The following is a 64,375-nucleotide window of genomic DNA, read 5'->3' as shown; positions in this document are numbered from 1 at the left end:
GCCTCAAGTGATTCATTTCCTCATGCTCGTACATCCTGCTTAGGTGGTTGACCCCCGCCCGCCCGCGCGCTCTCCCTTGTCGACCCAAATAAAAAGGGTCAACTTAAGTGCCGTAAATTATGCAAGAGACAGCATTTAAGCGCTCGTTAAGAGCGGGCCAGTGGGGCTGTGCGACAGCATCCCCTCCCCCCACATTTTGTGAGCAGGCACATTTGCACCTACTTGCCGCAGAGACTCGACTCTCTCTCGCAACCCAAGCCAAATGGCATGTGACAATAAATTTGATTACATTTTTGAACTGTTTTACGGCAGTGCCCGCTTGTGCAGCGGCATCGGTGACTGAACTGCGCTCCGTGCCGGCAATTTGCATATTCTAGCGGCATACAATTAGAGCTGCTTCGGTGTGGTGGGCGTTTTACTCAAAGTGATTGCAATTTAACGATGCGATCCATGGCGATTCAGTCAAATGAAACACACACTTTTCGGCCAATGCAGCTGAGATTAAATATTTATTTACTTCCTTAGTTAAAAGCTCGCACTTTTCGTTTGACCCGAGAGAGAGAGACAAAGAGAGCGAGAGCGACTTTGGCAACGATCGTTAAAGCTTGCGACTCTCTCCTCACTATGATGTACGGCGCATGGTAGAATTACTACTAGGTAACGTCGTCAGCTGAGTGCAGGCCCATAAGCTTATTCACCACGCTCTCTCAGCTCTCAGAGAGGCAAGCTATCTCTCTCTAGCAGATAGCAAACGTTTTACGTTCTGCACTCTTCGTTTTTATTGTTTCTGCTGACAGCAAAGAAAAGATGTTCGATAATAAATGAAACGAAATAGTTCAAAACAAATAATAACATTTTAATAGGTATGTTATAATAAAAATGTAGATATTTTTTTTTGACCAATTAGTCTTTGTTTCGTAATTAGTAAAATACTTCCATGCAAAGTTTTGGATCGGCATAGAAAACAATATTTTGCAGACATGTTCATTTCTAAGAATAAAAAATAAAAAAATACACATCCAAAATAAAAAAGTACTTGCATGTACAGTACTTAATTTCATTGTCTTCCGCTTACGCCTTCATTCGTAAGCAATGAAGAAAAAGAAGAAGAAGACAATGAAAAAATTCGTGCGCTACACAACCTCTTTCGTCGACGTTTGGCAAACGACTGACAAGATTTACCGGCCTCGAATGAGAAGCACTGTGGTGAATCCGTCACCTTGTTACTAATTTCACCATGGTACGGCGATTTTTGCTACTCTCTCAATATCTCTGTTATCCGTTCTGTTAGTGACTCTGTTAACAGTGTCTGTTAATCGCTCATTGTTATACGGCCGCAATATCCCACTGCTATCTGCTCTGCTAACAGTCGCTGTTGCTCACCAAATCCAACATATATTTACAGAACAAACGTGAACTGCGCTCTCTACACATGTAATCTTACAGCAACGCGTAACGGCGCTTAGCGCTTTCGCAGCTGCAGCCAAATTCCCTGCTTGCTGGCCGTCAGAAAGGTGAGGGGCGAGACCTGCACGGCAGCCTGACGCTGGTCTGCGAGGTGCACGGAGTAGTCCTGGAGCAGCGTAACCAGTGCGGCCTTTGTCTGTGCCAGGCCCAACCGCATGCCCGGACACATGCGTGGCCCGGCGCCGAAGGCCAGGAAACGGCAGCCCAGCCCAGGCGAGGTGTCCATGAAGCGCTCCGGCTGGAACCTGAGCGGCTCGGCATACAACTGCGGATCGCTGACACAACGCAAGGGAATTCTGATTAAAGCTGCTTGTGGTGTGGTGTCTGTGGGGGGGAGGACTTACAGATGAATGGCCTGCACGGGGAGCACGAGGACCGTGCCCAAGGCCACCTGCAGGCTGCTGTCCGTCTCCGTGTCCGTCTCTGTGTCCTCGTCCTTGTCGCACCTCTGGGCTGGCAGTGTAAAGGATTTGGTGCAGCGCTTCTGGAGTGCCTGCATGGCCGGGTGCAGTCGCAGTGTTTCCAGCAGCGTGGCCTCCGCATACCTGAGCTCCGTTAGAGCAGCGTGCCCCAAGAGCGGGCCCCCATGCCGCTTTGCCACCTCCGTGAGTTCCGCATGCACGCGCCGCTGGACGGACTCATTGAGCGACAGCTCGTAGAGGGCGAAGGCAAGCAGCATGGCCGAGGTCTCGTATCCTTCGAGCAGCAGCGTGGTGGCATGCCCCGCCAAGTCGGAGCCCTGCTGCTCGCCCAGCCAGTGCAGAAAGCAGTTGGCACTGCCACTGGCACTGGCACTCGTCCGCACCAGATCACACAGCCAGTGTTGCAGTGCAAGGGGCACGTAGCTGGAATGTGGCAGGTGCCAGAACTTTGAGCTTTGACTGAATGCACCTCAGACGAAGGTCCTTACCCACCGATGTTGCAGGATGCTGGCGAGGCGTGGGGAGTGCAGCAGCGCCATGGTCTCGGGCAGGCTCCACGCGCTCGGCTGAAAGAGCGGCACCAGCCACTCCAGCCACTCGCTGCCCCTCTCCTGCCGCTCGTCCTGGCACAGGCAGTGGGCATCCAGGCCAAAGGCGGCCGAGGCAATCACCTGCAGCGTGTAGCGCGTGGCCAGCGCCTTGGCCTCGAAGCGTTCGCGGCTCAGCCGCCGCTCGACAAACGCCCGCAGTTGCTGGCAAGCGGCAGCCACATGTGGCAGCGTCTGTCGCAAGCGGCTGGGCGTGAACAGGGGCACCAGATCGCCGCGCAGCTTCCGCCAGCGATCACCGCTGGCAATGAACGGATTGCAGCTGGCCAGGACATCCCGCTGGGCATCCACATGGACGGCATTGTCCGCACAGCACGCGAAGCCGTTGCCGACGAGGATCTCCCGCAGCAGTCGCTGATCGCGCACCAGCAGGGCGGGCTCATTGAACAGCCGATAGAAGCCCACGTAGCGCAGTCCAGGATGCTCCCTGTGCACAGCCCGAGACTTAATCGACTCTCAGTTGTCGCTGGGTTGCCGCTCACCTGTAGATTTGTGCGTAGACCTCGCCGTAGGAGCGCTGCCCGAGGGCAAAGTGCGCCATGTTGCCCAGCAGCGGGCCGCCTGGTGGGCCGCATATGCCGCGTCGTCGCCAGTGGCTGTTGGACCAGGATGCACGCCACCAGGTGGCAAGAGCGAGGAGCAGGACTAACAGCAGCAGCAGCAGCAGCATCGAAACGTCTCTAGATTCGAGATGAGAATGAATGCTGGGAACGTGACTCCGCACTGCTTATACGTGACTGCATGCGGCACGCCCCATTGATGGCGTTGCGTGTTGCACGTTGCACGTTGCATGTGCAGTGTCTGCCCACTTTATTTCGTGTTGCGTGCGGCTGATAGACTTTCCACCTTCGTCGGACCATTAGCCGCATGCCAGTCGATGTCCATTTATTTGTTCTGTAAGTGCCGCGGATATAATTATTTGTTTCCGTTAAGGAACCTTTCACTCAGCCAACGAGTATTTGCAGCCAGCTGACATGTGGATATAAGTGCGGGTTTGATTGATTATTAACAGACAAGTTCATTAGGAGATAAAATACACAGTTAAATGGTAAAGGAAATTGACGAAAGCTTTTACGCCGTGGAGGTTGTCTCTCTCTCTCTCTCTCGCTTGCCGATCTACTTTTCGCTCTCCTTTCGCTCCCGCTTGCTCGTTTTTGCGCTCTGCTGTTGAGCTTGCAGCGAATTCGTCTTTGCTAGTTTTCGCTTCTACATCTTTCTATCTTATATATATTTTTCGTTCTATTTCTCTTTCATCAGCGGACAGCTATACCCATGGGGGCAGCAAGAGGAAGCTGCTTGGCGGCTCCTGCGAAGGTCGCCGGCATCTCTACTGCATGCGCAGTGCATCCGTAAAGTCGCTGCGGCAACAGCAGCACAACCAGCCGCAGCCGCCGCCAATTAACGGGAATGACTGCTGCAGTCGTGCCCAACGGCTGCGCCACCACCAGCAGCACCAGCAGCAGCAGCAGCACATCTGCATGGGCATGGGCAACGACAACGAGTCCCGACGCAAGTCTCTGTCGCAGCCCAGTCTGCGCATCACTGAAGCGGGCCTGCGAAGGTGAGTCATGCCGTTAGTTACCGTTAGACATTAAATAATACTAAAGTGAATGCCCATTCGTAGCATCGTGCCACGTCGCTCGAACGAGAGCAAGAGCCTGGAGAGCAAGAAGCGTGTGGTGAAAATGCTCTTTGTGCTGGTGCTGGAGTTCTTCATTTGCTGGACACCGCTGTACGTGATCAACACGATGACGATGCTGATCGGGCCGGTGGTGTACGAGTATGTGGACTATACGGCCATCAGCTTCCTGCAGCTGCTGGCCTACTCCTCGAGCTGCTGCAATCCCATAACCTACTGCTTCATGAACGCCAGCTTTCGGCGCGCCTTCGTGGACACGTTCAAGGTGCGACTGTGCGGGGAGGGGGGCGGGCGCCTCTGCTTCTGGCGACGACGTTCCAAGAACGAGACCAACCTGTCCGTGGCCGGCAACTCGATTGCGCTGGCCAACTCGGTCATGTCCACCCACACCATACTGGAGAGTCCGCGGCTCTGAGCCAGTCGTCGCCGGGAGTCCCAGCGCCGTCCGTTAAAGGTTATGGAGAGCGAGTCGCTGTAGGAGCCGGCAAAGAGGACAACAAAAATGTGATGATGCGAAATGTGAACGAAAGTGTAACTGTAACTGAAACTGTGGTTGTCAACGACTCGAACGAGCTCGCGTTGTGAATGTGTGCGAATGTGTGGACAAGGAGGATTGAGAGTGAGTCTGGCAGCTTCCCCTGTACTTGGTCTCGCATCTACATACATATGTACCTATGTATATGTAGGTATGCAATGCCCCTACCTCACCCCTTAACCCACCCGCTGTTATATACTATGTACTATGTAATTAATTAATGTTTTCAATGTGAAATCTAGAGTTACTATCATTCGAGTTGTTAAATGTGAATTGTTAGACTTAAGCTAAACTCTGCGGCAGCGTTTTCCTATACTATGTACGACTATGTACATGCCATTAATGTATGTATTTCGTGTGCAATCATTCAATTAATCAATCAATACCCAAAGCAAATACCGCCGTGCAGCGGTACTTAGGTCCTACTTAGGTCACAACAGAGAATAATGTTCCCCCCTCAACCCACAACACCCCACGCCCACCTCTGGTTTTGCCGAGTGTCACGCACAGGCAGGTTTCACTGGGCCATGCATTTGGCGTGCAACAACAACCAAGCTACAAACGATGGCTGATATTACAGGGTATTCATACAGTTGCATGCAAGCAGATAAATCACAGTTATGGGATGGGACCACCGCCTAGGGTCAACTCATCGGAAAACAAATAACAAACAAAAGTTCAAAGCAAAAACAGCGTTTCGTTCAAATGAATGTCGATTTCCATTGTAAGTAGTTGATTGTAGCTGAAACCAAAATGCATTAAATGTAATCAAATATTCGAACAACATAAACACGGAAACACGGAAACACAAACACGCAGCCATAAAATAGGATAAAACACAGTTCCAAAGTCTTTTCGTGTCTCTGCTTAGAAATAACTGCACCGCTCGCCGGTCCCGCAAAGCTGAGAGAGTCATGCCGGGCGCTTTCGCTCTCTTTCGCACAGCCATCCGTTTGTCAGCATGCAATGCAAGCAGCAACAGGCAAAGCGCTTGACTCTCTGAGCGGCGAGAGAGCGAGCAGGTAGCAGGCGAAGTTGAGCGAAGCTTTCGCAGAGAGCGATCTACACGTGTGTGAGAAAGAGAGATGGGAGAACTACCGCAATATGTGCGTACAATTATTGAATTTTTTTGACTTCGCTCCTCAACGAACTTGACAATTGCAATTACGCGTATTCTAGCATCGATATGGTCGTCTCTAAATGTTTTAATGCAAATAAAAAAAGAAAATTACAATTAAAATAAAAGCAAACAAAACGAACCACAAGCGTGTACACTTCATTTCAGCACGGGCAGCATTTGCATGGCCAAGGGGAAGGCCTCTCTCTCTCGGCCACCCACTGCAACGATAAACCAAGGCCGCAGCCCAAGCCCGAAACCTTAGGGGGAGCAGAGCCGTAGCTGGTGCTGAAGCCGTCAGCTAATTGATTACCTGCCAGTTTGGCTTTGCGCCGTCATTAGCTCTCTTAAGCTCGAAGATGGCCCCAGGCGGGGATGACCACACACACAGGTGTGGGAGGTCCACATGTGTGCATACGCGTGTATTGGTGTTTGGCAGCTAGGCAACCCTCCACCTCACTCCACGTCGGTTGGCCATTTGCAGCTAATGAGCTGCGAATAAATTTCGTTGCAGCATGCGATGATGAGAAGCTTCAGTGCGGTAACCAACCCCAGCCTGAGTCCAGCCTGAGTCCTGGCCGACATTGAGCTGTCAGCCACACAGCATCGAGTGAAGACACGAAGAGCGTTCCATTCCGTTCCGTTCCATTTGCTGATCCCCCAGCAGCACCATGCAAACGACTGCAAAAATACCCACTAAATGGATCTAGCATTAATTTGTGCGCTTAATAATAACAACAAATAATGGCACACTTCTGGGCTGCATGTAAAAAGCATGTAGCTGGTATGTAGCAAGCGTGTAGCTTACCATGTAGAATACATTTACTTGTGTGCATTTTTTGTGGCTCTTTTGTTAGAAATATTTGACAAAGAAGATGATTTATTTATGGTGTGCCTCGGGGGTGTTTGCCGGGTAAAAATTAATAATGACGGGCAAGCGCAACAACTGGCTTTGACCATTTGCCTGGATCGATAGGGAGTGGGTGCTGGTCAGTATAAATCAATTGCCGCTACGAGGACACATCAAATGAATCACACGGCAGGAACACGCAACACAGCCACAGCCACAGCCCTGACTGCCTGGCCGACTGACTGCCTGGCTGAGGCGCCTCTGATTGATGTGGCAGCAGTGTGCGATCCTTGTGGCGAGGGGAAATCCGTTGCTAAATCCGAGACTACTGCTTGCCGAAGCAATCACTCATGATTTTGCCACAACTCATGCCCCACCGTCCCTCCACTGACCACACAGGCCACAGGCCCCTGTGTAATTGCCCATTTACTGATGGAGTACGAAGGATAATTGCAATTGGCGCTGAATGCGCAATGAAGCCTGAGCCAGAGGTTTGATCGATTGAATTTTGTGCCTGGCCTGGCCCATCCTGCCCTGACCTTTTCGCAGCAAGTGCAGGGGGGAGGAAGTGCATCCCCAGGGGGTACGTGACAATTACCATCCAGCAAACGAAAAGCAGACAATAACTGATGCATCATTCGGCTAACAAGAGCGCCACACTGGGGGGCAGGGACAGTTCTTTGCTCCTTGCTGCTGTCTGCCTCTCCTTTGGCCTGACTCATGGACATCTGTGGCACTTGCTGCTCGGGTCACGTGCTCCCCCCACGATCACTGACGTCTCCTCGGACCATCAATGGCTGCACAATTTATGGAGTGCCACAAAATGTGGTGAACTCCTTTTCCAGCCACGAAAATGTGCTTCAGGACAACTTTATTGCTGCACCAGCAGCTCGCAAATATCTGTCGAAATTCTCTCTCGCCCCAAGCCCAACAAATTGCAAGTCGAAGTTGCCTTCGACATGTTTGTGGTAGTCTGTGGCCAACAATCTCGTTTCAATTTCAGCCATCATTCGATCATAATGGAAGTACTTTCGCTGTGTTTTTGCTCCAGAATTTATTGGCCACACTTCGACTGGCACTCCTCGACTCGCTCTCTCTCTGGAAACCTTTTAAACCTCGCCTAGAACTCGCATAACTCACCATTAGCTGGCCACGGGCTGTGTCGTGCATAAACACATATTTGCATGCACACGGACCGCTGCATGCCGGATCTAAAAGCACATTTCGTGTCAGCCAAAAATACTCCAACAATTCAATTCCATTTAGGGCTGTCCCAGGGACAGGGGCAGGGACATGGCCATAGAGTACGCAGACTGCCTCCTGTTAGGGTGTTCGTGCAGCGGCAGGCAGCCTGCTCTTTGCTGGGGGGGCGTGGCACACACACGACACAGAGGCCCACAGACATGGCAGAGTGTGAATGGGAGAGCCGCCAAATCGAATTGAAGTTAATTGAGCCATTGAGTCGAGTGCTTAGCGCCAGCGCCTAACGTCTCTCTGTCTGGCTGCCTTTCTATGCCAGCATCGAGCATACGCACAGTTCGCCCCAGCCGCAGCCCCTGCCCCAGCCGCCACGACCTTGACCACATTTTTTGGCATTATTTTGCTGTATTTTCGTGTACCTTTTTTTGGGGGGATTTGCAATGTCTGCGACGGACAACGGCAACTTTTGCGCAATGCCCCACACACACGCCCCGCCCCGCACCGCCCCGCCCTGCCCTTTTTGGCCAGCGAAGAAAAATTATACAATTGTCGTGGCGGGTCGGGGCGGGGCAGTCGGTTAAGTCGCTTACTTAACGGGGCCTGCGCCCGAACGGGTTTCTTCGTATTGGATATTAATACATTTTTTGGGTCTGATTATCTCCGGCTGCGAACATTTCGAAATGCGCCCTGGGCCCGCCTGAAGTTTCGCTACACGCGGAGGTTGACCTTCGCCAGGGTTGGGCAGCGGGGGCGGGGGCGGGGGCGGGTACCTTTGAGCGGCTAGCGTACGTGTATTTTGTCGCCTGGGAGATTCGTGGAATTTCAAGTGCTGCTCGGCGTGTCACATGCGAAATTGCTTACAAAATTGGGTGAAAGTTTTGTGTGTTTTTCGAGCCTACGAAAAGTCCCAGGCGGCAGGGGGCAGAGTTGTGGCACGTTACATAAAGCTGCGGGGCATGTGGACACAGCAGGCAAAACATAAGCAGGGGGGGGGGGGGCAACGCAGTCCCAAGACGGTCAAGAATTTCGGGCTACATAATTGGTAGCTCCCCCCAGCGGATGTTTGTAGAACCCGCTCAGGGCTTAGCCAAGACCAGAACCTTACCACTGATCGGACAAAAAATGGTGGAAGGAATGAATAAATGATGGAATTAATTAAAGAATAAATAAAGGATTAAATGAGGGAATCAATTAAGGACTCGAGGCAGGAAAACATAAAGGAATAAGCGAAGGATTAAATGAAGGAATAAATGTAGGAGAAATTAATGAATAAATGAGAGATTAAATGCCAAATAAATGAACATACAAATGCCTGAGGAGAAGCCAAATTGAATTCCCAAATGAATGAATTTTCCATGAGATCTGACTGAGACATGCCCTTGCCCTTGCCCAAGCCCATCTCGTGTGTCCCGAATGTCTGTAAGCAACAAGCATTGCCTGCCTGTCAGGCATTGCAATAATATCTTAATAATTGATTGTCAAACATTTCATTGCTGCTGTCCGTGTCTTCTGCTGCCGCTGCGTATGCGTAATGTTGTTGCAGCTCCCTTATCCAAACACTTTGCAAGTTAAACAAGTGACACGATGACAGCTGAAAATAGACTGCAAGTTGCAGCTGCCAGGCAGAACACAGCTAATCAAACAGTTTAGCAGCAAAATGAACCTCCGCCGGGGGCTTAAATGCCATTTAAAAGCCTCCCCCCTCCCCCCTCCCCCCGAAAAGTGCTCAGAATTGAGATAGAAATTCAATTAAATGGTCGAGTGCAAGGGCAGGACATTCCATTGTGTGTGTGTGTGCCGGGTGCACATGTCAGCTTAATCCGATTAGAGCTGAGAGAACAGACAAAAATAATAATATTGGATCCCAGACGGCAGCCAGGCCGAAGCCAAACAGAGGCGGCGAGACCCCCCCCTGAGCATTCAATTGCTTGCACAATTTACTTGCTTACACTTATGTTTTCATTAAAGGCTTAAAGGACTCATCACTTATCACTACTGACTCATATTTGTCGAGCTCTCGATTTGCATTTTGTTGGAGCATTTGTTGATGTTGCTAATGGGATGAATTGTTGCTGCTGCTGCTGCTGCTGCTGCTGCTGCTGCTGCTGCTGCTGCTGCTGTGATGTTGCTGCTGCTGTTATGTTGCTGCTGCTGTTGTTGCTGCTTCTTCTAATGTTGCTGCTGCTGCTGCCATGTTGCTGCGGTTGCTGCTGTCATGTTGCTGCGGTTGCTGCTGCTGCACCTTGCTCTTTCCCGCTGGAACCATGTTCTATGACGCACTTTCGATTTGTTTTCGTTGCATTCGTTGACCGTTGGCCAATCACTCGCTCAGATAACGGGCGTCAATTTGCTTGATAGTCGCAGCTCCCACCGCGAGTGTCACAACTACATAACCCTGGGCCCTGGCAGCGTGTATTAGTGCAGTTCGAACTGGTCATGGGTGCTGCAATGGGGGGTAGGGTCAATGGCGTTGCTGTCACTGCATGGCCACACATACACACACACCCACACAGGCGCCGCGTGAACGAAGAACGGACATGCGGCTCTTTATGCTTAGCTCAGTGACCAGTTCCCCAGCCCCCGCATTGCATAATCTGTACTGCTGCACTAAGCTGGTGCTATTTTTAGTCAGCTGCACATGACTCATGTGAGGAGTCTTTGCAAAGGGTCAGCAAAATGCGGATGCAGCTAAAGCAACATAACAGCAGCAACATCAGCAGCAGCAGCAACATCACAGCAGCAGCAACATAACATTACAGCAGCAGCAGCAACATAATGGTAGAAGGAACAGCAACATGTATCAAGTGCAGGGCGCAGGCATTTTCTTCCTCTTGTGCCGTTCATTGGCCTGCCACCGCCCCGCCCCGCCCCGCACCCGTCATAGCGGCTGGCAAAAGGCTTCCAGTCAGTTCCCAGAAGCCAGCAGCGAAAAAAACAACTCCCAGCAGCTCATTTGCATGGCTGTAAAACCAAATAGGTCAATGGACATGAAAACAAGAGTAACCTTGAATGCCCACCAAAATATTCTAGCCAAAAAAGAAGAACGAAAAAAAACTATAAGCAGCAAAACGTAAACACTTCAGCCAACTGCTGACGTAGTGTCGCGAGAGGTGGGGTGGAAGGAGCGCGGGGGATGGGTACGCTGTCCACGCGGTGTCAGGTCTCCGTTTGATGTGCCTTTCGGTTGGCGGGCTCCCGCGCTGGCCATTCAAAGAAGATGGCAAAAAACCCAAAGAACATTTCAGTCATCAAAGAATTCAGAACGATCGAAGAACACAAATGGCAGGTGGAGCGTAAATCCGGAAATCTACGATCCGCTAAGAGGCTGGGGGGAGGTGCTGCCCGTATCCAATTCCAGTATCTTGTCCAGCAGCTCAGCTTGTTTTTGGGAATGTGAAATGCGAATTGATTTCATTTGTTTTGGCAACAAAATTCTAAATGTGAAATTTGCATGCCAGCCTTTTGATCGCAGCCTTTGATCGCTGCTCCCCCTCCCCCTCCCTCTCCCCCTCCCCCTGCTGCTGCTCCTCCTCCCACTGCTGCTTCATCAATTGACGCAAAACTTAGAACTTGGGCGGAAGATTTAAATTTATTCTTTTTGTTTCTGGCCAGCCAGTTACCACCCCAAAGGTGCTTGAACCCAGCGGGCCAAAGCGCGCAATTTTCGAGCCACCACCCCACACCACACCACACGACACACAGCACACACAGCAACCCCCCCAGCGACACCCCCATGTCAGCCCGTTATGGCGCAATAGCCATTGAATCACAGCAAGAATGCTAAACGCTTAAACCGCTTGGAGATCGACGTGTTGCCAACTCTGAGTGTAGCTCGCAGCTCGCAGCTTGAAGCTTGAAGCCAAAGCCGAGCTCAATGATCATGATGATGATGATGATGATGATGATGATGATGACTCTGCCTGGCGCTGTAGATGTCAGCGAACGCGCTCAAGGTTGCCCATGTCTATGGTGTGGGGCGCATCGCTTGGCATTATATAATCGGCGGCAATACACACACACACACCTGCTACTGCTGCTGCTGCTGCTGCTGGAATGATTTGTGGAAATTTGGTTGGAATTTGTTGTTTTGGTAGCTTAAAGTTGGAAACATTTCGCAGAGTTCATTGGCATCCGGCAGACCACCCCAAGCCACACAGCCTCACCCTTAGTACCCTTGTGCTATGATGGGCTCAGGGCTCAGGTATGACTGGGAGCTGTTCGTTCCAGCTTCACTTTCAATGGCAATTGCCAGCTACAGCTTCAGCTCTAGCTCCAGTTCCAGCTGCACTTTCCAGCTTCCATTTCTATCCGCGTGTCGCGCGGTAAACACGCCACAGCTGTGAGATTCGCTGATTACGTAGGGCCTCCCCCCGGCATGAGTCACTCAGCGAGCCGGCAACAGGTTGAACCATGTTCCACACAGCCTCTTCCTCTTCCTCTGCCCCTACCCCTGCCCCTGCTGCTGCTTCTGCTTCTGCCCTACCCCGCCATTCCTCATTCTCGATCGTTCGTTGGATTGGGGGGCGGGCCCTTCGATCGTTTTTGCTGTTGTTTTGTTGTTGTTGCTGTTTTCATCGATTGATTGAGAAGTCGCAGTTCAGAGCTTTTGTTGTTTCTTTGCTGTTTTCGGTTTCAGCCGGGCCCTTACGATCATCAACAACAACAGCAACAGTCAACAAGCGAAGCGAACGCGTTTGATGGTTTAATGAACTCGACCACGCACTCCCCTACTGTAGGGGGAGGGCTCTCGGGGGCTGGGTTCCATTCCAGCATTCCACCACGCACATTCTGCGCATATTTCTGATGCTCTTTCGCTTGATGCTGCTCCTGCTGCTGCTCTTCCTCCTCCTCCTCCTCCTCCTCCTGCTTCTCCTCCTCCCATTACCACTCTTCAAAAGCTTACACAACGCAGCGTACGATTTTCCACGTTTGTTTTTTGCCTCTTTTCCCGCCATTTAGGGTTCAATGAATTCTCCGAGCATTTTCGCTGCTTTGAATGGGTTTTCGGTTGGGGTTGGGGTTTGGGTTTGGGTTTGTTGTTTGTTGTTGAGCAGCTCATTTCCGACTTCTCGCAACTAAATTGCTGGGAACTGTAAGGCGACGCCAGCGTAATCCGCCAGCATTGCGCTTTTTCAGGGTCTTTCACGCCCGCCATGAATGACGCTCGGCGTCGGACTCGAAGTTGGCCTGGCGTTTTGGTCAACTTACGTAAACAAAAACACACAAACTTTTACGCTGCATGGAAAAATACTAGAGATAAGCGAAAGGCAAGCCAGTGCTGCTGCATGGTACGGTTGGTTGTCTCCTGTGTGTTTCCATCAAAAGTCTGAACACGATCTGATCTCCATGCAGCAGCAAGTGCCGACGGCAACACGAGCTGCTGCACAGTTTTACTGCATGGGAATGCATGGCAATGAAACCAAAGCTGTTGCAGTACTGAGTACTCCATATTCCACATTTCTCAGCCAAAGCGAGACCCAAAGCTCGCTCTCTCCTCTCTCCTCTCGCAGTTTCAGTTTCCGCGTAGCGCACCTGATGGCCAGCCAGCACGAAGCTCTTCCACACATTTGCTGTTGTTGCTTTTGCTGCTGTTATCCGTTCCTACAATTGCCGTGAAATTCTTAAGCTGTCTCAAGTGTCTTTCTGTCGGCCCGCTCCCTCCGCTGCTTCTGCTGGGTCGCGCGGGTGAATGAATGCGAATGAATGGGGAGTAGGGGGAAGAACTAATGAATTTTCAAGGCCAAAAGGATGAACTGAGCCGACACAAAAATATGTAGATGATACGCAAATCGATCGATCGAGCAGTGGCGCAAGATTTATGTTTGTTTTTGTCGCAAATTTCATAATATTCCACTCCATTCGACGCCCCGCCATTCCCGGTTCGGGCAGCGGCCGCAGCACCCGTTCGTAGGGTGAAGAGCTGTAGCAGCAGGTGGGGAAAGGTGTGTGGCGGGGGAATGGTGTGACGGGGGTGGTGGTGGTGGCTCTACTGCGTCGTCTTCTGACCGGCCGCAGAGTATTTTTAAGCGTATTTTTTTGTTGCTTTTGCCCCTCTCTTTTCTTCTTTGTTGTTTATGATTTCGTGGCGCACCAGGAATTCGTGCGTGTTGCTTTTTCAAGTTCAAGAGCACCATAAGCCATAGACACACACATAGCCACACACCGCATAGCCATCATGGGCCATACACTGAGACAAACAGGTGGCAGGGTGATCATCAATACTTCAAACAATTGCAATCAAATCATCGAAATTTCTGAAAAGTTCTCCTTATTTTTTAATACTCGAATATGTATTAAAATTTAATTATTTCTCAGCATTTAATTCATAAATATAAACATTTCCCGCAATGCTACAGATTTTTAAAGTGAAAAATTACAAATTTCAGCGTTTTGTTTCTTTTGGTGTAGTTCGGATGAAAACAATCTAGCGGCTGTGTGGCCGTGTTGCTGTTTTGCATATTCATACGCCGCAGCGTGCCCTGGGTGTCTGCCCTGCTGTAGGACTTTTTTCTTTGTACGCATTCTTCAGCGTAGAACTTTCGGGAAGCGCACAGGCAGAGCCCAGCAGAAATTGTTTTGTTTGCACCTGACCGCTGAATATTTGTGCGCAAAAACAGAGCATAGCAGAGTTCCCCACTAGGAGGCAGGCTCATGGCAAAACAATGTGGATATAACAGGAAACAATGTGCCAATGCCACGAGTTGGCTGCTGCCGCTGCTCTTCAGGGTGACTGGCATGTGTCCATCATTTATTCATTGCATTTTAATGGTTTTTTCTAATTTTAAATGGCATTAAACTTGAATGCAGCCTGCATAATTCGTGTGGAAAGTTGTGAATTTGTTCAATTTCTGGTTGCTCCCTTTTTGTCGTGTCGCTAAGCTGCTTTTTGTTTTGGTACTCACAAAATCATTAAATAATAATAATAATAATCTGCACACAATTAAATGTGCATGTGCATGTGCAGCCATGTACAATAGATGTCCTTTGTCCTGTTTGCTGCTGCTAAGCTGAAGCACATTGTTGGGTTTTCTATATGCATTTTTTGTTGCGCTTTTTAGCACTCGGAACTGCAGCATCGCATTTAATTATTCATGAAATTAAGTGGCAAGTGACTGGGAAATTAATTGGCGTATTATAGGTAGCCGCTAACAAATCAATAAGCCAATTGCTCGTCGCACCTCATTTCATTCCCCACTCCATTCCAGCCCAATCCACTTTTGTGTTAGCTAATGCCGAGTGTGTGTGTGTGTGGCTTTTTTCGGCTGCTGCCGCTGCTGCTGCTGCTGCTGTTGTTATTTATTGCGTTTTGTGCTTAAGTATACTAGATTGCTGCTTTGTTCGGCTCGCGCCCAAGGCCGCGCTTCGCATTAACACAGCAGCGGGCAGGCCGTGCTTGGGGGAGAGGGCGTGCAAAAACAATTCTAAATATTGCATCACGAGTGGGCAGGAGGAACACGAAAAAAGCAAAACACGCGTGTGCATAGTAGAAGAGAGAGAGAGCGAGAGAGCGGGAGAGCGGGAGAGCGGGAGGCTGGCCATAGCGAAGCGCCGATACTCTCTCTTAGGCAGCGCAGCGCAGTGAAGGAATGGCAAGTGGAACGCTGGCAGGGGGAACGCAGAAAAGAGCATGCCGCGCAGTGTGCAAAGTGTGCCACACATAATCAGCATTGGAATACGCGAATAATGAAATAATTACGTTCACAATCGCGGGCATCGCGTCACTGGGCAAGGGGGGGTGGGGGGTATGGGAATGTGGAATCGCGGGGATGCGATGGAATGACAGCAGCGAAATCACGTTATTTATAGTATGTACACACACACACACACACACACAGACACAGCCACAGCCACAGCCACACACGCATAAATCAAATAAAGTGACACTCGAAGTGCCGCCGTGCCGTTGAGCAAATCAAATCAAATTATCAATCGAATCGGATGTGCCTGTCAGTGTGTGTGTGTGCGTGTGCGCGTCGTACCTCAATGGATGAACTTCTTTTTTTTTTGTGCTTGCTGACTGCTGCACAAATTCTTGGAGCGGAAGCACGCAGCAGCCCCGCGGCGCATTCCTCTGACTCGTCATCACTAGCGAAATCTTCAGGTTTCCTGATTTAATGCATATTTCTACACTGAGTCATATCCGCAGCGGCAGCGGCAGCAGCAGCGGCATCCTTGACGTAGGGCCCAGGGCCAGTTCCAGGCATTTCGTGACTGTACGCTCACACCGATCCCCCAGTGGGAATGGAACGAGCCTATTGCCGGCCCTGTGGCCTGTTGCCTGTTGCCTGTTGCTGCCTGCCCTGCTTCTGCCCTGCTTCTGCCCTGCACCTCCGCCTGCACCAACTCCAGCCACTGAGTTTCGCCTCTCGCAACGCGCGCGTTTCTGAGTTCTCCACTCTCCACTCTCCACTCTCCGCTCTTTACTCTTCGCACTTCACTCTCCTCTGTCCACTGTCGGCAGTCGCCTAGCAGTCATTAGCCTTTTGGCAGCAGTTCCTGGAAACTTCTTTGGAGTCAAACCCAGCGCCAATGACCGCACTCAAGGCCACTGCAGCAGGAGAGAGAGCGTTGTGAAACAGTTTTCCTGTTCTCGTTTTTCATTTCTCTGCCTGCCTGCCTGGCCTGCCTGTTCGTTAATCCTTACTCTGCTGCTGCTGCCTACCGCCGCCGTCTGCCGTCTGCCGTCTGCTGCCTGCTGTGTGGCTGCAGCGAAGCCTGTGTGGACAGGTCCTGTTTCCCTGCGTGTCACTGACCTCTGCCAGGCCATTGTCTCTGTTTCAAGTGCTTTGTTTTTGATTTCCTAGGCAATATTTTAGCTCTGCTCTGTGGATGCGGCTGAGCCACTTGAAGTGTCCTAGGCTGCAACTGGAGATCGCTCTTGCGAGTTCAATGACTGCGACTGTGACTGCGACTGTGCATCTGTAGCTGTAGCTGTAGCTGTAGCTGTACCTGTATCAGTATCGTTAATCTGCCGATGCGTCTCCTGCTGTACAGCTGCCATTGCTCCCCCCCAATCCCCCCACACCACCACATGGACTGCAGCATATATTTCGGCTCGTGTCTGGCTTTTGGCCTTGACAGCCGAGACTCACCGTTTGGCATTTCGCAGCGCGGCGTTCCTCTGTGTCGCTGCTTTCTAATCAATTCTGAACTGAACGCAGCATCCTCTCTTTCTTCGCTAATTCAAATTGAAATTTGTAGCAAATGCAAACACAGAACAGAACACACACAAACGTTTATGCAATTTGCATAAATATTTCATTGGAATTGTTTCTGGATTTTGGCTCAGCCGGATCCAGGCTCTCTCAAAGCAATTCCTTGAGCTAGTGTTGCCCCCAAGTGCAACAATCTCAACTTGACTTCGTCTGAACTCAACTCTGTTTTTGAAGAATTGGGTCAAAGGCACCGAAATTTCTAGGGCTTCCAGAGAGACACACAAAACACGACCACGACCTTCGCAACTTCATTTCGATAAAGGTGTCTTGCCTGTGTCTTGCCTGTGCCTGGTTTTGTATTGTCTCTTGTCTCTTGTCTGCAATCCAATGGCAACATTTTCATATGCATATTTCGAAATTTCTTGACTGCGGACCGTGGACCGTGGATCGTGGTGCGTATTTTCCGTATTCGACGTCAACGCTGTGAGGGTCGGACCTTGTCCTTTAGCCAACAAGAAGCGGCAACACAATCTTTATCACTCGCTGGTCTTTGCTTTGGCCATTGATGAATATTAAAAACGCCAAAACAAAATCAATAAAACAAATCAAAGCGGCAACTTCTGCAGAACTGATTACAAATGCAGATGCATTTGAATTTCAATTTCGATAACAACAAATTTAACTCTTTTGGAGCTAATCCAATGGCACTGGGATGTTGTTTTGATCAGCATGGAGTGAGTGAATGAGTGTCCAGCTTCAGCTTCAGCTTCAGTTGTCCATCATTCAAGTCAAGCCATGCCAATCCGAGCCAAGAGTAGCGCTCTAGAGCCGCTCTAGATCTTCGTTAGCTCGCTGAAGGCTTCGTCGCTATTGACCCAAAATGCAAATTTTGCATCGGAATTCTGTGTGTGTTTCGATTCCGACAACAGCTCAACCAGCAACAACAATGCGTGGGTGAGCGCTGCAGATGATCTTTGGCTAAGTTAACCAACAAAATGGTCGAGTGCAGCGACAGCTTCCGCCTCGTTAATTTATAAAGAAGACAATACCCCCAAACTAAATCGGAACAGATCAGTTCGAAACGCAGCAGGGCAGGTGCGGTGCGGTGCGGTGCGGTGCGGTGCAGTGCGAGTCGTTTCTGTTCTGAAAGTGAGTCTTTTCCGCCTTATCGGAGGGGAGCCGAGCCATTCATTTCATTGATAAGTCTGCCGCTGGGCTGGAATCGAAGAGAAAGAGAGAGTGAGAGTGGAAAGAGCGCGCGCAACAGATCGGAGCATGCGTAGCGTCGTCTCTCAAACATGTTTGCTTCGAGCATGTTCGTCTCGATTCGATGCTTGGAAACTTGTTGAACCGTTCGGTCCGTTGGCGCTGCTTCGTCTGCAGAGACCAAAATCGTGCAGCGGGGGGACAGCATCAAGGGGTCGAGCACGGGCAGGTGGATGGATGGTGGTGGGTTAAGCGGGGGCCTTCTCTCAGGCTTGCATGAGCATGAGCCGCGACGTTGGCATCGCTGCTGGTGGTGGGTGGTAGGTACGGGGAGGTGAGGCTCGTCATGACGGTGAAGCTGAAGCAGCAGAGTATAGGCAGCGGGAGAAGCCCGGACCCAGGGGCGCCAGCTGGCCGCTGTCTTTGCTGTTTGCCGCAGCGGCTTCTTCACGTTTGGAGTTCTGTCGCTGTCGACAGAGACGCCAGCAGCACTGCTCAAGCTTCGTTTTCTCTCGGCTCGGCTCGATTCGTTTTCTCGAAATCATTCCCATGAAACGCAAAGCTGAGCACACCGCCTCTCTTTCGCTGCTCTCACTCAAATTGAGTGAGCGCTGATTATGCGTTCCAATACAAATACTTTATGGCCACTCAAAACATAAGAATCCCACTCAAAATGCCAATCGACAGCGCCAGCGACGCGGCGCAGCGAGCAGCGCAGCGGGCAGCGATCAGCGGATCAGCGACGGCGGTGGTGATATTGGTGGGTATAGGGACTGTGCATGCCTCAATATTTCAATATCTCGGCCGCGCGGACAACGAAAACAACAAAGGCGCTTGGGGTTTGAAGCCGAGCCCGAGCGCGCGAGACCGAGCCGCAAGCCGCGAGTCGCGAGCCGCGAGCTACGAAACCGAGCATGAGCCCGAGCCCGAGCCCGAGCCACGAAACCGAGCCCGAAACCGAAACCGAGCCCGAGACCGAGCCGCGCCGCCGCCGTCGATCATTCGTTCGGCGCTCTGCCGCTCGCTCGAAGCGGGCTCGAATTGTTATAAAAGTGGCAAGGACATACGGTCGAGCCATTAGTCGAAATTTATAAACGCTCGACGCGAAATCGTCTCCGGGTCTCCGTCTCCGCCACCGACCACCGACCAAGCGCCCCGAGCACGCAGCAAATATTATTTTTTTTCCGTTTTCAAAACACCATCAAAGCAATTCGAAATTATTGCGATTCACCCAAAGATTCACCCAAAAACACACAAACAAAAAATTAAATTAATTTTTTTTTGGTTCGGCCCCACACAATATCTTGAGAAAACATTTTTTTCTGTTAAGTGCCACACACAAGTCGCAAGTAAAAATCAAATGGCCGAGCAGCAGTGCAACAAATAGAAAAGACACTTCACTGCAATCCATCCACAACTGAAGTCCCCCCGAGAGAGAGAGAGAGGGAGAGAGAGAGACAGATCCCAGCAGGATCTCCAAAGCGTCGCCCAGTAAAGTTCAACCCAACCCGAACCCACCCCACACACGACGACGACGACGACGACGACAAAATGCTGGCCGACTCGTATCTGATAAAGTTTCTGCTGCGGAAGCTGCAGGTGCAGCAGCAGGACGCCGATGCCCAGCACCTGTTGCTGGTGTTCCTCGGCTTCCTGGCGCTGGTCAGCCTGCTGCAGTGGCTGCTAAGAAATTATCGGGAGCTGCGCAAGCTGCCGCCCGGCCCCTGGGGCCTGCCCGTCATCGGCTATCTGCTGTTCATGGGCAACGAGAAGCACACACGCTTCATGGAGCTGGCCAAGCAGTACGGATCGCTCTTCTCCACGCGCCTCGGCAGCCAGCTGACCGTCGTCATGAGCGACTACAAAATGATACGCGAGTGCTTTCGCCGTGAGGAGTTCACAGGACGACCGGACACGCCGTTCATGCAGACCCTCAATGGCTATGGTGAGTGTTGCACAAAGATCCACGGACCCACACCCTGTAGATGGTTTCGCTTGGGTTTGCCTTTTACCACATTTAATCCACGCGCCCTGCGCCAGCCAGCGCTTTTTTGCGCGCGAGTGTTGTGGAAAAATACAAAAGAGGAGAAAATAAAAATAAAAGTAAATAAAAATACAAATAAATATAATCAGCGCACACACTGAACCCTAACGACGGGCAGGAACTGCTTCTGCTGCGGCTTCGGCTTCTGCTTGCTGCTTGCTGCACCAAAAGCAAGCAGTGCAAAGCTGCAATTAAAAAACCCTCAAAAGTGCCACAGCGAAAATTGTATTTAAGTTTCAATTAAGTGAAGAAATTTCTTTGTGGCTCCGTTACATATTATTTTTTTGTACATTTTTTTATTCATATTTTTGCGGCTTTTGTTTTTAATATTTTTGTACATTTTTGTACATTTTATTTTGATTTCGATTTCGCGTCTTTCGCTGTTTATTTGTTTTTGTTTTTTGCTGCACTTAAGCTGCACTTTTTGTTGTTGTTTTCGGTTGAATTAAATGATAATGCACGACATTTTTCTCCGCTTTTGTTTTTTGTTGAATTTGTTGAGTGTTTTTTTTGTTGCTGGGTTTTTATTTTACATTGTTGGCTACGGCTGTGATTTCTTTTCTGGCACCCAAACAATTCTCAACCGAAACAAAAGTGGGGCAAGCGTAATCTCCCCATCTTGCAGCGTGGAGAGTGGAGAGTGGAGAGAGAGAGAGCAAGAGCCTACCTCAATTAAATGACAAGCAGTTCCTTTTCCATCGTTCCCACACCAGACAGCGTCTCAATTTCTCCTCCTCTTTCTCCGTTTGTTCTCGCGCAGGCATCATCAATAGCACTGGCAAGCTGTGGAAGGATCAGCGACGCTTTCTGCACGACAAACTGCGACAGTTCGGCATGACCTACATGGGCAATGGCAAGCAGCAAATGCAGAAGCGCATTATGGTGAGTGTACAGTCCCAGCAAAAAGGACAGCAGACACACACCCCCCAACCCCCTCTCCAACCCCTCTTGCTGACGCGCTCCCTTCTCGCTTCTGTTCTCCTTTTCCCCTGCCCCTGCCCCTGCAGACGGAAGTGCACGAGTTCATTGGACATTTGCATGCGAGCGACGGGCAACCGATTGACCTGTCGCCCGTCATCTCGGTGGCCGTCAGCAATGTCATCTGCAGCCTGATGATGTCCACGCGCTTCAGCATCGATGATCCCAAGTTCAGGCGCTTCAACTTCCTCATCGAGGAGGGCATGCGGCTGTTCGGCGAGATCCACACCGTGGACTACATCCCGACGATGCAGTGCTTCCCCAGCATATCGACGGCCAAGAACAAGATTGCCCAGAACCGTGCGGAAATGCAGCGCTTCTACCAGGATGTCATCGATGATCACAAGCGCAGCTTCGACCCGCACAATGTGCGCGATTTGGTGGACTATTACCTGTGCGAGATCGAGAAGGCCAAGGCCGAGGGCACCGATGCGGAGTTGTTTGATGGCAAGAATCATGGTGAGTCGAGGCACCCTTCCCACATGCACGCCCACACCCATGCCCCAGTGCCACATCCTGAGCATCCTCTGACGCATTTGCCTTCGCCTTTTTGCTTGTGTTCCTCTTGCAGAGGAGCAACTGGTGCAGGTGATCATCGATCTGTTCTCCGCCGGCATGGAGACCATCAAGACAACGCTGCTCTGGATCAACGTGTTCATGCTGCGCAATCCCAAGGAGATGCGTCGCGTCCAGGATGAGCTCGACCAGGTGGTGGGACGCCACCGTCTGCCCACCATCGAGGACTTGCAGTATCTGCCCGTGACCGAGTCAACCATTCTGGAGTCAATGCGTCGCTCCAGCATTGTGCCATTGGCCACAACGCACTCGCCCACAAGGTAAGCCACGCCCCGAGCTATCATCGAGCCCCCTTGGGATGTGCTTACGCACTTCCAGTCCGTTCATTCACACCGAAAGATCACCGATCACCGATCGCCGATCTACGCACAGCGTCGATTGTCATTCATTGTCGTGGCTGCACCAGCCTCTGGCGCAGTGGCCCACTTTTGGCGCTGCCAGAGATTAGAGTGCAGTCCCCCCACACCCCACAGCCCACACCCCATGATCGTTGGTCGTTGATCGTTGAAAATGCTCAGCCTGGCACGCTCCTAACTAATCGCAATCTACCCTCCCTCCCCCCTGCCCGTTGGCTCTTTCGCAGAGATGTCGAACTCAATGGGTACACCATACCGGCCGGCTCCCATGTCATCCCGCTGATCAACAGCGTCCACATGGACCCCAATCTGTGGGAGAAGCCCGAGGAGTTTCGTCCCTCGCGCTTCGTCGACACCGAGGGCAAGGTGCGCAAGCCCGAGTACTTCATACCCTTCGGCGTGGGCCGCCGCATGTGCCTGGGCGATGTGCTGGCCAAGATGGAGCTCTTCCTGTTCTTCGCCTCGTTCATGCACTGCTTCGACATTGCCCTGCCCGCCGGCCAGCCGCTGCCCAGCCTCAAGGGCAATGTGGGCGCCACCATAACCCCGGAGGCGTTCAAGGTCTGCCTCAAGCGCCGACCCCTGGCACCGACGGCCAGCGAGCCGCATCATGTGCGAAATGTTGGCGCCAACTGATGGCCCCGAGCGTAGCCGCAGCAGCCACAGAGCACGGTTTTGTTCCTACCAAAAAAAAAAAATAACACAAAAAACAGAAATTAAAAAAAAAACAGCAAGAAGCAAGCCAGGCCCCACGCTTACCCCCCACCCCTCCTTAGTGTTAGTAGACACCACTCCAGCACCCCCACCCCCACCCCCTCCGCGTGTGGCAGGCAGAAAGGACTGCGCGAAAAAAAAAAAAAAACAAACCAATTCTATTCTTTCACCCCCAAGAAGCTGTGTTCAATTAATTGTAAACAAAACCGTAGACCCATAATGTTTTTTTTAATTATTAAATATTAATTATTAATATAATAATATATTTTTAGGCCTTTGCTATTCGTCTCTGTCCACTTAAGTTTAGTTTAGCTTGAGCTAAGTTTATTTTATTTGTTTTATTTTTAGTAGTTTTTAGTTTTAGTTTTTAGTTTTTAGTCGTTCATTGTTCAAACAACAATCAAAACAAACTGTGGTTTAGTCTTACGAGCACACAACAAAAAACAACAACAATTACAATAGCAACAAACAACACAAAATAAATACAAATAAAAATTTAAAAAAAAAAATAAAATAAAATAAAAAAATAAATACAAATAAAAATTATGCTGAAACAAAATAACATATGAAATGGTGCAGTGGGTCGGGGTATGGCTTGTTTTTAGCAATCTAAAGATAAAAAAAAAATAAAAAAAAATAAAACAATTAAAAAACAAATGGAAGATGGCAGAGCCTGATCCAACCAGCATTTCCTGCTGGCTGCACCGCAGCCTGCACTCACAATGGTCAACACATTTTTGGGCAAAATGTTGCAGCAAAATGTCTCCAAAAAAACTTAAAAAAATTGCATGGAAGAATCTGCGATATGCCGCTGGCAGAGCCACCCAAGGAGAGTGCACAAAAGGGGTGCTGCGTGTCCGCTTCCCTGGCCAAATGCCACAACATTTGCATAAGAAATCGAAGCATCGACATTTAAAATACACCAAAAAAAACGAAAATATATTTAGCAAAAATTAAACCAACAAAACAAATGCGGGAATAAAAAAATGTTAGGAACAACAAATGAAGGAGAAGTGAAGGTGCCACTCCTTTTAGTGCTGCTCCTGGTCCAGTTGCCCTTTCTGCTCCATGGAGAGCTTCGTGAAGCGCAGCTGATAGGCAGCGGGCGCCAGGGTAATGCCGGACTCGCCTTCCATGTCCACCTCCGTGCCTGGCGGCAGCTCCACGTGAAACTGGCGCAGAATGCGACCGGCGAAGAGGGTGAGCATCATGCGGGCCAATTCATCGCCGGGACACATGCGTTTGCCCGTCTGAAAGGGAATGAACTGCGGCGGTGCCGAGTAGTGGCCCTCCTCGTTGAGGAAGCGCTCCGGCCGGAAGAGCTCCGGCTGTGGCCACGCCTCGGGGTCCATGTGGATGGCCCACTGCAGGGAGACGATCATGCTGCCGGCGGCAATGCGATATTTGCCGACGGTGAAGTCCCGCTCGGCGCCGTGCGGTATGCCCAGTGGCACGACGCTCCGTATGCGCTGCACCTCCGAGAGGCAGGCGCGCAGGTAGGCCAGCGACTGCAGCTCCTCCAGCAGGGGCGTGGCACTCAGCGGCAGCAGCAGCTCGTGCAGCCGCCGCTGGCAGCGCTGCTCGCGGGCCATGAAGAGCAGGAACCAGCGGAGCGTCGCCAGGGAGGTGTCCACGCCGGCACCGAACAGATCGGCGAGCAGGTGGCGCAGCTGCTCGTCGCAGTAGAGCTCCGAGAAGGGCACGCGATTGATGAGGAAGTGCTCCAGAATGCATGTGGGCTCATAGGAGTCTGTGTCCGAGTCGGAGACATCCTCCTGCTGCTGCTGCTGCTCCTCCTCCTGCTCGGGCTGCTCCTGGTCCTCGTTTTGCTGTGCCTCCGCCTCAGCCTCCGCCTCCGCCTGCTCCCTGTTCGCCTGGCGCTGTCGCTGCCTCTCCCGATGCTCCACCTGCAGCTCCTGCAGCCGCTTCTCGCACCGCGCCACTATGCGATCGTAGAGCGCATGCGTCCGGGCCTTGCCCTGCAGCAGGAAGCGAATGTTGCGCTCGTTCCACGGCAGGCGTCGCAGCCAGGGCAGGAAGTTGACGACGCCCGAGACGCCAATCAGCTTGACGCCCTCCTCCTGCAGTCGCTGCAGGTACAGCCAGTCGGGGTCCTGCCGCGCGTACGTCACGCCGAACACCAAGTCGTTGATAATGTTGCCCAGTGTGTGCTGGAGAGCGGGCACCGGATCGAACAGGGGGCACAGCGTGGCGGCCGTTTCGTAGAGCTGCGCAGCAGAGTGGCGGAAGAGGGAAGAAACGTGAAGAGGGAATGCGTGCGGGGGGAAGGCTCAGCTTCTGGCCACTCACCTTGACACACTCATCCACGCCCCGGCCGATGCGCTGCTCGAGGCGGCTGCGCGTCTCTCCCGGGCGCCGTGTCATGCCCAAGGCCTTCAGCCAGTCGATGACCTCGCGCCGCTGATGCTTCCAAATGGCACCCGCAGCACAAATGATGCCTGCAAATCAGAGAGGGAGTCAGGAGTCAGGAGGGGTTACAGGCCACGAGGCATGTCCTTACCGTATCCACCCATAATGCCGTGCGTGAGGTAGAGCGGCGCACGGGCGGACATCGCCTCGTGGCGAAAGAACTCGCGCACCAAGGCCACGTCCGTGAGGATCACCGCCTTGACGCTGCCCATGCGCAGCTGGTAGATGCCCTCGTAGCGGCGGGCCAGCGTCTGCAGCGTTTTGTGTGGCGCTCGGGCATTGATGAAGGGCAAGTAGCCAACGAATGGCAGACCCCAAGGACCCGGCGGTGGGCGACCCAGCACTTTGTCATACTGATGATCGCAGAGCCACAGGATGATGAGGATCAGCAGACCCGGCACCAGCAGCAGGCACAAAGTGTGACCGGACAACGGCAGCCAGTCGAAGGATGCGAACGACATTCTCTCTCTCTCTCTCTCTCTCTTTTTCTCTTCGAGTTTTGGCAAGCGGAAACGTCCAGTCGCCAGCAATGCTCTTCAATTACTGGAATTTCTTTAGAATTTTGAAACGAGTCGCGGCCACAAAATGCAAAAATCCACACAGGCAAACAGGCAAACAGCCAAAAGCGAGGCGGCCCTGCGTCAGCAAAGTGGGAAAGCAAAGAGGAACCCAAAGAGGAAACCCAAAGAGGAACCCCGGGGTGGAAGCACCCAGCGAAGGCCAGACATCAATCTGGACACGAAGACGGAGGCGGCGAGCGGCGGGCGGAGCTCTGGCTCTGGCTCTGGGTTCTTCCCGTTGCGTTTTAGAATACACAACAGAAATTTGAAAATAAAATCAATGCTGGGAAAATCGAGATGCACATAAATTAAGCCCAAACAGATGCTGCACAGAAGTGGAATAGGGAAGTGCTCGAGCAGCGTGCGCGGGTAGCGCATTCTGAAGCCCTTCTGGCGCAGGCCACAAATAGGCGCAGTCCGCTCCTGGCGTGAATTAGCTACGATCGTTGTCGATTGGAATCGGGTTTCCCCAGAGACACACACAGAGAGAGAGAGAGAGAGAGAGAGAGAGAGAGAGAGAGAGCGAAACAGTGGGACAGCGGGACAGCGGGACGTTGGGACAGTGAAACAGCGGGACATATCTACATATCTCTCGTTCCCTTTTGCATACGAAATTTATGCAATTGCCTTTCCATTTCGTCGCTCTAATTCTGCGCAATTTGCAGATTTTGTTTGTGTGGCAGAAAGAGGAAGGTTTTGCCTGTGCCGTGGAATTTACTGTTGCGGCGTGCAGCAGCAGGGATTTCCAAGCGCATCGAGACTGGACTGCGGCCAGCTTAAAACAAGTTCAGGGCCAATGGCCATGCGCTAAAATAGAACCCAGCCGCAGGGGCATTGACTGCAGCACAAAGGAGCGGCAGCGGGCGCGGCAGAGGGACCTGCAAGATGCCAGCAGAGCAGATCCACATTGGAGCGTTTCTTTCATTCTTTTTGTATTGTTGCTTGGTCCAGTCTGCTGTCTGCTGTCTGCTGTCGGCAGTTGCCACGCATCACGTTCCTCCTTCCTCAATGCTGCGTCTCGTGTTGGGGTTCAACAAACGAGAAGATCATTGGCCTGCCGCGGGGCAATATCCCAGCGCAAAAGGACATGAACCTGCCCGCCCAGCGACTTATTTTTAAACCTTCTGCGCAGGCCTAGCCTAGGGCCAAGCGAGTGGAGTGGGGGACACTTTGCACTGATGACTGACAGCTTTTGCTGCCTAATCAGCGGCATTGCACACCGAAAATGTTTGGAAATGGAAGCGCTAAACGGGGCCAAGCTATGGGCAGCTCACGTGGCGCGTGTTTGCCTGCTCTTATCGGAGACGGGGAGACAGAGAGAGAGACAGGGACAGGGACAGGGACAGCGACACTTTGTTGTACATTGTGTAAAGTTATTTATTTTGTATGAGACATTGCAACATTATTGATTAATTATTGATAATGGGCGCTGCGGAGAGCCACTCGAAACGAATCGCTGAATGGCGCATAGATAGGAAGCACAACTTCATCCAGCCACAGCCACAGCCACAGCACCTCTCCCCACTCCACCTCTCCACCTCTCCCTTTGTTCTGCCTCTTCTTTTCTGCGTATATTTCCACCCATTTCCAGAGCTGCGCCAGAGCTCGCTTCAGCTTCGGGGGTACAAAATGTGTCAAGGTAGTTTGCACTGCTTTATTTCTTAACCCAATTTTGCCACGCTGCTGTTCCATCTCTCCCCCCTCCCTCGCTCCCTGGCTCCCTCGCTCTCTTCTTTTCTCTGCTGACATTTGCCCGCTTCTAGTATTTCTTGAGGGGGCTCGTGCACGAGCATGTGCCACATGACTCGTAATTAAAGCCCCAGCCCAGCCCAGCCCAGCTCCAAACTTATTGCTGAATTCGTTCATTTATTTATGAAGCTATTAATGGAGCATCTCTGGCTGTGTCGCAAAGTCCAAGGTTGAGTGCATGAGTCTGCCCCTTCGCCAGCTGTCCACTCGAATTCCCTCCCGGAGCTGACACTGCAGCGGGGGGACTAGCAACAGTGGACTAGTGTGGAGTTTTCTCGTGCGGAATTTGATGAGCGCAAGCAATTCTAGACCCAAAGAAGACACCGCACACGACACACAGAGACTGGGTCGTGGGGTGGGGTAAAGTTCGTCATCGCCAAGACAGCCAAACGCCAAACGCCAAAAGCAGGGAAGAGCAGAGCAAAGAAGAGAGGAGAGCAGCGCAGCGCAGCGCAGAGCAGAGCAAAGCAGAGAGGTGAGCAGAGCAGCACTGAGAGGATCAGAGCAAAGCAGAGAAGAGAAGCGAAGCGAGCAGAGGACTCGAGACTGAAGCAGCGCCTGAAAGGAGTACGGAGACTAAGAAGATTCTGCTCCATAACTGCCACACATTCATCACCCTTCGATGCACCATTTACGTACAATAAATAGTAACATTTTACATATTTACACGCGAATGCACAGCCTGCACATCGTTTTGTCCATTGCTTTGTCTCCGTCTGTCTCTCTGTCCGCCACTCGGTCCCTCTCTGTGTGTGTGTGTTTCGGTGCAGCTCGAGCAGTTTGCTTGCACAAAGTGGATGTGATTGGCGTACAAAATCAAATACAAATTTTACAGATACCTTGACATCTTTCATGGAGCAAGCGAGTGCCGAGCGAACGCCGAGCGTTCATTTAACCCCTCGCAAAACGGCGCAATAGCCAATAGCAAATACGAATCACAGTCGCAATCACAGCCAAAAGAACGTGCCAGTAGATTCCAGTAGCTGCCAGAAACTAAGAACAGCAGTGGCAGCGGCAGCGGCAGCGGCAGAGGCAAGAGCTGCAGCGCCAGAGGGTGTAACAGCAGCGAATGCAGCAGCGGCAGCGTCCAGCAGCAACACAATTAAAACATCATTTACATTTGGTCACATTTTCGTTTTCTTATTCTCGGTTTCAACGGCGTCATTCGGAGCCTCAGTCGCAGTCGCCGCTGCAGTCGCTGCCCAAATCTCAGCCACCGTCTCTGTCTCTTACACCCACGCAGCCCACAGAGAGCTAAGAACCGAGAGCTGAGAGCAGCGAAGAGCGAAGGTAAGTGAGCGCTGGGCTTACCCACCACCCGCCGGCAGAGCCAAGCTGAGAGCAGCAAAGATGAGTGAGAGTTGCGCCACCCACCCTCACTGAAGAGAGAACGGCACAGATGACACGAGCTAGAAGAGGGATCCCCCTCCCCTCCCCTCTCCCGCACACTAGCGCAAGGTGAAATTGCCAACAAGGTGACGTTGTGCGCTGGTCCTTCGTCACCACGCTCAGAGAAGGGCATGGAAATAGCGCTATTGGTGCCCCAAAGAGGATCACCCGCACCCTGTGGTGAAGACGGTCACCTTGCCAGTGCCGTCACTTGGCTCGGGTCTCTCTGCTAAAAGCCAACTTCTTGGCTGTCTTGGCTAGAATAAGCATGCAACATTTTTAGCAGCAGCAGCCCGAGTCTGAGTCCGAGTCCGAGTCTGAGTTCGAGCCCAAGTTCTGGCCGCCGTTGCGGCTGCTGCGACTGCCCGCAGTTCAACGGCTTTTGAGCCATTTTAAGAGCAATGCACCCCAAAGACACAGCAGCGACTGCTGCTGCTGCTACGAACTGCTGCTGCTGCTGCTGCTGCTGCTGCTGCGGGGGGTGGCCAAAAAGATCAGTCAGCAAAATCAAAAACCTTGCGCATGAACGAATCCATGGACATGGACACAGGCAGCACAGGCCCCAATCCCCTCGCGGAAAACAAAAACAAAAGCAAAAGCAACAAAAAATGCATTTCGAATGTTAAGTTGCGTCTGGGCCAAGGGGTTGCGGGTGGTTGGGTGAGGCACGTGTCTAGGCAGCCGGTTGCCGGTTGACAAATTGCCGCCTCAACTTGTTCTGACATTTTTATTTGGCCGGGCTGACTGGCTGGCTACAAATGTGGCAACATTCTAATTAAGTTGCGCTCCACACATTGTTTCGACACCTGCCCAAAGCACACACACACACACACACACAGGCACACAGAGCTGCAACACACACACACACAAACTGATAGCTGAGGCAACGTTTTGTGGGAGGGGTGGAGGTGTTGGTGGCGTTGCGTTTTGGCGCCTTAAATGAAGTCATCGCAAAGAATATTGCGACGCGGCGCATGCTCGTGGGATTTACAGGCAGGGGGATTTTTTGCACCAGGGAAAGCACCACCGAGTGAATGGAACTTGGCCAGGGCTCCCACATGTCTCAGAAACTGAGACAGCAACTGATCCTGGCAGCGGCATAAGCCACGGGGAACAGTTTCACTCCCAATCCAACAGCCCAGCCAATCAGCATTGCCAGAGTCCGTCCGTCTGTCTGTCCGCTCGTGTGTCCGTCCGTCCGTTATGTAGAGCAGCCAACAGTTTTATGCTAATTCCAAGGTTCTGCAATGCTTGGGTCAACGTATCGCATGGATGCCGATCGGCTCGAGCTGCGACAAATCCAAAATCCAAAAACCAATCGAAGCTGAATAGTCGCTAATAAAACAGCGCCACACTAATCAATGGCACAGATGCTTAAAAAACAGAAACTAAAATGCGAAGATGACCAAAAAGTAGCAGCGGCAGAGACAGGGGATTGGGATGAGGGATGAGGGATAGAGACAGGGGACAGTGCACTGGGACTGGGACTGCAGACTGCAGACAGCGGACAGCGGACAGAGGAGAGTCAGCGGACAGTGGATGGATTCAGATTCAGAGACAGAGACAAACTCCATCGAGCCGTTGATTTGATTTCGTTTTTTTTTGGTTTTTTTTGTAGATTTCGATTTCAATTTGGATTTGGATTTGGATTTGGATTTCCTATTGAAAGCGTTCATTCAACTCTCAGAATTAACGCTGCTGCTTGGAGCTTGGGGCTTGGGGCTTGGAGTTCTTTGCTGGCCAGCTTGACAGCTCTTACAAATGGCCAGACCAAGGTTGTGTTTATTTCCTACTGGCCCAGTGGAAAACAAGTCGAAGGTCAGCCAAGGGCCGGACGAGGGCGAGGGCGAGGGCGAGGGCAAGGGCAGTGGGCAGCGTCCGTAAACCCAACGCTGAGCTCCACATTTGCTTTAGAGGCGCATTTGCCAGAGAGCGAGGCAGTTATGTATTATGATAATTTGTGAATGAAACAAAACAAAATATGGAACGGGCCTTGGACTAGGCATTGGATAATGCCAGTGCCAGTGCCAGTGCCAGTGCCAGGATCGATCGATCGTTTCGTTCGCTCGTTCGATTGAGTGACAAGCTCAATGAAACTTTGATTCTGATTCGGATTCGGATTCAGATTCTGATTGTGTAACGCTCCATGGACTCGCATTGAGCACGCACTTGGCGTGGCTGTGGACTGCGACTGAGGGGGGCAGGGGTGGGCGTTGGCTTCTAATCAGTCGGCCTGAGATTAACGAACGCATCGCATTTCTCGCACATTTCTATTTGCATGAATTGCGCCTGAGCGATTACAATGTCATCGATTTGCCAATTGGCAATTCAATTACGGGCGACAAGTATTCAATTGAAATCGGCAGAGTGGGGGCAGACGGACGGACATGAGGGAGGGTTGCCTCTGTAGCAGCGGGGGAGAGTGATTGAGATCAGCCCTGAACTACGGGGAAGCACCAAAAAACTGCTGCTGCTGCTGCTGCTGCTGCTGCTGCTGCGTCGCATTATATAAAGTGACAAACATCAAACGACTATCGACTGCTCGACAACTGTACGATCGCTGCATGCTAATCAGCCTTCGGCATGCAATTGCGATTCAGTTCGATTCATGCGCCGCATGCAAATGCACTTTTGGAGGTGGCAGCACACAATTGTGGCTATGTCCGTGCCAGGAGGCACCTCCTGCTGGAGGCAGAACTCTGCGTGTGCCACCTGCTGCTGCGTGAGTGGCTCACGCGCGCATCTCTGACTGGCCGCGTGCCGAGTCCGTGGCGCAGGCAATTGAAACATTTGGCAGCCCATTCCGCTGTTCCTTCGTTCCCATCGTTCCTTTGCTCCTTCGTTCCTGCACGCCGCGTTGCGGTTCCCATGCTTGGCGCAACAATGTTGCATGAAATGTTGCCTTAACGCCACTGACTGACCCCGGGCGCAATTTGATTGCTGCCTGACCCCGCTGTGACTGGGACTGGGACTGGGACTGGGTGCCACTCCAGGTTTTCACCAAGTGCCGCCAAGTTGCCGCGCTGCTTTTTTGAGGCCAAATTTAATTGCATCTGCAACTGCCGCTTCGTGAAATGTTGCAGAAGTGCCGCGGACGTGGCACCAGCGTCTCTCTCTCAGTCGCTGCGTTTGCAGTTCTGATTTCTAAAGAGACTTTCCCTCGGAGCGCAGTGCCTCGAAGGGCCACAACTGAACGCCAAGAGGTATGCTACGGGCGCACCAAAACGTACTCGAAGCATGTGGCAAGCTGGCTAATTACCGATCCTGAATCACAGCTCAGGACATATCTGAGTTGAGTGGGGGGTGTGGGGTACTCTGATTTGGGTTTCGGCACACGCTGCCGCTGGCGTTGCAGCAGCAGCAGCGGCAGCAGCAGCAGCACAGCGACATGGTCAAATGACAAGTTGGTTCAGTGGGTCGTTCAACTGGTTGGAGCCGAGCTGCTGCTGCTGCTGCTGCCACAAAGCGGCGACTGCTGTCGTTGCCGCTGCGGCTGCTGGCTGCTGGCTGCCGGTCGTTGACCGCTGGCCTACAACCGTAGGCTATGGCGGCAGCCAGCCAGCCAGCCAGCCAGCCAGCCAGCCAGCAGAAGTGCCGTCGCCCACTCGGCTGGCTGAATGGATGAATGTTGTGGCATGGAGGGATGGCATGTGGCATGTGTTGTAAAAGAGGGGCTTGGCATTCTAAGACCATGGACAGGGGCAGGGGCAGGGGCATTGATTTTGAAAAATGAAAGAAAAGAAAAGAAAGAAAAAAACACAACAAAAAACTCCAGTCAGTCAGTCATTGAGTCAATCTGTTTTCCGGTCACTGTGCCAACGACATTGTGTCATGCAATACCCCACACACACACACACACACACACACACACACACACATACACCTTATACAGAGAGAGTCAGTGGCAGAGCCAAAGCACTCGGGGCCTGGTCGCGCTCAATGGCGAGATCAATGCACTCAGGCCGGGCCGCTGTGGTGTGCTGCGTCGGCGTTTGGCGGTGGGGGGGCGTGGCAGGTGGTAGTGGGACGACAGGTGGGGGGGGCAGGCAAGTGTTGACAGTGAGGCAGGCGGTTGCCTAATGCATTGCAAAAAGGTTAGCAACAGCAACAAAAACAACAACAACAGTAATCCGGCTGGCTGGCTGGCTGGCTGGTGGCTGCCAAGTGGCTTACCTACATTCCCAAATGCAACAGTGTTAGTGCGAATTCCACACACCATCAGCAAAAGCAGCGGCAGCAACAGCAGCAGCATCAACAGCAGCGAGAGGCAGAGCAGCAGTAACAGCGAGAAAGAGAGCAACATAACCACAACAGCAGCATTACAGAGCAGCATTAGCAGTAACAGCAGCAAGACGCCGCCCCCACGGCAAGTGCGGTGCGCCGCTGCAGGCAGATCAGATCAAAGATCGAGTAACAGACGGTAGCGGGCGGGAGTTCATTGACTTTTGCGCAAACACACAAACGTAAACGCACAAGCCTCCAACTCCAAATCAATGCAATGCACAAAAACACGCGGCGAACACACTCACGTAGGCCGTCAACTTGTCCAACAAGTTGCGGTAGACGACAGCATCGCTGCCTGCTGCCTGCTGAATGCTGAATGCTGGCGCTGCAGCTGCGCGGAGAAGCAGAAACAGAAACAGCAACAGCCAGCAGCCAGCAGCTAATGTTGTCGTCATCAGTGCTGTGCTGGGCAATATTTGCCCCCCACTCTCTCTGTCTGTCACTCCCTTTCTCTCACTCTTTTAGCTTTTGCCCAAGTTAGGAGGCAGGATAACAGCAACAGCAACAGCAACATTAACAGCGACGCAGCAGCAGCAGCACATCCGCGACGTCGACCATGCCAATGGCAGCGGCGTCAATGCGTCTCAGCCGCAACGGTCAATGACCGACCGACTAAAAAACAGCATTGGTATTACACACACACAAACAGCCATTCGCGCAAGCTGCTGTCGCTGTCGCTGTTTATGTTACTGCCAGCGTCGCTGCGGCTGCTGTTGCTGCTGCTGCTGTCACTTCCGAGGCGAGTGCATGGCGGGGCCAAAATCCTTGCTTCAATGTCAAGGAAGTTGAAGCACCAGCGCCAGCGCCAGCGACTTCCTTGAGCACACCGCAACACAACACATAAGCCAAGCACGCCGCACACTTCCACGAAGACTCAGTGTGACTCAACCGCCAGCCACCAGCTGCACAGTGGGCCCTGGCTGCATGAACACAGTAAACGAAGAATATACACTGAGAGAGTATGGCACAGGCTTCACTGTCTGTGTCTGCTGCCAGGTGGGTTCGTGTCTTCCTCCCTTCTCCCTCTTCACTTCCTTCGACCCTCTGTCACGGCTCGGCCTCTCGCTGTCTCGCTGTCTCTCTGTCTCTGTGCTTTTTCATTCGGACCGCATGTGTGCGCTGGATGTGTGTGTGTGTGTGTGTGTAAGAAGCATTTGAAATGTGCGCAACGTCTTCGACGCCGACGTCGCCGTTGCCGGCAACAGCAACGTTGACTTGTAAACAGAAAAGTTCGTAAACCTTTAAAAGTGAAAGTAAAATCGGACGTAGACCTACATATACAAATGCAGAACCGCGTCGACGAAGACGACGGGCTCTGCGTGTGCGTGTGTGTGTGTGTGAGAGTGAGTGAGTGTTCCCAAGAAGCAGCAGCAGCTGCCAAACCAGAAAACTCCGCACACAAAGCGGGAGCCGGCTGAAGAAGGGAGATGGAAGATGGGAGAAGACCGAATTGGTGAAGGAGATGGGTATGGAGACGGAGACGGAGACGGGGATGAAGGCGAAGGCGAAGACAAAGTCGATCCGCGTTGGCAACGGGGCTCGCTCGCGCTGATTTGCCACCATCTCACTCACTCCCGTGGGAAGTAACGTAACGTTGTCAGAACTTTTTGCGCTCGCTCTCTTTTGCGCCATGCAAAACGAATGACTGCAAAGACACGAACTAGCCAAAGAGAAAGAGAAAGAGAGAGAGGGGGAGTCAAAGAGAGCGAACGCCAACAATGACAGTTAATGTCCGCTTAATAAGGGGGGTGGGTGTGCGCATCCGCTCACAGATTATTCAACTTCTCCGGGGAACTTCCTCGTGGCGCTGCCAACCTTGAGTTTGGCCGCTAAACAGCGCGCAGCACGTGCTGCCCGGAATCACAACAAACCCGGCAACGACCCCGCTCGTATCAAAGACCGCCACAGGCAACAGGCACGAAACTGGAACCGAAGCTGGAGCCGGCATTGAATGAACTCCTGCGGCAGCGAACCGCATCCAGCAGCAGCAGCAGCAGCGACAGCGACAGCGACAGCAAGCGACAACTTCCTGTCGATACCGTTACGTATGCATTATGAGCAGTCAAAACAGCAGCAGCAGCAGCAGCAGCAGCAGGAGCGAACGGCAAGCGGCAAATGCCAGCAGCAACAACAACAACAAATACCCAAAAACAAAACTGGCGAAAAACTGAAAAGAAACAAAACATAAACCATTACCCACCCCAACAATAATGCGTTGGGATCAAAAGTCAATAAACTTTATGCCGTGTATTCAATGAATTTTTGTCGACTGCCTGTTGCTGCCTCTTGTTGTTGTTGTTGTTTTTGTTTGTTGTTGTTGCCTTGTCGCTTGTTAATATTTATTACGGGTAACTTTCTCGCTCGCTGGGCAGCCAGGGGTGGGGGGGATATAGGGAACGGAACCGTTGCCAGTCGAGGGTCGAAAAAACTTTCATCAATCGATGATGCAGCATCCCCAAGCAAACCCCCCGCTGCAGTCAATAAACTTACCCAAAAAATATCCCACATCTCACTCTGAATCGCGTTGACTTTTCGTGTTACATAACAAGCAGAGAGACAGACCGCAGCGGGCAGCGAGACCGAAACAGCTGAGAGCCACAGCGGCAGGGTTTGACAACCCCTGAAACCGAAAACCGAAAATCAAAAGCAGAAAAAGTCACAGCAGCAACAGCAACAGCAACAACAAAAAGATCCCATAAAGAGACCATAAAAAGCGAATACAAATTGTCACATTTGTGTGGGTGGGCAGCGACATTGGAGTGGGGCGGGGAGGGAGGGGAGGTGAACACCCAAAGGGTCGTCGACCACCGGAAGAAGCGTGCCAAAAATATCTAAGCGCCGCTCCAAAAATAGTCGCCGAGAAGCCAGAGCCACACACTTGAAACGGAGACGAGACGCGACGAGATCAATGATCCGCAGCGCCTCGCCTCGCCCCCCCCCTTTACCGCTCATCTCTCATTTTGAAGCACGGTCCAGGTCCGGTCCGAGAGTTTAGTCAACCAACGAACCAACGCAGCAGCAGCAGCAGCAGCAGCAGCAGCAGCAGCAGCAGCAGCAGCAGCAGCAGCAGCAGCGAGCGGCCAAGACGAGGAACGAAACGGCCATTGAACGGAGTCAAACGAGCCAAAAAGCGGAAGCAGAAGCAGAAGCAGACGGCGCTTAGAACAGCTGAGCGGCACAGCTGAGACGCGAGAGAGAGGGAGAGCGAGAGGGAGAGGGAGAGCAAGATGTACACATAGATAAATAGATGGAGAGAGTTACGTGTGCTCTCGCTCTCGCTCTCTCTTTCTCTCTTTCTCTCTCTCTCTCTCTCTCTCTGTCTGTCTCTGTCAGTGTTCCTGGTTGCATATTTGCCATGTACCGAAAGCGGGGCCAAACGCAGCAATAAACTTCAAAAACTTTGCCGGTCAACGAACCCAACTCATGCCGTACCGTACCATGTTCAACGCTTTGCCTGGCTCAAAGCCAGGCCAAGACAAACCCCAGCTCTTTGCTGCCGCAGTCGCCGTTAACGTTGCAGTCGCAGTCGCTGTTCACGCAGCGACGTCGCTGTCGTCGCTCGCCTCAGTCGTTTTGCCAATCGCTTGGGCTGTCTCTCTGTCTGTCCGTCTGTGTGTCCACTGCTGGAACTTCTAATCAGCTGCTGGTGGCCAGCACCCAGCTGGTAACAGCAACAACAACAATTAGAAAGCAGCGTCAAGAGCCGCGCCAACGTCATCGGCCAACGACCAACTCTCGCTTCTTCACTTTTTGTTTTTGTTTTTTTGTAGTTGGTCTTCGGCGCGGAGTTTCCAACGAAACTTTGAATATGAAAGCACTCGCTGGGGCCTCAGCTTTAGGTCAACCGAATTGGAGCACGATCGTGGGACGGGTACGGGGACGGGGACGGGTACGGGTACGGGGACTGGGACTGGGAACTGTGAAGCAAGCAGTGCTCTCTGGCCAAGCAGTCGCTGCATTTAGCAAGCTTCTGGGCTAACAATCAATAGAAAGCAGCAACAAACAATCTCCTCCATGTAGAATCAAAGTCAGAAGAATCAGCTGGCAGCTGGCAGAAGGCCGACAAAAACGAAAGCTAAAGTTCAAAAACCTCTGGCAGCAGCAGCAGCAGTCTCCCCCCTCCCCGCCAAGATTCTTTGTGGCACTGGCAACCCATAAAGGTTGATGGGTTGTTGTATGATGATGATGTCTGTTGGCTCTGTTTTTGTTGTTGTTGTTGCTGTCTTCTGATTACTGTTTGCTGGCAATGGTTAGCGCTGCTTGCTGCCCAGTTTTTTGGAGGCATTTCACCTGGGCGAGCGGCGAGAAAGTTTCGACGACTTGTATCGGAATCGATTGTGCACTGCTTGCCCGCCTGCCACTTGACCAAGACAAATGACACGCCGAATGGGGTCTCTCCCTCGACTGGCGCATCAGCGGAACTCGACTCCAAGTCATGTGTGTGGATCCTGTGCAGGAAGTCAATGCTGCGGCGACTGCTGGCCAAACGGGTAATGTCTGCCAGTCGCAGTCTCCGCTGCAGTCTCCGCTGCAGTCTCCGCTGCAGTCTCTGCCTTTCAGTACTTTCAAAATGCACACACAGCTGCACAGTCGCCGCCGCAATGCGGGTGGACTAGGAGTCATTGACTTTTGCTGGCCAGAATTGGCCAATGCTCGACTGGGGGATACCCACGGCACGGCACAGGCAGCGAACAAAGCAGAAAGCGCTTCGATTTGGGTTGGGATTATGATTATGATATATGGACATAAGTTATTCTTATGCGCTTGGCCAACTCGAGGCTGTCAGTGGCTGTGCTGGGGCTGTGGCTGTGGAGTGGAGTGGAGCTGCTCCCCCGGCAGCTTGCTTGACAAGAACTGCATTTCGCCTGACACCTCACTGCAGCAGCAGCAGCAGCAGCAACAACAATGTACACATGTTAAGCATACATAGCGGGTACATACGTACATCTGTCTATCTGCTGCATGTCTGTATGTGTCTCTGGTGTGCGCCTCTGTGTGTGTTTACCTGTTTTAAAAGACACTTTTTTAGTTTATTGAACTTTTGTGCACTTTGAGCGTCACCTCGCAGCACAGCACAGCACAGCACAGCACCTCCTTCTCCTTCTCCTTCTCCTCCTTCGTATCGAATCGCTCTCCACACCAACAACTTCTCACGCGTTGGCGTTCGCTCACAGAGCAACCAGCAAGCAGCCAGCAAGCAGCGCGCAAGCAGCGGACCAGCAAGCAGTCAGCAAGCAGTCAGCAAGCAGCTCCGCTATTGCGCATGCCTAGCCTCGTTCGGCGATCATTTTCATACCGAAATGGCCTTCAAAACGATAATTCAAGCGCTTAATTTGTATCCACACTCTTTGCAAAGTTTGTTCAACCCGCATCGGTGCTCGGTGCTCGATGCTGGCTGCTGACTCTGACTGTGACTCTGAATGTGGCACTGACTGCGCAGCAAGCACTAGGACTCAAATGGGTTCTGTCCTTTGCCCCTCAGGAGAAGCCTGAGTGCCAGCAGATTCACTGCGGAAGTGGGTCAGGTGCTGGGCACTCCAAAATCTCTCACATCCAAAGCTTGAACGAACCTTGCACCAAGTTATGGAATGTCCAATGGCCGAGGCAAAGTCGTTTTCGTTTTTGTCTCCACATGTCTAGTGCCCGAAATACCCTTTCCAAGTTACACACTCCGAAAATCCGAGGCGATTATTTAATTTAATTTTAATTGGAGAAAGTGCAAAGCCCCACACACACACAGGCACACACACAGGCACACACACAGGCACAGAAACTAAAATTAAGTCGGCCGAAAAGCAAACCAAGTCAAACAAACAGAAACAAAAAACAACACGAACAAAATGCTTAATCACTTCAAATTACAAACGCATTCGATGACAAATTATGAATGTTGACAGCGGCCCAGGGCACGGCCCAAACCCAAGACCCAGTCCCAGAGACAGCGACAAACAACAGCAAACACTCGCCCCGAGGGGGCGCCCAACCAGTTTTGATTTGTTTAAAAGTTAACCAAAAAAAAAGGAAAATAAATAAAATTAATGACCGCAATGGCAACGAAATGCAAATAAAACACAAAGAGCCAAAGCCAAAAGCCAAAAGCCAAAAGCCAAAAACCAAACCAAGCCAAACTCAAAAAAAAAAAACTTCAAAACCCAAAATTAAATGAAATTTCTACTTATGCAAAGTAGAAATATTGCCTAAAGAGCAGAGTCGCGGGGGAAGGGGAAGTGCGACCCTAAAAGCATGTCACAATCTACCAGTGAGCGGTGGGGACTGAACGACGAGCTGCTACCCTGTGGGCAACGAGTGCCTCCAGCGAGTAGCAGCAGTCGCTCCGCGCACTCGCTGCCGAATATGCCCACAAAGGCGGCGGACACCACGAGCACCAGTTACATTAATTTCTCAAATTGATTTGCGGCAGATGGAGCTGGAGCTGGAGCTGGAGATGGAGCGGTGTAGGTAGGCATTTGTATTATGCAAAACATGGAAAATACTGAATTTTAAATCGTCTGTCAAACCCATGGAACTGTCAGCTAAAAACTGAAGTTGAAGCTGCTGCTGGCTGCTGGGACAATCAAAGTTTCAAACTTAAATTCATATGCGCATTGTGCACAAAGGGCTAAGCCTTCATTATTTTGTTGGATACAAAACGAATCGTATCGAATCGGGATTGGGTTTTGGTTTTTGGTTTTTGGTCTTTACGTAAGGCCCTTGAACGTGCAGCGGCGATCATTAACGCGGTGAAATTTTTTCTGTTGTCTGTAACGACACTTGAATTTGTGCCTGTCCGTTCGTCTGTCCGTTGTGTCTGTCCGTTTGGCCATTCCGTCAGTCAGTTAGTCACATAATCATGAGGTTTGTGGGTCTGCTCAAACCTGATCCTCAATGGCAGCCCTGCAAAGCTGACCGCGAAAAATGGTCACGTGGAGGCACGCAGCAGTGTCCCCCTCCCGCTTGTGTCACGTTGTGTAATATGCAGCAAGCCCCCACCCCACTCAAGCTTTAATTACACATCGTCCGCTGCCCCGTTATGCCGCTCCCATTTTTGGCTTTGGCTCTTCTCAAATATTTGCCGTGCACATTTTGACCGACTTTTGTCCCTCACTGATAAGCAGCTGATAGCACGGAATTCCAGGCGCCACCCAACAAAAACTGCAGCTTACATTTATCAGCAGGGATTATGTGCTCCGATTTGTGTCTGCCCCCAGGGTGTCTTGGCTCGGAGAAAGTCTCGTGCGTAGAGCGAGCGATAATGATAATGAGTGATAATAATGACGATGGAGAGCGACCCCCTCCGAGAACCACTGACGAAAAGTTCAATAAACTCCAAAAGTTTGCTAAAAAAAAAAAGAGCAACCTCAGCTGCGACGCATGCGTCGACAGCGGCGCCATGAGGCAACGTGCAACGTTTGTGAAAGCCGCACGAAGCAAAGCAAAACAAAACCCCAAGCCCCCCAGCAGCAGCAGCAGCAGCAGCGCAGCACTCCATGCCGAAAACGGGCAGTTGGTAAGTGCGTTTTACATTGCAATGCCAGTGGACGGGCAGTCGCCCAATAGCCAGTGCCCACTGTCCACTGCCCACTGCCCCCCGTCCGCGTCCTAAAGCTTTTTCTTGCTGTCGCTGTCGCTGCCGCAGTCGCTGCCTGCTTGCTGTTTGCTGTCGTGGCCGCTGTTGGCGTCTGCGCGACTGCGTTCGTTGACTTAACGCACTACTAACTCAGTGCCACAGTCACCGACTTTTGAAATGTGTGTTGTAAACACACAAACACACACACACATGCAGAGAGAGAGAGAGAGAGAGACTGGCACTCAACGTAGCCACAGAGACACAGAGCCAAACAGAGGGGCACACACCACACCACACCACACACAAGTGCCTGTTGCTGCTTGCTGCTTGCTGCTGCTGCCGCCTGAAGTTTGTGTTCATTTTTCACCATTATTTATGCTAATCATCCACACACACACTCACACAAACACAGAGTCATGCTGTTGCTTTTGCTTTTGCTTTTGCTTTTTGACTGTGTGGACGGTGGGCTCTTAGCTTTGCCTTAGGCTCTGGGACTTTGCCTTCGCCTTCGCCTCAGGCTCTGCTAAGCTCTTCCTCTTCCTCTGCCTTTGTGCTTTTACTCTTCCTCTGCCGCTGTGCTCTTCCTCTGCCGCTGTTCCGCTCTTCCTCTTTCGCTGCTTGCCTTTGGACCTGCCCCTCTGCTTCTATTACTACACACACACGAACACAGCAATGTGTACAGAACATGTGCAAGGTTCGATGAATGGTTCGATGGCTGCGCATGCATCTCCGCGTGTCAACACTTTCGTTGCAGCTCAGCCAGTCGGCCAGCTTGTTAGCTGGACCGTCAAAAGTGCTGCGCAAACAGCGAGGCGATGTCCGAGGCGGATGCAGCTCTGAGCCTCTCTCATACGGAAGCAACAGCAACAACAACAAGCACGGGGAGCAGCAGCAGCAGCAGCAGCGGGCGCAGCAGCGGGAGCAGCAGCAGCTGCCAAATTGTTGGCATGGAAGTGAAAGCATCTCCGAAAGTTGTTAAATATGAATGTGCAGACTTGACTTTCGATGCGTTCGCGTTCCGTTCCGTTCCATTCCATTCCGTTTTGCTCCACTCCAAGCCGAAGGGTGGCCGTGTCTAGCATGTGGTGGAGGCTAGCAGCAGCAGCAGCAGCCGCAGAACCAACGACGCTGAGCGAGAATTTCGCTGCGAATTAATTGCATTTGTTCACATTTTATTGAGCAAAATGAAATGCCCGATCGATTTTGAAGGCCTGCCTGAAGGTAGGTCATGACGTTGCTTTCGCTCTGCCCGTACACACACACACACACACACACACACACATACAGAGTGTCGCCGCAAGGAAGAGAAATTTCGCGCCTCCAACCAGGGGCAGTTCGGAGTCTCTCTGCCTGCCTGGCTGTCTGTTTGTTTGTTTCTCCCTCGCTTTTTGTGTTGACCAAATACAAACTGAAGCGCCGACACAAATCAAACAAAACCAGAAAGCAACAGCAACAAGAAAAAACATTTCAATTCATCTCGCGATTCAATGAAATCAAATCAAACATAGACCAGCCTCCCAGGCAGTCCTCCTCCAGCCTCCCAGCAGCAGCGGAACAACTATTTTCAGCAAGCAAGTGGCCACGCCCACTTCACACTGATTGCGCAAATGCAAAAAGAGAGGAGAAGGAGGCGGCAGCAGAGGCAAATGGCACACGAGTGGCACGCTTTTTCCCTGCCAGGCCCTTGCGAGCGGAAGAAAGCCAACGGCCCAGGCACGATCAAGCGCGCGATAGGCCTATACAAATCAGACCCCCCCCATACCACCATCACAGCTGGCCACAGACACAGACAACGGTACAAGAGCAAACGGACACAGAGAGAGAGAGAGAGAGCGAGCGAGACGGAGACAAACGAACAGAGAGACAAGCGACAACGCAGATCGACAAAGTTTTTAATTGCCCTCAAAAGAGTCTAAAAAAAAAGTAATAAAATAAGAAAAAAAAATTATATTAATAAGAATTGTAGCAACAACTCCAACATTTACAGATAGGCCGTACAAAATGTCTTTATGGCATTTGCCGCTGCCGCTGCCGCTGTGCTCCCCTCTCCCACTGCTGCAGATTCTGCCCCTCCCCCACCATAATCTCTCGCTCTGCGCTACGCTACGTTCTTGTTTAATGTTTTTAAATGTTTCCTATTTATTTTCCCCCACTTTTTGTTAACACTTTAGAAAGTTGGCTGTTGGCTGTTGGCTGTGGGCTGTGGCTGTGCCTTTGCTTTGCTGCTGAATGCTTGCCCTCCGTTCAATCTTTGAGATCTTTTCGTTTTGAGCAGCAGCTAAATGTGTCCTGAAAGTAAAAGTGATGAACTGTTCGTTGCACATCCTCTGGTGCACGGCTACAGCCAAAATGCAACTGCCACAGCGGCAGCGGCCCCATGTGCATGTCAATTTTTATTCGAATTTGAATACAAGTAGGTGAAATGTCATTGAACTCGCAACCAGCAGCAGCCACACAGCCGCAACAGCAGCAGCCATCAGCGGCAGGCACCTGGCTGGCCGGCTGGCAAGTGTTGCTGCTGCTGCTGCTGCTGCTGCTGCTGTCGCTGCCTGCGTCAACGCTTACAGCGGCAGTGGCAGTGGCAGCAGCCGCCGAGCAACAACCGCTTGAAAAGCTGCAGGATGCACTGCCCACAAAGTGTATCCTGATTGCTGCTGTCGCTGTCGCTGCCGCTGCCGCAGTCACTGTCGCAGTTGCCGCTGACTGCGCTGCCACTGCCACTGCCGCTGCCGGCAGCAGTCGTGGCCCCGCTCGAGTTCAATGCACTTGATTTGGCATACATTTGGCATTCGGCTTGTTATCAGACGGCAGCCACACTGGTGGCAGCAACGGTGGCTGCTGGCTGCTGGCTGCTGCCTGCACCGATCTGCTGCCGATTGCCGCTCTGTTGCAGCTGAAGTTTGTCGAACCAGCAACCAGCCAGGCAGCCAGCCAGCAGCAGCCCGCTCTCGGTCTCGCTCTCTTGCAGCGTCTTATCAACTCAAAGGCACGTCGTAGATTTGAGATATTTTCAGTTATTTTTAGCTGTTCTTTTTTTGGGAACTTTCTTTAAATGCAGGACATAAAGCGCAATGCATTATTTTGGGTCTGTGGTCTGTGATTCGTGACAGCATTTCCACATTTCCATGTTTAACATTAACCCATGCAGCCCGCAGCCCCACAGTCCCGTCCCCCCACCAGTCGTTGCGTTTGAGTGTGTTTGCCATACTTGTTGAGTGCGATTGTTATCATTGCCTCGGCTGACTTCGGGTTTGATGTTTGCGTTTGAAGTGCTTCGTGTTTGATGTTGCGTTTGGGCGCACTCTCTTCACGCTCAAGAGCGCGTCGCGTCGCGTCGCGTCGTCGAGCAGCTAAGAGCGGCGGACGCAGACGCCAAAAGAGAATGGCTGAAAGAGAGCAAAGCGGCAGGCAGTTTGCAGGCGAACTGCAACAGGCAATCAGCTGTTTGCCATGGCACGCGGCACCCCAAAAATGCATAGAAGGCAGACATCGGTAGGAGCAGGGGCTCAGGTTCAGGCTCTGCCTTCTGCCTCTGAGCTTAAACAATGCCCATAGGCCATAGGCTGGTTAGGTAAGTTGAATGTTGGTTTGTTTGTTTGTTTGTTTGTTTGTTTGTTTGTTGCAGCAGCCACGCTGTTTCAATGCCAAGTGCCCCGGAGTAGAGAGAGATGTGTGCCACATTTTCGTGTGGATTTGGCACAGCAGTAACAACAAAAAAGAAAAACAAAAAAGGAAAGAAAGAAAGAAATGATTGGCGTATGCAAAAGGCAGGCAGTCCGGCAAGCAGTCGACTGGCTGGCTGCAAGGCGGATGTGGCTGCCCGTTGCTCCTGGCCACAGCCACTGCCAGAGGTTCATTAACATTTTGTGGCAAGCGAAAACCGTCTGACGAGTGGCAGCGGCAGCGGCAGCGGCAGCTTGTCTATGCCACAAGTGAAATGTTCTGCTTTCGCTCTGCCTCCCTGGCACCGCTTCAGAATTATTTTGCAAATTGCAGATATTATAATCTCTGTGTGAGCGTAGAAAGTTGGCAATCAATCAATGCGGCAACTTTCGCTCTGCCTGCAACAAATTGTTGCAACGATTTTTCCAGCAAGTTCGTTGCCTAAGTCTTTCGTTGCACCCAGCCGCTGTGTGGCACTTGTGGGGCGAGAAACTAAACAGCAAAAGCAGAACCCACGCAGCACTGCTTACTGAGGGCAGCACTGCTTGTCCCATATCTGTTTTTGCTCAGCAGCCTTGACCATGTGGCACTTAATGGCTAATTAATCAGTCAGCGAGCTCATCCATTTGTGGGCATGCGCATGCACTTTCGCCGCAGTAACACAAAATCCAAAACCAAAAACCAAAACCAAAGCCAAAGCCAAAGCCGATGCCGAATCCAAATCCGAAACCGAGGCAAAACGCACAAAACATCAAACTCCGAACACCAAACACCAATTTCACCAATTAAACTAATGCACAATTGCCGATAGAAATTTCTTGGAAAAAGTCTACCAGTTCGTCAGTGAGTCTACCGGTCGGCCAGTGGACCAAGCAGCAGTGGCAGGCAGGCAAGAAACAAAAGGGGAAGCAGCAGCAAAAGGGGGAAGCAGCAGCACAACGGCTGCGAAACGCACTCGGAAAAGCACACGCAAAAACCAAGGCAACAACAGCATCAAAATGCGCAGGCAGCAGCGTGCAAGCAGTGCAAACCAGCAGCAAACAAAACGCCAAAAAAAAAGCAACGCACAAGCAGCAAACACACACACAGAGACAGAGACAGAGCAAACAAGGCAGTCAGTTGTTGCCACTGCCACTACTGACACACTGACTGTTGTTGCACGTTGTTGTTGCTGCAAATTTTGTGACCATGAACGTGAAAACTGCACAAAGTGAAAAATAATTGATTCCGGAAGGAAACTGCCGCAACTGGTTTGCCGTTTTCAGTCTTTGATTTGGATTTGGGTTTGCTTTTGGCTTGCTTTTGCTGCTGCTTGCAACTGCTGCTCGTTGTGTCTCGTGTGTTGCGCTGATAATTTCATTTTTTGTTGCTGTGTGCCTTCAGGCCTGACGCTGGGACTGACGCTGCACTTTGCATTTTGGGTGCCGTAACCGTGGCAATCGGCGGCGCACATTAACACGGGGCAAGCAGTCCACCAGTCAAGCAGTTAGTCAGCCAAGCAGTCCGCCAGTCAGTCATCAATCCGTTTATCCATCAGTGCCTCTCCCTTTTGCTGCCTCTCTCTCTGCTGACTGCATCTGACATTGTTGCACACTGGAATTCTGCCGCAGCTCAGAGCTCACAGCTGATGACAGTTGACAGATGTACGCCCAAAAGGAAGTGGAGAAATCGGCAGCTCTTGAATGATTTGTTTTTGGCGAGAATTGACAGCGCCTCCTCCTCCTCATCCACTCTTTGCTTTTCTGGGTCATTGGCGCAGAAAGTGACTGCCGCCAGTCCCCCTGCCCGTCTATGCAGCCAACCGTCTAATGACTGCAAAATGTTCTCAGCGCCTGTGCAGGAAGTCAATTACCGCCTCGAGGAAGCGGCGCTGGCGCTGGCGCTGGCTCTGGCTTGGTCTCGCTCCATGGCGGCAGCGTCTTTTGGCATCGCTTGTCTCAAATTTGCAATCTCTGCCGCTTAACTTTCTCAATTGAAAATTGCAACGTTTGCTGCTGCTGCTGCCGCTTGTTGATTTCCCTCGAATTTTCCGCTGCTGCTGCAAAAGTGTGTCAAGCTTTTTTTCGACAAAGATCAAGTACATCTCAGATACGTGCCCCCGTTGCTGCTGCTGCTGCTGGTGCTGCTGCTGCATCCGCTGCGGGCATTTCCAGCTGCCATGACCAAAATGTTCTCGAAAAATTGTCTTAGATTTTGCTGCAATTTGGCAGAGTGAAAGTGCAGGCAGGCGGCAGGCGGCAGGCAGTTAGAAATTGGTAATTGGAGTTGCAATTGCTGCTGAGAGAGAAACGCCAAAAGTGGCGGCAGAATTTGCAGCTTGACTCTGGTGCGGGTTCCTCCGGCGACCCACTTGGGACACAGCACCGCCCCGTGCTGTCCCTTCAGTCTGTCCATCAGTCTGTGGCATGAGGCAGCTGGCCGTCTCTCTGTGCTGTGTGCTATTTTCATATGCGCACATTGTTGCCACTGATAACCCAGTATCCCAGTTAAATTGTTGAATCCAAAGCCGTAAATGTGCGCCCAATTTGAATACGCGCCGAAAGAGAGAGCAAAACGAAAAGCGAGACGAGACGAGACGAGACGGTGACAATAAATCCGTTATGCATAAATGCCAGGCCCACGCTCGCGCCCAAGCAGCAAGCCACAAGCCCCGAAGCGTAAGTACTCCCACTTTCAGTTGAAATTTTTTGTGGGCTCCCCCCCCAGTGGCGACATATAAAAGCGGCGACGCGGCCCAGCCGGCGTTTCTTTTGGCCAGACAATGCCGAGAAGTTCGCTTATCACAGGCAGCTGCCAGCTGCTGACAGTCACGGCGCTGACCCTGGCGCTGGTCGGCACCCAGCCCAGCGACGTTGCGGTAAGAAAAGCGAACGGCAACAACGATGTGGCAGTGCCGCCCGCGCCACGCTGGGGCGCCAATATGCAAATGCTGCGACGGCACAACAGTAGGTCCCGAGGGATATATTTTCTGATTAGCAGCTGAAGATTCTCCACTAACGCCCCCGCCCCCGCTCTCGCTCTCTCTCGCTCTTATGGCAGGTGCGGCATTCAATTTCTGGACGGAGGAGAGCGACACAAACATCTGGGAGCATTGCGGACTCTTCGAGGGTGACATTATGCTGCATCGCGAGCTGCTGCGCAATGGATTGCTGAACGAGAGATCGACCTGGCCGGAGGCATCGATACCCTTTTACATTGATCCGCAGGATTTCAGTGAGTGTTGTGGCGAGTGTTTGGCCACTCGTTGTTTCATTTCGATTGCCCGCTACTCGTTGCAGCTGCCAACGAGACAATGGTCATATTGCGTGGCTTCAAGGAGTACCACGAGCGGACGTGCATACGCTTCCGGCCGTATGTGCAGGGCGACAAGCACTGGCTGATGATCAAGGGCAACTACTCGGGCTGCTGGTCGAGCGTGGGCCGGCGGCAGGGCGGCCAGGTGCTCAACCTGAACACGCCCAAGTGCGTGACGCATGGCGTTGTGGTGCACGAGCTGCTGCATGCCCTGGGCTTCTACCACCAGCAGAGCGCCACGGAGCGCGATGAGTACGTGAAGATCAACTGGGACAACATACTCGATGGACACGCGCACAACTTCAACAAGTACGCGCGCACGCACATAACGAACTTTGGCGTGGAGTACGACTATCAGAGCGTCATGCACTACAGCTCAAGGGCGTTCAGCAAGAATGGCAAGGCAACCATTGAGCCGTTGGTGAGTCAGCAGTCAGCAGGCAACAGTCGAGCGGGAGAGGCTTCAATTCTTACGTGATTTATGCTAAAACCAAAAGCTACAAACTAGCAACGAGTCAGGCATTAAATCTATGGAAAGCAGCGAGTAGCCCACTCGCTCCTCTCACTCGATGCATAAATCTTCTTATGTCTAATATCTATTTTATCTGCTGCAGGATCCGTACGCCTCGCTGGGCCAGCGACGCGGCCTCTCCGACAAGGACATCTCGAAGCTGAACGAAATGTACGAGCAGGACTGCAACGAGGACTCGCTGCTCAATTTCGACCGCTTCGGTGGCTACATCGACGAACTGCTCGACTACTTGCAGGGCAACCTGCAGGATCTGTTCGGCTAGCGGCGCTGTCGCTGCCACCGATTGATGCGAATAAAGCGGTGGGCTGCTAGGCCACAAAGAAACTGAATTGGCTCAGCTCGTCGAGGGTCTGGGCCGCCTCCAGGCGTACGGCCGGGCAGTGCTGCTGCTCGGCGAGTGACTGCAGGGCGCTGCGCAGTTCGGCGCCCCACATGCAGTGCACACCGCGCAGGCTGAAGCGGGCGAGCAGACGCAGCAGTTGGCAGGCGCGTTGCCGCAACAGCTGGTGCCGGCTCTGGAGTAGGGCGGCGAAGCGCAGACGTGGACTGAACACGATGCGCTCCACCAGCTCCGCGTTCTCGGGCAGTTCGCGCAGCACACAGCTCATCAGCGCCAGCATGCAGCCAGCGAGACGCACCGAGCTGGAGTCCGAGTCCGCGTGCTGGAACTCTGCAAAGAGCGAGAGAGAGGGAGAGCTTGGATGTGGGTTGCGGGCTGGATGTGGGTTGCATGGCGTACCGTGGGTGAGGAAATTGAGAAAGAGATCGTTGACGGCGAGGATGGCAATCGCATCGCAAAACTGGCTGAGGAACTGCTGCTGCTGGTGGACCAAGTGGCAGACCAACTCGTACAGGCTGCACGCGGTGCCCATCTCCTCGACACTGAGCTCCGGTATGCTGCGCATTGTGCGGCTGAGCGAGCCCAGGGTGCAGAGCGGCGCAGAGGCTGCCGAGTCGCTGAGCTGGCGATGGGAGAGCAGCAGCTTGCAGGCATACATGAGGTTCGGCACGAGCTTCACATCCACATAGACATTGCGTATCAGATCGAGATCGACGAGCATCAGCGGCTCGGCGAGTACAAAGGGCAGCGAGAGCAGCTGCGCGACACTCTGCAGCACCTTGGGTATGGCCTTGGAGTTGCGCAGCGGCGCCACAATGATGCTGACGAGATTGTGCTGCTTCAGCGAGTCGAACTCGCCGTCCATCAGCTCCTGTATGGAGCGATGCAGGAATGCCAGCCACTCGTCGTTCTCGATGGGCGGACTCTGCGACTCGTCGCAGCTGTCCCAGCCGGGCAGCAGGCAGGGCGGCGTATTACTGGCAAACAGAAAGCGAATTAGAAACGGAGCCTATCTGAGGTCTGTGATGCTGTACACTCACTCGCTGCTTAGCTTCTCCTCGTTGGTTGAGTGCAGCGATTGCTTCAGCTGTGCCTGTGCCTGCGCCTGTGGCTGCGGCTGCTCCTTGTCGCGGCACTTGCGCTCCTGCGCGGTCAGCATCTCCGTTGTCTTGCGTTGCGTCTCCGTGTCAATGCTCTGGCCGAGACGCAGCGAGAAGTTATCCAAGTTCTGGCTGAGTTTGCGCTTCTCCAGATCCTTGCTGCGCGACGATTGGCGCAGGTTCAGCGCTGCCCTCAGCTTGGCGGCCACACCCTTGGCGCCCCCTGCCTGCACATCGGCGGGGAAGTTATCGTTCTGATGGTTGAGTATCATATTGGAGTTGCCGCTGACGTAGCAGGTCTGCGAGTTGACCAGCGGCCCAGCGTCAGCCGAGGCTGACTCGTCGGGCGGCAGGTCCCGGAAGGAGATGTCGGCGAAGGGCACCAGCACGCGGTGACCATTGTCCTCGGCATCCGTTTCCAGCTGCTCAATGTCGCTGGGCGCAATGGCATTGATGCTGTCCCGTGAGGTGCTCAGGTTCTCGTTGGTGCCCGCCTCACCCAGCTGCAGGGCCGCCAGCACATCGTTCAAGTCGGCCGTCCGCTGGCTGGCCTTCTGGACACGCCCCTTGGCCGCTTTGGGGTTGATGAAGGGCGAGGCCTGTGCCGCCTCCGGCTGCACCTCGGCAATGTAGAGCTTGCCCTCGACAAAGGGATGGCAGAGCAGCTGGGTCCAGGAGATGCGCATGCCCGGGTCCTTCTCGAGCAGTCCCTGCAGAAAGGAGCGGCACTCGCTGCTCAGCGTGCTCGGCCACTTGACGTCCTCGTGCTTGATCAGCTTCACCAGATGCAGGATGGAGGTGGCGCAGAATGGCGGCTGCCCCGCCATGCTCTCGTACGCGATGCAGCCGAGGGACCACATGTCCGCCTGATGGTCGTACGGCTGCTCCGCCAGCAGCTCGGGCGCCATGTACAGCGGTGTGCCCTTGATCGATGTCAGCACGTGGGTGCCCAGGGTCATGTTGCGCGCGAGGCCAAAGTCACAGAGCTTGGCGTGCATGTTCTTGTCCAGTAGGACGTTCTGTGGCTTCAGGTCGCGGTGCAGGATGCGATTCGAGTGCAGATAGTACAGCGCCGAGACCAAGTGGCCAATCACACGTCGCGCATGCTCCTCGGGCATGGCCCCGTTGAAGGACAAGTAACGGTGCAGATCCATCAGGGCGAATTCCGTGACCACAAACAGATCAAACTTCGACTCGAAGGACTCGATCATCTCGATGACGTGGGGATTCTTGAGGCGTGCCTGAATGTCGCACTCCCTGCGCAGATTCTTTAGCTCTCGATTCGATCGGCCGCGCTGTAAAGGCAGTAAAAAGTGAGGGGTGGGGTGGGGGGGGTTACTTGTTGCATGCCACTTACCTTGGAAATGACTTTGATGGCCACCACTTTGTCGTCGTCGCGCCGCTGCGCCTTGTAAACGCAGCCAAAGGAGCCTTGGCCCACCAGAGAGCTGACCGCGTAGCGGTTCATTGTATTTGCACAACTTCTTGTTCAATCTTTGAATGTTTTTATTTGCAATTTACCCCCGCAAAAACAAAGTGTGCAGTGTGAGCGCGGATTGTTTACCGCCAGACCATCACGAATATACCGAAATATACCATCTCATTTTCAAAATGTATCGTAATTATACCGCATCGTTAATCATACTCCACGATTTTGATGTTCCATTTAATATTGCTATCTAGTTAGGACTCCCACCTCTTAAACTATAATTTTTTTAGACTCAGCAATCAATTCCACACACGATTGGATACATTTCACGACTTAATTTTGTTGGACTGTCTACAAAATCGCATACGGAAAAGAGACAAAAACCCCCAGAGGGATGTATCGAAAAACCAGAGTGTGGGGCACTTTGGATACCCTATATTCCTTAAAACCGCCTAAAATTGGGATGAGAGTGATAGATGAAATTGATTAAAAATAAAATTGTATACCGGTATGCCGTGAATATACATTGAACGCCATTTCGTGGTTGAAATAACACGCAAAGTCGTATACCGTATTTACGGTCACCCTGCTGAGGAGTGCAGGTATGACCAGATGCTGCGAACTGTTGCGAGCATCTGGCAACGCCAGCGATGCACAACAAAGGAAAATTTGAAAAAAAAAATACGTAATAGCCGTAAGCCGATTTATTGGGCTGCATATGTACTTGCTACAGCGTATTTGGTACACCCAAGCCCTGCCCCACAGCACGTTTTTGGTGGTTGGGCCTGTGAAAAATCGATTGCGTGGGATCGGACCGCAAGTGTTTATCGGCAGGTGGCAACCTCTACGGAAACAGCTGATTTGTATTTTGTGTGTGTCTCTCACAGTTTGGTAAGCCAAAGAGAAGGAGGAGCCGAAAGAGACAAATTGTGAAACAAATAATGATTTCGGTACATTACTGACACACAGATTCTGCAGCCGCCACACAGTAGAAGATAACAAGCAAACGCAGCACAATGCGCGAGCCCAATTTGTACATCATACTCTCCACGGCGCTAATTGGTAAGAGCTGCGGCCGGCCTGGGCCTGGGCCTCCACCACCACCGCCACCGCCCCCCCGTTGATTATGATTTTGATTGTGGTTTTTGGGCAGGTTCGGGTTTCTTCTTCCTGTACATGCAGCATGTGCGCGTCATCTTTGAGACACGCACCAGCATCCAGACACTGAATCAACTGGAGCGCGAGGCGCTGCTCCGGCGCGAGGATGCCCTCTACTATACGTTCTACAAGAAGCTGGTCGATGGCCCCGACTTCTGGCACGGCTACGAGCAGCTCAAAAACGTCACCGACATTGAGTATCCCAACAGTGTGAATGTGCTGCAACGTTTCTATGTGCTGCCGGAGCTAGTTGCGGCGTAAGTCCCACACCACACCACACCACACCACCCACTGTCCACACTTGTAATCTAATCTAAACGCATGTCTCGTGTCTCGTGTCTCGTAGCTACTTCTTTCACCTGGTGCGCTCTGGCTACAATCCCATACTGCAGCCCATGCAGTTCTACTTTGAGTTCGTGTGGCTAATGGGCGGCGTGACGCTCCTGGTGCTCTATCTGTATGGAACGCTGCTCAGCGAGAATGTCTTTGGGGGCATCTACGGCGTCATCTCGTACCTGATGTTCCACAGCTTTGTGTCGAAGATATACGAGCGGCCGGTGGCGCGCGAGAACTTCGCCTTCCCCTTTATATTCCTGCAAATGTTCTATCTCTGCATTTGCATTGGTCGCGTCATCCATCGGCAGAAGCACAGCTCCCGCTTGTTTATGGTGAGTGGGAGAACAGCGCCTGAAGTGAACCTCCTTCCCTCATTGATTGCTTGATCCCTCAGATCTTTGTCCTGTCCATGTTCACCGCCTGCGCGCTGCTCTCGTGGCAGTTCTCAACCATTATTTTTGCCACACAAATCATGATTGTGATGACGTCGTGGAACATGAACACGATGCCCACACATGTGGCGAATGCCTTCGCGCTGGACTACTCGCTCTCCCATCTGCTGGGCAATGGCATTGCCTTTGTGCTGTCGCATGGCAACAGCCAGCTGCTCTTCACCTGGCAGCTCAGTGTCTCCACGAGCCTCTTCCTCATCACGGTGGTGCGGCAGGTGCGCAGTCGTCGGCACGCGAACGATCCGCTGCAGAGCGATTACTTCTCGTTCAAGTTTATCCTGCTGGCGCTGGTCTTTGCCGGCAGCATGCAGGAGAAGCTGGTGGATGTGCTGCGGCGCACGGGCATGCTCAATGTGCAGGACAACAATTATGTGCACTACTGCGACCTGTGGGCCCACTGGGCCCTGCAGGTGAACGTCAACTTTGTCACGAACCTGTCCGCCTGCAATCCGCTGTACGGGCGCGTTGCCTGGTCGGAGCTGTGGCAGCTCGTCAAGACACTGATCGTGAAGCCCTACTGCATGTATGGCGTGGTCATGCTGGCCATGTTCTTTCGCAAGTGGCGCAAGAGCAATGTGCCGACGACGGCCAGCCAGGAGCAGCGCGAGCGTGCGCGCAACTACGTGCTGGAGGATTTCCTCGAGGAGCATCACGTCTCGATGACGGACATGTCCAACAAGCAGACGGAGCAGCAGCTGCAGCAGTGCTTCAAAATGCTCGAGAGCTGCGATCACGACTACGAGCGGTACAAGCGGCGCAAGGCCAAGCTGCAGCAGCAGCAGCCGCCCGCACGCGATGATTTCATGCAGAACATCAAGCGGCTGAAGGCGCAAATCCATCGCAACAGCGACAAGCAGCGCAAGGAGCGGCAGCAGCATCACGGCAGCCAGCAGGCAGCAGCCACAAACGAAACCAAAGAGCAGGCAGAGCAGGAGCTGGACCAAGAGGCAGGCCCAGCCACAGCCACAGCAGAGGCGCAAGAAGCGGCTGCTGTCCATGCAGACGTTGATGATGATGAAACTCAGCAGCCGTCCAACGCAGAGGAGGCCATGCCAGCGCCCGGCAATGGGAATGGGAATGGCAATGGCAATGGGAATGGGAGCCAAGCCACGCCAAAGGCAAAATGCTCGTCACGCCGCAGCAGCAGCAGCAGCAGCGGCGGCGGCGTTGTGCCGACAGCCAATACGCAAATATTCAATATGCATTACATGTACAGCTTCCTGCAGATGCTCGTCTTCACAGTACTCGGCCTGGCCGTGCGCAAACTGTTCTTCCTCAGCTTCACGCAGGGCTGTGTGATAGCGCCAACCATCTGCTCCAAGGTGTGGTACCACCGGCAGCGCAATATCTTCTGGTCCGTCTCGCTGGCCGTCTTCCTGCTGAGCATGTTCGATCCGGGCATGGTGGTGAGTCGCCCCAAGCTTTAGCTGCCACACAAGTGCAACCCCTCTGTCGCCCAATCCCCCACAGAACATACGCGAGGAATACTTTCCCGCCAAGTACGAGCACAATGCGGACGATCTGGAGAGCATGCTCGAGTGGATTAAACTGAATACGGAGCACGATGCCGTGTTTGCCGGCCCCGTGGAGATCATTGGCACCGTCCACCTGACAACCAGGCGGCCAATTGTGAATCATGCCCATCTGGAGATGCGACAAATGGCGTAAGTATGGCCCAGTGCCCACTCTGTGTCTCGCTCTAATTGATGTTGCTCGCCACAGCGAGCGCACGGAGCACGCCTATTCGGTGTACAGCAGGCAGCAGTCGTCGGATATCTACAAACAATGCGCCGAGCTGAAGATCCAGTACTTGATCATCTCACTGGATGAGTGCACAAATGAAGTGCGGTAAGTGTGGCAGCCGACAAGCAGCAAGCTGCAAGCAGCAAGCTGCACGCTGCTGATGCTGATGCTGATGCTAATGTTCATTTCGTTCACTTTCTCCAGCGACGATTGCGATCTGCTGTCCATTTGGGATGACAAGCAGCCGGCGAATCGCAAATATCCGCAATTCTGTCACGAGTTGCTGCACAAGCAGGTGCCAAGCTTCCTCAAAGTGTACACGAACGATAACTACGGCATCATCAAGATGTTCTCGCAGAGTGTACAGATTATATTGAAGCATGCCAAGATGCCGGAGATGGCCATGTGAGATAGGTCGAGCTTCGGCTGGCAGGACTGGACACTGGGCTGGATCGGCCACGAGGGGGAGCAACGACTGTGTTTTACATAGATTTTGTGACTAGCAATTAGCATTTAGTTATTCTATCAAATTAATTGTATTACATTTACGTTAAGTATTCCCCCACCACCCCCCACCCCCTCTGTTGACACCAAAAAGAAGCAACTAGAACCTGTTCCCTGCCCATTAGCCAATGACTGGATTGCATTTAAGCAGCAGCTTCTTCGACTCTGTTCAGACTCTTGTTCTTGTTCGGTTACCCCCCTCTACCCCTTTGTGCATAAGTTACTCTAGACTCTATGGATCGACTCTAAAATTTAAAAAATACTTTCGTTAAGTTTAAGTTTAAGCTAAGCTTTTTACATTGCAATTGTACGACAAAAGCGCGAAGACGAAAGACGCGTCAGGCATGTAGCATATGGATGGATGGACGGATGGATGGATTGATGGATGTATGAATGGTTGGTAGGAAGTAGTAGTTGTAGCAGCAGCAGCAGCCCAGCCGTGCGACGAACTTAAACCCCAAAGCAGGCAGCAACAAAAAAAGATTACAAAAAAATAAAGTTGAAAACAAGAAAAAAACAAAAACCTACTAAACGATACGCAAGTGGTCATGTTAAACTAAAGGAAATAAATATATTTTTGTTGTTTGGCTTTAGTTGCATTGGTGCGTACGTCATTTGTTGCAACAAAAACAATTGATTTAAAATGTGCGACAATTGAGTGCGCGCCCTACATGAAAATCGATAGTCACATCACCATTTACCAGTACTGGCCCTATTGGGGAAAGATGTATCATTAAATCAGCAAATCCTGCGGAGAATTGAATGCTGATTTGAGTAAAATTACATTTTTAAAGCTGAGAGTCCTAACCAGCTGGTAATATTAAATTGAACAGCAAAATCGAGGAAAATGATTTTAGATTCACTGTACGAAACAAATGAATCTGTTGATGTAGATTCACTTGGTTCTGGTGATTGTCAATATGACAATCGTATGCTGAAAATAGAAATGTGTATGCCACCGGTTCATGTACCAGTAACAAAAGGTCGCCGCAATCGGTACTTGAACAAATTGGGCTTCGGAGATGTGAATACGTCAGAGTTTTCTTTCGTACTGATTTTATTTGGTAAAATGTGAGGTTTATATACAATTTCTAGTAGTACACTTGTTTACTTAGGATCATAGGCTTGTGTAATTAGATCTAATAATAAGTGGGTATGGAAATATTTATTTATGACCTTCACTGCATGGGTCCGGGTGCAAAGGTCCGTGGGTCAGGTCTAAGATATTTTTATCACTGTCGTAAAACTAATCTCCTGCAGATGGTGTGACCTTTTTTCCAACTGCAGATTATCTTGCATGTAATTTATGACTGTGTAACATGATTATGTGCATGCATGTGCATGCACTTGAATATTTATTTGGGTCAGCGGTGCATATCTCATATTTCTTGTGTTAGTCTGAGAATATTTATTTAGGTTGCTAAGAATTCTTAATACCTAATAACAAAGATAAAATTTAGGTCTAACCATACGGTTTGATGTTTAAATCTAAATCGTACATCCTCCCGGCCGTTGACCATGGTATGTTCAACCATCATTAATGTTGATTGTAAACGGCTGACTTGATGTGTTGTCTCCATTCGCTGATGTGCTAGGCTGTTGCATTCGCTGCGAGGTTTTCTTGGCTTTGTGCCATTTCTTGACCAAATGAATTATTACAATAATCATTATGAAGATCATTGCAATGTATATGGCAATATGGTGATGACTGATATTTTCAAGGTTGTGGGGTAACTTGAAACTATCCGGTGGTAACAGCCTTGTTTTCATTTGATACAGCTCCTTGTAATTTACATTTTCTTCGTTTGTTGAAACTGTATCTGTCGGACGTTCAGTTGATGTTTTGTTGATGTCATTTTCTCCGAACCGAGCGTATGACGAATGCCATGTCGTCTCCATTGTGCTTTGACTTGTTACGGTCATCAAGGAATTTCGAATGATGCATCCAGGTTTTGCGATCAATAATCCTGAATTTTGTAGTTTGATATCCGATATTCCATCTGCACATACTGCTGATAATTTCAACGATGATTTTGTTGAAAATATCCATTGATTTTTACCATGCATACTCAACCATATAAATGATTTTTTTGTTTTGATTAAGTTGCATGATGGATCCGTTTTGTTATGGAACATTTGTAATTCACAACTTGTTTCAACTGAGAACATTGTTTGTTTATTATAGCATACAAAATCGTTGTTTGCTCTTGGATGGCAATTGTTTAGATCACTCTCTGACAGTTCAACGAATTCGTCTCGGTGACTGTTGATTGCGATGTATGGTGTCTTGACTTCGAACATACTTATCCCATTTTCAGTTAGTGATGGGATAGGTGTCAGCTTGTAGATTTCCAGTTCGTATGCTGAAACTAATGGAAACGTAACTCTGATGATTGCATGATCATCTATAATCGTGCCTTCAGCTTTCATCATCTGATACACCATTAGCATATTTTCGGGAGTTACTGGGAGCACTTGTCCTGGCTTTAAGTGATCTCGTATCTGCTCAAGTTGTTCCTTTAGTTGTCGTGGTGAAATTAACACAGGGCTTATTGTGTTGTGTCGGATATCTGTCAAGACGTTGATAATTTCCGTTTGCATTCGTTGTAGATTTGCAGATAATAGCGTCAATTGAGTTGACAATGTTATATACCATTGAAAAGCGATGAAGTGATCAGCTCTTCCCTTTGATTCGGTGATAAAGTCCTCAACTCGACTTAGTCTTTTGGAGTTTGAGATTTCATCCCTTTTAATTACATTAATTGTAGAGTCAATCAATGATGTCTGATTTTTGAGCAGGGTTAATAAGTGGTTCTCGTTATCCTTAACCTTTGCTATCGTTTCCGACATTTCACGGGCATATGTTGAGTCTAATACGCCAAACAGACTGCTTGCGATGTTTCCAATGATGTCCAGCGGAGCTCTTTGTTTCCGTGTCCTTGCTATTAGCGCATTTTCAGCTTGCAGGTCCTCTTCTATGTGTTTGAAATGTTGATACATACTGGTGCATGCGTCTACTTGTTGAAGTTGCTTGCATAGATGTCAATTTTTGAAGTACCCATGGTGAATGTGTTCATGTCTTTCCAATAGGGCTTTAGGTTGTAATAGACAATTATGGTCCAGTCAGTTGTCGCAAGTTGGCTGGTTCCTACCTTTTCGAAGTATATACCCGGGTTTGAACCAAACTGGGTTATGTTGATTGACTGCGCCATTGCCAACGGTAAAAGTAACAATATGACTAACATTGTCATGGTTAGCGACAGTCTATTCGGCTGTGTCCTTTTTCTAGGCTGTCTATCTTCAGATGACTCTTCATTTTCAGATGGATCATCTATCGGATGTTTATGTGTGGGTTCCTCTTCATTGAACAGTGGAGCAACATGTTGAATCTCACGTTTAAAGATTCCCTTGGATGTTTTTACTTCAACCACTCGTACGAAATTGTCCTTGCCATGAAACAATTGAGTGATTCTTCCAAGTGGCCATTGTAATACCGGTGTATTGTCCTCCTTTAGTATTACCAATGTTCCTTCTTTAATGTTTGCTGATGATTTCCTCCACTTTTGACGCTGCTGTAGTTGTTGGAGGTATTCATTGGACCATTGCGTCCAGAATGAGTGTTTTAATTTGGACACTGCTTGCCATCGATTACCTAGCGTCTTCGGTTGCTGGGATGGCTCACTGTCAGCTTGTGCGGTTAACGGCTCTCCTATCAGAAAGTGCCCTGGTGTTAACGCTGTTATGTCGTTTGGGTTGTCAGATAACGGTGTCAGTGGTCGAGAATTTAATATGGCTTCTATTTCGACTATAACCGTTTCTAATTCCTCATATGTTAAATTTGCCGTCGTCACATTTTTTAACAACAGATGTTTTGCAGATTTTACTGCGGCTTCCCATAAACCGCCGAAGTGTGGTGCACGAGGAGGTATGAATTTGAACTGTACTCCTTTGTTGTTGCACTCCTGTACAATTTGTTCCTTTGCCCTTTCTGAGAATATGGCCTCTTCTAATTCTTGAAGTTTGTTCCTGGCTCCTACGAAATTCGTAGCATTGTCGCAATGGAGCACTTGACATTTTCCTCGACGAGAAGTAAACCGTCGGAGTGCCGCTAAAAATGCTTCTGTGGTGAGATCGCTGACTAGCTCTAAATGTACTGCTTTAGTCGCGAAACAACAGAATATGGCTATGTAAGCTATATTTGGCTTCTTTCCTCGTATTTTATAGTGGATTTTAAATGGCCCACAGTAATCAACTCCAGAATTGAGGAATGGCCTTGCTTGGGTGACTCGAAGAGGTGGCAGATTTCCCATAATCTGCTCTAGCAGTTTGGGCTTGGCTCTTGTGCATTTCACACAGTTCTGCACAATGCTTCTGGCCATGTTTTTTCCTTTTAGTATCCAGAATTGTTGTCGTGATGCTGTCAGCAATGCCTGGGGGCCACAATGCATGTTGTCCTTGTGTATTTTAGCAAGGATCAACTTGACAATTGGATCGTTGTAAGGTAGGAGCATTGGGTGTTTGGCGTCAAATGAAATATTTGCTGCTTCCAGTCGACCACCTACTCGTAAGATTCCTTCCTGATCCATAAACGGGGTAAGCGAGTTAATCGAACTTCCCTTTTGCGTTTCCTTATGTCTTGTTAAGTAACGTATGTCCTCTTTGAAGTCATTCTGTTGTATGTTACGAATGACAATTTTCTGAGCTTCTTTCATCTCATTGAATTGAATGGTATTGCTTGTGTACGTTTTCCTTCCTCGGAAACGCATCATGTAAGCAATTATTCTTAATAGTTTGTTGTGTGAGTTGTTGTGCTTTATTTTGTATATAATGTCATCCTCCTGAGTGATGGTCATAATTGATGACTGACTCATTTTTTGGGGATTTGCACTGATACTTTCGTCTTTTGTCGCCACAAATGCTGGTGGCCATGTAGATGGTGGGCCATGAAGAAATAGTGGGCCATAAAACCACATACTATTTTCCGCGAATTTAATCGCCGTCATTCCTCTAGACAATGCATCCGCTGCATTATTTTCAGATGAAACATGCCTCCAATGCCTTTGAATCGTTAGTTCATGAATTGTAGCTATTCTTGTAGCTACGAATTTGTCTCGAATGGATGTTGTACAATTAATCCATGACAAAACAATCCTTGAATCAGACCACAAAAGGTTGTGGCGTTCTCCATGGATAAATCTTCTTTTACCTTAGCTGTCAGTTGTGCACCCAATACAGCCGCCTTTAGTTCCAGACGAGGTAATGTTAAAGCATTTATAGGAGCTAAATGTGATTTGGCACATAACAATTGAATTGTTACTCGTTTATCCTTGTGCAGTGCTCGGATATATACGGCAGCTCCAAAGGCTTTCTCCGATGCGTCAACAAACGTGTGTATTTCTGATGCTATCGGAAATTTTCCTTGGTATATGTGACGTGGTACTTTTTATGGTGTTTAATATTTTTAACTCCTCCCTGTACCTTTTCCATTCCTCCTGGAGATGAACTGGAAGCGCCTCTTTGTAGTCAAATCCTTCCTTTGTGAGATGTTGCATGAAGATCTTTGCCTTCATTACCACCGGTGAGAAAAGTCCAAGTGGATCGAAAATCCTAAAGATCTCTGATACGACATCTCTTCTAGATATTACATCCTTGGTGGCAATTTCTGTTCTTCCACAGAACTGGTCAGATTTGGGCATCCAAGTGATTCCCAGGGTTTTTATGCTGTACTCTTCATAAGCAGTATCATCCAATTGTACGCTTGAAGTGATGTCTTCCGTTGGAATTCCTTGAAGTACGTGAGCGTTGTTCGTGCACCATTTTCTTAAGTTGAACCCTGAATTATGCAGTAGTTTGTTCAGCTCTTGTTGTCTCTGGAGGGCCTCTGGTATGGAATCTGCTCCTGTTAAGCAATCATCCACATAAAAATCATTTTCCAACGCAGCAGCTCCAAACGGGTATTCCTTTCTGTCTCTTTGGGCGAGATATTGTAGACTTTTTGTGGCTAAATATGGAGCCGCTTTTGTTCCATAAGTCACTGTTTTTAGTCTATAGTATCGTAGATCTTCTGATGGATCATTGCGCCATACTATTGTCTGATAGTACTGGTCCTCGGGATTGATCCAGATCTGACGATACATTTTTTCGATGTCTGCAGTAAACACATATCTGTGCATCCTGAACCGAAGCAATATTGAAAATATTGAGTTTTGCACAGTTGGACCTTTATGCATCAGGTCGTTGAGCGATTTTCCGGACGAGGTAACTGCAGACGCATCAAAAACCACTCTCAACTTCGTTGTAGAGCTGTCAGGTTTTACGACGCAATGGTGTGGGATGAAATAGCGTGATCTTGCTATTTCTTTTGTCTGCATTTCCTTCATATGACCAAGAGCCTCATATTCTTTCATAAATGAGACGTAGCTTGCCTTGGTTTCCGGATCTCGAGCGAGTCGCTTTTCTAGGCAAAAAAATCGTCGTGTTGCTAGATCACGACTCTGCCCCAGGGATGAAGGGTCTTCCAAAAAAGGCAATCGGACGATGAGTTTATTGTCTGATGCCATCTGAACATTTTGTAAGAAATGCTGCTCACATCGTTTTTCTAGTGGAGAAAAATATGTTCTGTTATTTGGAAATGAGTCCAGTTCCCAAAATTTTGCGATCTGTTGATCGACTTTTTCTTCTTCCGTCAATACTGCACATGTACTCGGATTTTTTTGAAGCGTCTTTTTAGCTTTCCAGCCACAATCCATCCTAATTTGGTTTTTTTTAGTTTAGGCAATCCTCTTCCAATCGATACCTGCTTGTCTTGCATGATATCAAAGTAGTGTTCTGCTCCCAACAGAATGTCTATTTTTCCAACTTTGTCGAAATTGGGATCAGCTAACGTTATGTTTTCCGGTAGCTTCCAACGAGTCGTATTAATTGACTGTGCTGGCTGATCTGAGACTATGTGTGGCAGTACAATTGCTTCTAGTCTTGAACTGAATTTGTTATGTCTTGATTTGAGCATAACATTGACTCTTGCTTTTGAAGTTTGTGTTCGTCCGCCAATTCCGTTTATTTGTAGATCTGATTTTTCCACTTTCAGATCTAATATTTTCAATGCTCTTTCCGAGATTACATTGACTTGTGAGCCTGAGTCAAGCAATGCTCTGAACTCAGCAATTTGTCCATTGTTGCCTTGTATATGAACTCGAGCGGTAGCCAATAGTACATAATTATTTTGTACACAATTTGCTGATGCTGCAATTTTGGCTTCGGACTTAGTTTCCAAATGAAGAAGAGTGTTGTGCCCTTTGTTGCATTTGAAACAATCTCTTCTTTGGCAATTTTTTGCTGTGTGATCGCGTTTGAAGCATTTAACGCACAGTTGGTTCTTTTGAACCCAATTTAATCTATCTGCAGACGTTTTCTTTAAAAACTGTGTGCATTTATAGATCGCGTGATTTGGTTTTTCACAAAAATGGCAGACATACTGATTTTCAGCTCCTGCTGAGGCACATGTGATGGGTTTCCTTGGTTTTTCCCATCCAATGGCTTCCAACGTAAGAAACCTTTGCTCGAGGAATTTCATGAATTCGCTCAAAGGCTGTAGTTCCTTCGTATTCTGTATCGATTGCTCATACAACGTATGAGTTTGACGATCTAATTTCTTCGTCAGAAAACATAGAAGCAACGGATCCCATTTATCCGTTTCTATGTCGATGTTTTTTAGCGCTGCTAAAGTTTCTTTTACGTTATCGTGTAATGCCTTAATTGATTTGGCATCACTTGATATGCTTGGTTGATCCAATAATTTTTGGATCAATGTGTTACTGAGCACTCTCTTGTTGCTAAAGCGCTCTTGTAACATATTCCATGCTGTCATGTAATTTCCTTCTGTTAACGAAAGGTGGCGTATTACATTTTTCTGCCTCCCGTAACATTGGTTTTTAAATACCACATCTTTTGAATGACGGGTACAGATGCTTCATGAATCATTTTCTTAAAAATGTCATGAAATTGTTGCCACTTTAGGTAGTCTCCATCGAATTTGGGGATTGCAACCTTTGGCAGGGGTAATGCATTATGCATATGTGGAGCATGGAGTGATGGCTGAACAGGGTCTGATTCAGTCATTGTTTGTATTGTTAATACTGCATCTTCAGCTGCAATATAACTATTAATGTTATATCCCATTTTCACAGGATCATTGCATTTTGAATATATTCTGACATGAATCGCTCTAATCTCATCCCAATATTTTATTATTATTGGTTTGAAATCCTTTCGCGTCTCAGTTGTCATTCTGTTCATGATGCGCTGTAGACTTTCAAGCAGCACCCTCTGCTCTCGGATCATGGGTTCTATTTCAGACTCAATTTCCATAGAGGTAATTGATCCAGAATCTATCTGCATTTCCAAGGAAGACAATTGTTTGGTCCACTCGTCGTTGTATTTGTTGACCAATTCTTTTATATTTTCAAAATATTTATTTGTGAAATAATTGTGCTCATATTTTGAGCCATGAATTATCTCTTGAATGTTTGTGTCTTCAATTGAAAATGTTTTCCAGAGATTCATTAACCTCTCAAGTCGAGTTTGAAAATATTCAGCCTTCTGTTTCCTTTCAGAGGCATCCTTTTTGTAATTCCTTACGATGTTTTGGATTTCTTCGCCCGTGGCCAATTGCCTGTCCAGCATAACATTGATGCTTGATGATGCCATTTTTTATTATTTGTCTTACTACTTTGACCCGATGGAGGTAATTTGTTTGTCGTTATGACAGGCTGTGCCTCTACTCACAACCAAAAAATGGTCAAAGTAGACTAACAAATAACTTTAATGACAATGTGGAATATATTTTGAATCCAACCGTAGTCGCCAAGTTGACTGTATCGGTTTGGGTAGATTTAAATAAATCCAGCTAATTTTTTATTCTTCACAGAAGGTAATAAAAAAAAATCACAACTGTGATTGATGATGTAAAATTGGTCGCC

General features: G+C 50.5%; 7 protein-coding genes across 11 annotated transcripts; 4 read left to right on the top strand and 3 right to left on the bottom strand.

Annotated features, from left to right (window-relative positions):
- Positions 1-1,297: 1,297 nt before the first annotated feature.
- LOC117901444 (probable cytochrome P450 308a1) lies at positions 1,298-3,187 on the bottom strand. Of its 3 annotated transcripts, XM_034812190.1 has the most exons (4): positions 2,980-3,187; positions 2,382-2,924; positions 1,812-2,312; positions 1,298-1,742 (listed from the first exon to the last, which is right to left on the bottom strand). In XM_034812190.1, exons 1-4 carry the CDS (start codon positions 3,165-3,167, stop codon positions 1,463-1,465), a joined length of 1,512 nt encoding a protein of 503 aa, XP_034668081.1. In that variant the 5' UTR covers positions 3,168-3,187; the 3' UTR covers positions 1,298-1,462. The 3 variants fall into 3 exon arrangements, with proteins under 3 accessions (XP_034668081.1, XP_034668088.1, XP_034668097.1); XM_034812197.1 differs by lacking the exon at positions 2,980-3,187 and having other exon boundaries at positions 1,300-1,742; positions 2,378-2,671; XM_034812206.1 differs by lacking the exon at positions 1,298-1,742 and having other exon boundaries at positions 2,155-2,312; positions 2,378-2,924.
- Positions 3,188-3,733: 546 nt separating this feature from the next.
- On the top strand, positions 3,734-5,858 carry LOC117901461 (gastrin/cholecystokinin type B receptor). Its single transcript, XM_034812219.1, has 2 exons — positions 3,734-4,058; positions 4,122-5,858. Exons 1-2 carry the CDS (start codon positions 3,832-3,834, stop codon positions 4,549-4,551), a joined length of 657 nt encoding a protein of 218 aa, XP_034668110.1. The 5' UTR covers positions 3,734-3,831; the 3' UTR covers positions 4,552-5,858.
- A 13,311-nt stretch (positions 5,859-19,169) lies between these two features.
- On the top strand, positions 19,170-22,828 carry LOC117900894 (cytochrome P450 18a1). Its single transcript, XM_034811429.1, has 5 exons — positions 19,170-20,144; positions 21,004-21,125; positions 21,251-21,680; positions 21,793-22,057; positions 22,381-22,828. Exons 1-5 carry the CDS (start codon positions 19,751-19,753, stop codon positions 22,787-22,789), a joined length of 1,620 nt encoding a protein of 539 aa, XP_034667320.1. The 5' UTR covers positions 19,170-19,750; the 3' UTR covers positions 22,790-22,828.
- A 1,024-nt stretch (positions 22,829-23,852) lies between these two features.
- On the bottom strand, positions 23,853-25,839 carry LOC117901900 (cytochrome P450 306a1). Its single transcript, XM_034812869.1, has 3 exons — positions 25,389-25,839; positions 25,178-25,326; positions 23,853-25,095 (listed from the first exon to the last, which is right to left on the bottom strand). The coding sequence occupies exons 1-3, from the start codon at positions 25,756-25,758 to the stop codon at positions 23,899-23,901; spliced, it is 1,716 nt and encodes a 571-aa protein (XP_034668760.1). The 5' UTR covers positions 25,759-25,839; the 3' UTR covers positions 23,853-23,898.
- Positions 25,840-45,990: 20,151 nt separating this feature from the next.
- LOC117897868 (zinc metalloproteinase nas-14) lies at positions 45,991-48,659 on the top strand. Its single transcript, XM_034806946.1, has 4 exons — positions 45,991-47,454; positions 47,549-47,722; positions 47,788-48,224; positions 48,418-48,659. Exons 1-4 carry the CDS (start codon positions 47,271-47,273, stop codon positions 48,595-48,597), a joined length of 975 nt encoding a protein of 324 aa, XP_034662837.1. The 5' UTR covers positions 45,991-47,270; the 3' UTR covers positions 48,598-48,659.
- On the bottom strand, positions 48,266-51,339 carry LOC117897853 (serine/threonine-protein kinase fused). 2 transcript variants are annotated; one of them, XM_034806927.1, is made up of 4 exons: positions 51,133-51,339; positions 49,716-51,070; positions 49,075-49,652; positions 48,266-49,005 (listed from the first exon to the last, which is right to left on the bottom strand). In XM_034806927.1, exons 1-4 carry the CDS (start codon positions 51,241-51,243, stop codon positions 48,644-48,646), a joined length of 2,406 nt encoding a protein of 801 aa, XP_034662818.1. In that variant the 5' UTR covers positions 51,244-51,339; the 3' UTR covers positions 48,266-48,643. The 2 variants fall into 2 exon arrangements, with proteins under 2 accessions (XP_034662818.1, XP_034662825.1); XM_034806934.1 differs by having other exon boundaries at positions 50,505-51,070; positions 51,133-51,338.
- A 639-nt stretch (positions 51,340-51,978) lies between these two features.
- On the top strand, positions 51,979-55,878 carry LOC117898291 (C-mannosyltransferase dpy-19 homolog). 2 transcript variants are annotated; one of them, XM_034807560.1, is made up of 8 exons: positions 51,979-52,095; positions 52,174-52,266; positions 52,358-52,619; positions 52,709-53,030; positions 53,093-54,556; positions 54,621-54,814; positions 54,873-54,998; positions 55,098-55,878. In XM_034807560.1, exons 2-8 carry the CDS (start codon positions 52,221-52,223, stop codon positions 55,300-55,302), a joined length of 2,619 nt encoding a protein of 872 aa, XP_034663451.1. In that variant the 5' UTR covers positions 51,979-52,095; positions 52,174-52,220; the 3' UTR covers positions 55,303-55,878. The 2 variants fall into 2 exon arrangements, with proteins under 2 accessions (XP_034663451.1, XP_034663441.1); XM_034807550.1 differs by lacking the exon at positions 51,979-52,095 and having other exon boundaries at positions 52,102-52,266.
- Positions 55,879-64,375: the final 8,497 nt, after the last annotated feature.

This window comes from Drosophila subobscura, chromosome A, assembly GCF_008121235.1.
Source record: "Drosophila subobscura isolate 14011-0131.10 chromosome A, UCBerk_Dsub_1.0, whole genome shotgun sequence".
Lineage (NCBI taxonomy): Eukaryota > Metazoa > Arthropoda > Insecta > Diptera > Drosophilidae > Drosophila > Drosophila subobscura.
This window is presented reverse-complemented; position numbering and strand designations above follow the sequence as displayed.

Excerpts from the sequence above, each read along its gene's own strand:
- LOC117901444 (XM_034812190.1), bottom strand. The coding sequence starts at position 3,167 with ATGCTGCTGCTGCTGCTGCTGTTAGTCCTGCTCCTCGCTCTTGCCACC. Across the intron at positions 2,925-2,979 it reads GTCTACGCACAAATCTACAG|GGAGCATCCTGGACTGCGCT; the intron begins GTGAGCGGCAAC and ends GGCTGTGCACAG. Across the intron at positions 1,743-1,811 it reads CCCGTGCAGGCCATTCATCT|CGATCCGCAGTTGTATGCCG; the intron begins GTAAGTCCTCCC and ends GCGTTGTGTCAG.
- LOC117901461 (XM_034812219.1), top strand. The coding sequence starts at position 3,832 with ATGCGCAGTGCATCCGTAAAGTCGCTGCGGCAACAGCAGCACAACCAG. Across the intron at positions 4,059-4,121 it reads ACTGAAGCGGGCCTGCGAAG|CATCGTGCCACGTCGCTCGA; the intron begins GTGAGTCATGCC and ends GCCCATTCGTAG.
- LOC117900894 (XM_034811429.1), top strand. The coding sequence starts at position 19,751 with ATGCTGGCCGACTCGTATCTGATAAAGTTTCTGCTGCGGAAGCTGCAG. Across the intron at positions 20,145-21,003 it reads GCAGACCCTCAATGGCTATG|GCATCATCAATAGCACTGGC; the intron begins GTGAGTGTTGCA and ends GTTCTCGCGCAG. Across the intron at positions 22,058-22,380 it reads ACAACGCACTCGCCCACAAG|AGATGTCGAACTCAATGGGT; the intron begins GTAAGCCACGCC and ends GCTCTTTCGCAG.
- LOC117901900 (XM_034812869.1), bottom strand. The coding sequence starts at position 25,758 with ATGTCGTTCGCATCCTTCGACTGGCTGCCGTTGTCCGGTCACACTTTG. Across the intron at positions 25,327-25,388 it reads CGGCATTATGGGTGGATACG|GCATCATTTGTGCTGCGGGT; the intron begins GTAAGGACATGC and ends TCTGATTTGCAG. Across the intron at positions 25,096-25,177 it reads GCGTGGATGAGTGTGTCAAG|CTCTACGAAACGGCCGCCAC; the intron begins GTGAGTGGCCAG and ends TCTGCTGCGCAG.
- LOC117897868 (XM_034806946.1), top strand. The coding sequence starts at position 47,271 with ATGCCGAGAAGTTCGCTTATCACAGGCAGCTGCCAGCTGCTGACAGTC. Across the intron at positions 47,455-47,548 it reads AATGCTGCGACGGCACAACA|GTGCGGCATTCAATTTCTGG; the intron begins GTAGGTCCCGAG and ends CTCTTATGGCAG. Across the intron at positions 48,225-48,417 it reads AGGCAACCATTGAGCCGTTG|GATCCGTACGCCTCGCTGGG; the intron begins GTGAGTCAGCAG and ends TATCTGCTGCAG.
- LOC117897853 (XM_034806927.1), bottom strand. The coding sequence starts at position 51,243 with ATGAACCGCTACGCGGTCAGCTCTCTGGTGGGCCAAGGCTCCTTTGGC. Across the intron at positions 51,071-51,132 it reads CCATCAAAGTCATTTCCAAG|CGCGGCCGATCGAATCGAGA; the intron begins GTAAGTGGCATG and ends CTGCCTTTACAG. Across the intron at positions 49,006-49,074 it reads TCTCAATTTCCTCACCCACG|AGTTCCAGCACGCGGACTCG; the intron begins GTACGCCATGCA and ends CGCTCTTTGCAG.
- LOC117898291 (XM_034807560.1), top strand. The coding sequence starts at position 52,221 with ATGCGCGAGCCCAATTTGTACATCATACTCTCCACGGCGCTAATTG. Across the intron at positions 52,620-52,708 it reads CTGCCGGAGCTAGTTGCGGC|CTACTTCTTTCACCTGGTGC; the intron begins GTAAGTCCCACA and ends CGTGTCTCGTAG. Across the intron at positions 54,999-55,097 it reads GAGTGCACAAATGAAGTGCG|CGACGATTGCGATCTGCTGT; the intron begins GTAAGTGTGGCA and ends CACTTTCTCCAG.